Below are 69,873 nucleotides of genomic sequence, written 5' to 3'. Positions count from 1 at the left end.
CCTGTCCGATTACCAGGGCTTCCCCTGAGCTCTCTCCGATTACCAGGGCTTCCCCGAGTCCTTTCCAATTACCAGGGCTTCCCCTGAGCCCTGTCCGATTACCAGGGCTTCCCCTGAGCTCTCTCCAATTACCAGGGCTTCCCTGGACCATTTCCAATTACCAGGGATTCCCCGAGCTCTCTCCAATTACCAGGGCTTCCCCTGAGCTCTCTCCAATTACCAGAGCTTCCCCTGAGCTCTCTCCAATTACCAGGGCTTCCACTGAACCCTGTCCAATTACCAGGGCTTCCCCGAGCTCTCTCCGATTACCAGGGCTTCCTCTGAGCTCTCTCCAATTACCAGGGCTTCCCCGAACTCTCTCCGATTGCCAGGGCTTCCCCTGAGCCTTGTCCGATTACCAGGGCTTCCCCGAGCCCTCTCCGATTACCAGGGCTTTCCCTGAGCTCTCTCCAATTACCAGGGCTTCCCCCGAGCCCTGTCCGATTACCAGGGCTTCCCCTGCGCTCTCTCTGATTACCAGGGCTTCCCCGAGCTCTCTCCTATTACCAGGGATTCACCTGAGCTCTCTCCAATTACCAGGGCTTCCCCTGAGCCCTGTCCGATTACCAGGGCTTCCCCTGCGCTCTCTCCGATTACCAGGGCTTCCCCGAGCTCTCTCCTATTACCAGGGATTCACCTGAGCTCTCTCCAATTACCAGGGCTTCCCCTGAGCCCTGTCCGATTACCATGGATTCCCCTGAGCTCTCTCCGATTACCAGGGCTTCCCCAGAGTCCTTTCCAATTACCAGGGCTTCCCCTGAGCCCTGTCCGATGACCAGGGCAGCCCCGAGCTCTCTCCGATTACCAGGTCTTCCGCTGAGCCCTGTCCGATTACCAGGGCTTCCCCTGAGCCCTGTCCGATTACCAGGGCTTCCCCTGAGCTCTCTCCAATTACCAGGGCTTCCCTGAACCCTTTCCAATTACCAGGGCTTCCCCGAGCTCTCTCCGATTACCAGAGCTTCCCCTGAGCACTCACCAATTACCAGGGCTTGCCCTGAGCCCTGTCCGATGACCAGGGCATCCCCGAGCTCTCTCCGATTACCAGGTCTTCCGCTGCGCCCTGTCCGATTACCAGGGCTTCCCCTGAGCCCTGTCCGATTACCAGGGCTTCCCCTGAGCTCTCTCCAATTACCAGGGCTTCCCTGAACCCTTTCCAATTACCAGGGCTTCCCCGAGCTCTCTCCGATTACCAGGGCTTCCCCTGAGCTCTCTCCGATTACCAGAGCTTCCCCTGAGCTCTCTCCGATTACCAGGGCTACCCCTGAGCCCTGTCCTATTACCAGGGCTTCCCCTGAGCTCTCTCCGATTACCAGGGCTTCCCCGGAGCCCTCTCTGATTACCAGGGCTTCCCGAGCTCTCTCCGCTTACCAGGGCTTCCCCGAGCTCTCTCTGATTACCAGGGCTTCCCCGAGTTCTCTCCAATTAAGAGGGCTTCCCCTGAGCTATCTCGAATTACCAGAGCTTCCCCGAGCTCTATCCAATTGCCAGGGCTTCCCCAGAGCTCTCTCCAATTACCAGGGCTTCCCCTGAGCCCTGTCCGATTACCATGGCTTCCCCTGAGCTCTCTCCAATTACCAGGGCTTCCCCGAGTCCTTTCCAATTACCAGGGCTTCCCCTGAGCCCTGTCCGATTACCAGGACATCCCCGAGCTCTCTCCAATTACCAGGGCTTCCGCTGAGCCCTGTCCGATTACCAGGGTTTCCCCTGAGCTCTCTCCGATTACCAGGGCTTCCCCGAGTCCTTTCCAATTACCAGGGCTTCCCCTGAGCCCTGTCCGATTACCAGGGCTTCCCCTGAGCTCTCTCCAATTACCAGGGCTTCCCTGGACCATTTCCAATTACCAGGGATTCCCCGAGCTCTCTCCAATTACCAGGGCTTCCCCTGAGCTCTCTCCAATTACCAGAGCTTCCCCTGAGCTCTCTCCAATTACCAGGGCTTCCACTGAACCCTGTCCAATTACCAGGGCTTCCCCGAGCTCTCTCCGATTACCAGGGCTTCCTCTGAGCTCTCTCCAATTACCAGGGCTTCCCCGAACTCTCTCCGATTGCCAGGGCTTCCCCTGAGCCTTGTCCGATTACCAGGGCTTCCCCGAGCCCTCTCCGATTACCAGGGCTTTCCCTGAGCTCTCTCCAATTACCAGGGCTTCCCCCGAGCCCTGTCCGATTACCAGGGCTTCCCCTGCGCTCTCTCTGATTACCAGGGCTTCCCCGAGCTCTCTCCAATTACCAGGGATTCACCTGAGCTCTCTCCAATTACCAGGGCTTCCCCTCAGCCCTCTCCGATTACCATGGATTCCCCTGAGCTCTCTCCGAACACCAGGGCTTCCCCCGAGTCCTTTCCAATTACCAGGGCTTCCCCTGAGCCCTGTCCGATTACCAGGGCTTCCCCTGAGCTCTCTCCGATTACCAGGGCTTCCCCGAGTCCTTTCCAATTACCAGGGCTTCCCCTGAGCCCTGTCCGATTACCAGGACATCCCCGAGCTCTCTCCGATTACCAGGGCTTCCGCTGAGCCCTGTCCGATTACCAGGGCTTCCCCTGAGCCCTGTCCGATTACCATGGATTCCCCTGAGCTCTCTCCGATTACCAGGGCTTTTCCGAGTCCTTTCCAATTACCAGGGCTTCCCCTGAGCCCTGTCCGATTACCAGGGCTTCCCCTGAGCTCTCTCCGATTACCAGGGCTTCCCCGAGTCCTTTCCAATTACCAGGGTTTCCCCTGAGCCCTGTCCGATTACCAGGACATCTCCGAGCTCTCTCCGATTACCAGGGCTTCCGCTGAGCTCTCTCCAATTACCAGGGCTTCCCTGAACCCTTTCCAATTACCAGGGCTTCCCCGAGCTCTCTCCGATTACCAGGGCTTCCCCTGAGCTCTCTCCGATTACCAGAGCTTCCCCGAGCTCTCTCCGATTACCAGGGCTACCCCTGAGCCCTCTCCGATTACCAGGGCTTCCCCGAGCTCTCTCCGATTACCAGGGCTTCCCCGAGTGCTTTCCGATTACCAGGGCTTCCCCTGAGCTCTCTCCGATTACCAGGGCTTCCCCGAGTCCTTTCCAATTACCAGGGCTTCCCCTGAGCCCTTTCCGATTACCAGGACATCCCCGAGCTCTCTCCGATTACCAGGGTTTCCGCTGAGCCCTGTCCGATTACCAGGGCTTCCCCTGAGCCCTTCCGATTACCTGGGCTTCCCCTGAGCTCTCTCCAATTAAAAGGGCTTCCCCTGAGCTCTCACCAATTACCAGAGCTTCCCCTGAGCTCTCTCCGATTAGCAGGGCTTCCCCGAGCTCTCTCCAATTACCAGGTCTTCCGCTGAGCCCTGTCCGATTACCAGGGCTTCCCCTGAGCCCTGTCCGATTACCAGGGCTTCCCCTGAGCTCTCTCCAATTACCAGGGCTTCCCTGAACCCTTTCCAATTACCAGGGCTTCCCCTGAGCTCTCTCCAATTACCAGGGCTTCCCCTGAACCCTGTCCAATTACCAGGGCTTCCCCGAGCTCTCTCCGATTACCAGGGCTTCCTCTGAGCTCTCTCCAATTACCAGGGCTTCCCCGAACTCTCTCCGATTGCCAGGGCTTCCCCTGAGCCTTGTCCGATTACCAGGGCTTCCCCGAGCCCTCTCCGATTACCAGGGCTTCCCCTGAGCTCTCTCCAATTACCAGGGCTTCCCCCGAGCCCTGTCCGATTACCAGGGCTTCCCCTGCGCTCTCTCTGATTACCAGGGCTTCCCCGAGCTCTCTCCTATTACCAGGGATTCACCTGAGCTCTCTCCAATTACCAGGGCTTCCCCTGAGCCCTGTCCGATTACCATGGATTCCCCTGAGCTCTCTCCGATTACCAGGGCTTCCCCAGAGTCCTTTCCAATTACCAGGGCTTCCCCTGAGCCCTGTCCGATTACCAGGACATCCCCGAGCTCTCTCCGATTACCAGGGCTTCCGCTGAGCCCTGTCCGATTACCAGGGCTTCCCCTGAGCCCTGTCCGATTACCATGGATTCCCCTGAGCTCTCTCCGATTACCAGGGCTTCCCCCGAGTCCTTTCCAATTACCAGGGCTTCCCCTGAGCCCTGTCCGATTACCAGGGCTTCCCCTGAGCTCTCTCCGATTACCAGGGCTTCCCCGAGTATTTTCCAATTACCAGGGTTTCCCCTGAGCCCTGTCCGATTACCAGGACATCTCCGAGCTCTCTCCGATTACCAGGGCTTCCGCTGAGCCCTGTCCGATTACCAGGGCTTCCCCTGAGCCCTGTCCGATTACCAGGGCTTCCCCTGAGCTCTCTCCAATTACAAGGGCTTCCCCGAGCTCTCTCCAATTACCAGAACATCCCCTGAGCTCTCTCCAATTACCAGGGCTTCCCCTGAGCCCTGTCCGATGACCAGGGCATCCCCGAGCTCTCTCCGATTACCAGGTCTTCCGCTGAGCCCTGTCCGATTACCAGGGCTTCCCCTGAGCCCTGTCCGATTACCAGGGCTTCCCCTGAGCTCTCTCCAATTACCAGGGCTTCCCTCTTCCCTTTCCAATTACCAGGGCTTCCCCGAGCTCTCTCCGATTACCAGAGCTTCCCCTGAGCTCTCTCCAAATACCAGGGCTTGCCCTGAGCCCTGTCCGATGACCAGGGCATCCCCGAGCTCTCTCCGATTACCAGGTATTCCGCTGAGCCCTGTCCGATTACCAGGGCTTCCCCTGATCCCTGTCCGATTACCAGGACATCCCCGAGCTCTCTCCGATTACCAGGGCTTCCCCTGAGCTCTCACCAATTACCAGGTCATCCCCTGAGCTCTCTCCGATTACCAGGGCTTCCCCTGAGCTCTCTCCGATTACCAGAGCTTCCCCTGAGCTCTCTCCGATTGCCAGGGCTTCCCCTGAGCCCTCTCCGATTACCAGGGTTTCCCCGAGCTCTCTCCGATTACCAGGGCTTCCCCGAGTGCTTTCCGATTACCAGGGATTCCCCTGAGCCCTCTGCGATTACCAGGGCTTCCCCGAGCCCTCTCCGATTACCAGGGCTTCCCCTGAGCCCTGTCCGATTACCAGGGCTTCCCCTGAGCTCTCTCCAATTACCAGGGCTTCCCTGGACCATTTCCAATTACCAGGGCTTCCCCGAGCTCTCTCCGATTACCATGGCTTCCCCTGAGCTCTCACCAATTACCAGGGCATCCCCTCAGCTCTCTCCGATTACCAGGGCTTCCCCTGAGCTCTCTCCAATTACCAGAGCTTCCCCTGAGCTCTCTCCAATTACCAGGGCTTCCCCTGAACCCTGTCCAATTACCAGGGCTTCCCCGAGCTCTCTCCGATTACCAGGGCTTCCTCTGAGCTCTCTCCAATTACCAGGGCTTCCCCGAACTCTCTCCAATTGCCAGGGCTTCCCCTGAGCCTTGTCCGATTACCAGGGCTTCCCCGAGCCCTCTCCGATTACCAGGGCTTCCCCTGAGCTCTCTCCAATTACCAGGGCTTCCCCCGAGCCCTGTCCGATTACCAGGGCTTCCCCTGCGCTCTCTCTGATTACCAGGGCTTCCCCGAGCTCTCTCCAATTACCAGGGAATCACCTGAGCTCTCTCCAATTACCAGGGCTTCCCCTGAGCCCTGTCCGATTACCATGGATTCCCCTGAGCTCTCTCCGAACACCAGGGCTTCCCCCGAGTCCTTTCCAATTACCAGGGCTTCCCCTGAGCCCTGTCCGATTACCAGGGCTTCCCCTGAGCTCTCTCCGATTACCAGGGCTTCCCCGAGTCCTTTCCAATTACCAGGGCTTCCCCTGAGCCCTGTCCGATTACCAGGACATCCCCGAGCTCTCTCCGATTACCAGGGCTTCCGCTGAGCCCTGTCCGATTACCAGGGCTTCCCCTGAGCCCTGTCCGATTACAATGGATTCCCCTGAGCTCTCTCCGATTACCAGGGCTTCCCCCGTGTCCTTTCCAATTACCAGGGCTTCCCCTGAGCCCTGTCCGATTACCAGGGCTTCCCCTGAGCTCTCTCCGATTACGAGGGCTTCCCCGAGTCCTTTCCAATTACCAGGGTTTCCCCTGAGCCCTGTCCGATTACCAGGACATCTCCGAGCTCTCTCCGATTACCAGGGCTTCCGCTGAGCCCTGTCCGATTACCAGGGCTTCCCCTGAGCCCTGTCCGATTACCAGGGCTTCCCCTGAGCTCTCTCCAATTACAAGGGCTTCCCCGAGCTCTCTCCAATTACCAGAACATCCCCTGAGCTCTCTCCAATTACCAGGGCTTCCCCTGAGCCCTGTCCGATGACCAGGGCATCCCCGAGCTCTCTCCGATTACCAGGTCTTCCGCTGAGCCCTGTCCGATTACCAGGGCTTCCCCTGAGCCCTGTCCGATTACCAGGGCTTCCCCTGAGCTCTCTCCAATTACCAGGGCTTCCCTGAACCCTTTCCAATTACCAGGGCTTCCCCGAGCTCTCTCCGATTACCAGAGCTTCCCCTGAGCTCTCTCCAAATACCAGGGCTTGCCCTGAGCCCTGTCCGATGACCAGGGCATCCCCGAGCTCTCTCCGATTACCAGGTATTCCGTTGAGCCCTGTCCGATTACCAGGGCTTCCCCTGATCCCTGTCCGATTACCAGGACATCCCCGAGCTCTCTCCGATTACCAGGGCTTCCCCTGAGCTCTCACCAATTACCAGGTCATCCCCTGAGCTCTCTCCGATTACCAGGGCTTCCCCTGAGCTCTCTCCGATTACCAGAGCTTCCCCTGAGCTCTCTCCGATTGCCAGGGCTTCCCCTGAGCCCTCTCCGATTACCAGGGTTTCCCCGAGCTCTCTCCGATTACCAGGGCTTCCCCGAGTGCTTTCCGATTACCAGGGATTCCCCTGAGCCCTCTGCGATTACCAGGGCTTCCCCGAGCCCTCTCCGATTACCAGGGCTTCCCCTGAGCCCTGTCCGATTACCAGGGCTTCCCCTGAGCTCTCTCCAATTACCAGGGCTTCCCTGGACCATTTCCAATTACCAGGGCTTCCCCGAGCTCTCTCCGATTACCATGGCTTCCCCTGAGCTCTCACCAATTACCAGGGCATCCCCTCAGCTCTCTCCGATTACCAGGGCTTCCCCTGAGCTCTCTCCAATTACCAGAGCTTCCCCTGAGCTCTCTCCAATTACCAGGGCTTCCCCTGAACCCTGTCCAATTACCAGGGCTTCCCCGAGCTCTCTCCGATTACCAGGGCTTCCTCTGAGCTCTCTCCAATTACCAGGGCTTCCCCGAACTCTCTCCAATTGCCAGGGCTTCCCCTGAGCCTTGTCCGATTACCAGGGCTTCCCCGAGCCCTCTCCGATTACCAGGGCTTCCCCTGAGCTCTCTCCAATTACCAGGGCTTCCCCCGAGCCCTGTCCGATTACCAGGGCTTCCCCTGCGCTCTCTCTGATTACCAGGGCTTCCCCGAGCTCTCTCCAATTACCAGGGATTCACCTGAGCTCTCTCCAATTACCAGGGCTTCCCCTGAGCCCTGTCCGATTACCATGGATTCCCCTGAGCTCTCTCCGAACACCAGGGCTTCCCCCGAGTCCTATCCAATTACCAGGGCTTCCCCTGAGCCCTGTCCGATTACCAGGGCTTCCCGTGAGCTCTCTCCGATTACCAGGGCTTCCCCGAGTCCTTTCCAATTACCAGGGCTTCCCCTGAGCCCTGTCCGATTACCAGGACATCCCCGAGCTCTCTCCGATTACCAGGGCTTCCGCTGAGCCCTGTCCGATTACCAGGGCTTCCCCTGAGCCCTGTCCGATTACAATGGATTCCCCTGAGCTCTCTCCGATTACCAGGGCTTCCCCCGTGTCCTTTCCAATTACCATGGCTTCCCCTGAGCCCTGTCCGATTACCAGGGCTTCCCCTGAGCTCTCTCCGATTACGAGGGCTTCCCCGAGTCCTTTCCAATTACCAGGGTTTCCCCTGAGCCCTGTCCGATTACCAGGACATCTCCGAGCTCTCTCCGATTACCAGGGCTTCCGCTGAGCCCTGTCCGATTACCAGGGCTTCCCCTGAGCCCTGTCCGATTACCAGGGCTTCCCCTGAGCTCTCTCTGATTACCAAGGCTTCCTCGAGTGCTTTCCGATTACCAGGGCTTCCCCGAGCTCTCTCCGATTAGCAGGGCTTCCCCTGAGCTCTCACCAATTACCAGAGCTTCCCCTGAGCTCTCTCCGATTAGTAGGGCTTCCCCGAGCTCTCTCCAATTACCAGAGCTTCCCCTGAGCTCTCTCCAATTACCAGGGCTTCCCCCGAGTCCTTTCCAATTACCAGGGCTTCCCCTGAGCCCTGTCCGATTACCAGGGCTTCCCCTGAGCTCTCTCCGATTACCAGGGCTTCCCCGAGTCCTTTCCAATTACCAGGGTTTCCCCTGAGCCCTGTCCGATTACCAGGACATCTCCGAGCTCTCTCCGATTACCAGGGCTTCCGCTGAGCCCTCTCCGATTACCAGGGCTTCCCCTCAGCCCTGTCCGATTACCAGGGCTTCCCCTGAGCTCGCTCTGATTACCAAGGCTTCCTCGAGTGCTTTCCGATTACCAGGGCTTCCCCTGAGCTCTCACCTATTACCAGAGCTTCCCCTGAGCTCTCTCCGATTAGCAGGGCTTCCCCGAGCTCTCTCCAATTACCAGAGCTTCCCCTGAGCTCTCTCCAATTACCAGGGCTTCCCCTGAGCCCTGTCCGATGACCAGGGCATCCCCGAGCTCTCTCCGATTAAAAGGTCTTCCGCTGAGCCCTGTCCGATTACCAGGGCTTCCCCTGAGCCCTGTCCGATTACCAAGGCTTCCCCTGAGCTCTCTCCAATTACCAGGGCTTCCCTGAACCCTTTCCAATTACCAGGGCTTCCCCTGAGCCCTGTCCGATTACCAGTGCTTCCCCTGAGCTCTCTCCGATTACCAGGGCTTCCCCGAGTCCTTTCCAATTACCAGGGTTTCCCCTGAGCCCTGTCCGATTACCAGGACATCTCCGAGCTCTCTCTGATTACAAGGGCTTCCCCTGAGCCCTGTCCGATTACCAGGGCTTCCCCTGAGCTCTCTCTGATTACCATGGCTTCCTCGAGTGCTTTCCGATTACCAGGGCTTCCCCTGAGCTCTCACCTATTACCAGAGCTTCCCCTGAGCTCTCTCCGATTAGCAGGGCTTCCCCGAGCTCTCTCCAATTACCAGAGCTTCCCCTGAGCTCTCTCCAATTACCAGGGCTTCCCCTGAGCCCTGTCCGATGACCAGGGCTTCCCCTGAGCTCTCTCCAATTACCAGGGCTTCCCTGAACCCTTTCCAATTACCAGGGCTTCCCCGAGCTCTCTCCGATTACCAGGGCTTCCCCTGAGCTCTCTCCGATTACCAGAGCTTCCCCTGAGCTCTCTCCGATTACCAGGGCTACCCCTGAGCCCTCTCCGATTACCAGGGCTTCCCCGAGCTCTCTCCGATTACCAGGGCTTCCCCGAGTGCTTTCCGATTACCAGGGATTCCCCTGAGCCCTCTGCGATTACCAGGGCTTCCCCGAGCCCTCTCCGATTACCAGGGCTTCCCCTGAGCCCTGTCCTATTACCAGGGCTTCCCCTGAGCTCTCTCCGATTACCAGGGCTTCCCCGGAGCGCTCTCTGATTACCAGGGCTTCCCGAGCTCTCTCCGCTTACCAGGGCTTCCCCGAGCTCTCTCTGATTTCCAGGGCTTCCCCGAGTTCTCTCCAATTAGGAGGGCTTCCCCTGAGCTATCTCGAATTACCAGAGCTTCCCCGAGCTCTATCCAATTACCAGGGCTTCCCCTGAGCTCTCTCCAATTACCAGGGCTTCCCCTGAGCCCTGTCCGATTACCAGGGCTTCCCCCGAGCCATTCCCAATTACCAGGGCTTCCCCGAGCTCTCTCCAATTACCAGGGCTTCCCCGAGTGCTTTCCGATTACCAGGGCTTCCCCTGAGCCCTGCCCAATTAACAGGGCTTCCCCTGAGCTCTCTCCGATTACCAGGGCTTCCACGAGTGCTTTCCGATTACCAGGGATTCCCCGAGCTCTCTCCGATTACCAGGGCTTCCCCTGAACCCTGTCCAATTACCAGGGCTTCCCTGAGGTCTCTCCGATTACCAGGGCTTCCGCTGAGCCCTGTTCGATTACCAGGGCTTCCCCTGAGCCCTGTCCGATTACCAGGGCTTCCGCTGAGACCTGTCCGATTACCAGGGCTTCCCCCGAGCCCTCTCTGATTACCAGGGCTTCCACGAGCCCTCTCCGATTACCAGGGCTTCCCCGAGCTCTCTCCGATTACCAGGGCTTCCCCGAGTGCTTTCCGATTACCAGGGATTCCCCTGAGCCCTCTGGGATTACCAGGGTTTCCCCGAGCCCTCTCCGATTACCAGGGCTTCCCCTGAGCCCTGTCCGATTACCAGGGCTTCCCCTGAGCTCTGTCCAATTACCAGGGCTTCCCTGGACCATTTCCAATTACCAGGGCTTCCGCAAGCTCTCTCCGATTACCAGGGCTTCCCCTGAGCTCTCACCAATTACAAGGGCATCCCCTCAGCTCTCTCCGATTACCAGGGCTTCCCCTGAGCTCTCTCCGATTACCAGAGCTTCCCCGAGCTCTCTCCGATTACCAGGGCTACCCCTGAGCCCTCTCCGATTACCAGGGCTTCCCCGAGCTCTCTCCGATTACCAGGGCTTCCCCGAGTGCTTTCCGATTACCAGGGCTTCCCCTGAGCTCTCTCCGATTACCAGGGCTTCCCCGAGTCCTTTCCAATTACCAGGGCTTCCCCTGAGCCCTTTCCGATTACCAGGACATCCCCGAGCTCTCTCCGATTACCAGGGTTTCCGCTGAGCCCTGTCCGATTACCAGGGCTTCCCCTGAGCCCTTCCGATTACCTGGGCTTCCCCTGAGCTCTCTCCAATTAAAAGGGCTTCCCCTGAGCTCTCACCAATTACCAGAGCTTCCCCTGAGCTCTCTCCGATTAGCAGGGCTTCCCCGAGCTCTCTCCAATTACCAGGTCTTCCGCTGAGCCCTGTCCGATTACCAGGGCTTCCCCTGAGCCCTGTCCGATTACCAGGGCTTCCCCTGAGCTCTCTCCAATTACCAGGGCTTCCCTGAACCCTTTCCAATTACCAGGGCTTCCCCTGAGCTCTCTCCAATTACCAGGGCTTCCCCTGAACCCTGTCCAATTACCAGGGCTTCCCCGAGCTCTCTCCGATTACCAGGGCTTCCTCTGAGCTCTCTCCAATTACCAGGGCTTCCCCGAACTCTCTCCGATTGCCAGGGCTTCCCCTGAGCCTTGTCCGATTACCAGGGCTTCCCCGAGCCCTCTCCGATTACCAGGGCTTCCCCTGAGCTCTCTCCAATTACCAGGGCTTCCCCCGAGCCCTGTCCGATTACCAGGGCTTCCCCTGCGCTCTCTCTGATTACCAGGGCTTCCCCGAGCTCTCTCCTATTACCAGGGATTCACCTGAGCTCTCTCCAATTACCAGGGCTTCCCCTGAGCCCTGTCCGATTACCATGGATTCCCCTGAGCTCTCTCCGATTACCAGGGCTTCCCCAGAGTCCTTTCCAATTACCAGGGCTTCCCCTGAGCCCTGTCCGATTACCAGGACATCCCCGAGCTCTCTCCGATTACCAGGGCTTCCGCTGAGCCCTGTCCGATTACCAGGGCTTCCCCTGAGCCCTGTCCGATTACCATGGATTCCCCTGAGCTCTCTCCGATTACCAGGGCTTCCCCCGAGTCCTTTCCAATTACCAGGGCTTCCCCTGAGCCCTGTCCGATTACCAGGGCTTCCCCTGAGCTCTCTCCGATTACCAGGGCTTCCCCGAGTATTTTCCAATTACCAGGGTTTCCCCTGAGCCCTGTCCGATTACCAGGACATCTCCGAGCTCTCTCCGATTACCAGGGCTTCCGCTGAGCCCTGTCCGATTACCAGGGCTTCCCCTGAGCCCTGTCCGATTACCAGGGCTTCCCCTGAGCTCTCTCCAATTACAAGGGCTTCCCCGAGCTCTCTCCAATTACCAGAACATCCCCTGAGCTCTCTCCAATTACCAGGGCTTCCCCTGAGCCCTGTCCGATGACCAGGGCATCCCCGAGCTCTCTCCGATTACCAGGTCTTCCGCTGAGCCCTGTCCGATTACCAGGGCTTCCCCTGAGCCCTGTCCGATTACCAGGGCTTCCCCTGAGCTCTCTCCAATTACCAGGGCTTCCCTCTTCCCTTTCCAATTACCAGGGCTTCCCCGAGCTCTCTCCGATTACCAGAGCTTCCCCTGAGCTCTCTCCAAATACCAGGGCTTGCCCTGAGCCCTGTCCGATGACCAGGGCATCCCCGAGCTCTCTCCGATTACCAGGTATTCCGCTGAGCCCTGTCCGATTACCAGGGCTTCCCCTGATCCCTGTCCGATTACCAGGACATCCCCGAGCTCTCTCCGATTACCAGGGCTTCCCCTGAGCTCTCACCAATTACCAGGTCATCCCCTGAGCTCTCTCCGATTACCAGGGCTTCCCCTGAGCTCTCTCCGATTACCAGAGCTTCCCCTGAGCTCTCTCCGATTGCCAGGGCTTCCCCTGAGCCCTCTCCGATTACCAGGGTTTCCCCGAGCTCTCTCCGATTACCAGGGCTTCCCCGAGTGCTTTCCGATTACCAGGGATTCCCCTGAGCCCTCTGCGATTACCAGGGCTTCCCCGAGCCCTCTCCGATTACCAGGGCTTCCCCTGAGCCCTGTCCGATTACCAGGGCTTCCCCTGAGCTCTCTCCAATTACCAGGGCTTCCCTGGACCATTTCCAATTACCAGGGCTTCCCCGAGCTCTCTCCGATTACCATGGCTTCCCCTGAGCTCTCACCAATTACCAGGGCATCCCCTCAGCTCTCTCCGATTACCAGGGCTTCCCCTGAGCTCTCTCCAATTACCAGAGCTTCCCCTGAGCTCTCTCCAATTACCAGGGCTTCCCCTGAACCCTGTCCAATTACCAGGGCTTCCCCGAGCTCTCTCCGATTACCAGGGCTTCCTCTGAGCTCTCTCCAATTACCAGGGCTTCCCCGAACTCTCTCCAATTGCCAGGGCTTCCCCTGAGCCTTGTCCGATTACCAGGGCTTCCCCGAGCCCTCTCCGATTACCAGGGCTTCCCCTGAGCTCTCTCCAATTACCAGGGCTTCCCCCGAGCCCTGTCCGATTACCAGGGCTTCCCCTGCGCTCTCTCTGATTACCAGGGCTTCCCCGAGCTCTCTCCAATTACCAGGGAATCACCTGAGCTCTCTCCAATTACCAGGGCTTCCCCTGAGCCCTGTCCGATTACCATGGATTCCCCTGAGCTCTCTCCGAACACCAGGGCTTCCCCCGAGTCCTTTCCAATTACCAGGGCTTCCCCTGAGCCCTGTCCGATTACCAGGGCTTCCCCTGAGCTCTCTCCGATTACCAGGGCTTCCCCGAGTCCTTTCCAATTACCAGGGCTTCCCCTGAGCCCTGTCCGATTACCAGGACATCCCCGAGCTCTCTCCGATTACCAGGGCTTCCGCTGAGCCCTGTCCGATTACCAGGGCTTCCCCTGAGCCCTGTCCGATTACAATGGATTCCCCTGAGCTCTCTCCGATTACCAGGGCTTCCCCCGTGTCCTTTCCAATTACCAGGGCTTCCCCTGAGCCCTGTCCGATTACCAGGGCTTCCCCTGAGCTCTCTCCGATTACGAGGGCTTCCCCGAGTCCTTTCCAATTACCAGGGTTTCCCCTGAGCCCTGTCCGATTACCAGGACATCTCCGAGCTCTCTCCGATTACCAGGGCTTCCGCTGAGCCCTGTCCGATTACCAGGGCTTCCCCTGAGCCCTGTCCGATTACCAGGGCTTCCCCTGAGCTCTCTCCAATTACAAGGGCTTCCCCGAGCTCTCTCCAATTACCAGAACATCCCCTGAGCTCTCTCCAATTACCAGGGCTTCCCCTGAGCCCTGTCCGATGACCAGGGCATCCCCGAGCTCTCTCCGATTACCAGGTCTTCCGCTGAGCCCTGTCCGATTACCAGGGCTTCCCCTGAGCCCTGTCCGATTACCAGGGCTTCCCCTGAGCTCTCTCCAATTACCAGGGCTTCCCTGAACCCTTTCCAATTACCAGGGCTTCCCCGAGCTCTCTCCGATTACCAGAGCTTCCCCTGAGCGCTCCCCAAATACCAGGGCTTGCCCTGAGCCCTGTCCGATGACCAGGGCATCCCCGAGCTCTCTCCGATTACCAGGTATTCCGCTGAGCCCTGTCCGATTACCAGGGCTTCCCCTGATCCCTGTCCGATTACCAGGACATCCCCGAGCTCTCTCCGATTACCAGGGCTTCCCCTGAGCTCTCACCAATTACCAGGTCATCCCCTGAGCTCTCTCCGATTACCAGGGCTTCCCCTGAGCTCTCTCCGATTACCAGAGCTTCCCCTGAGCTCTCTCCGATTGCCAGGGCTTCCCCTGAGCCCTCTCCGATTACCAGGGTTTCCCCGAGCTCTCTCCGATTACCAGGGCTTCCCCGAGTGCTTTCCGATTACCAGGGATTCCCCTGAGCCCTCTGCGATTACCAGGGCTTCCCCGAGCCCTGTCCGATTACCAGGGCTTCCCCTGAGCCCTGTCCGATTACCAGGGCTTCCCCTGAGCTCTCTCCAATTACCAGGGCTTCCCTGGACCATTTCCAATTACCAGGGCTTCCCCGAGCTCTTTCCGATTACCATGGCTTCCCCTGAGCTCTCACCAATTACCAGGGCATCCCCTCAGCTCTCTCCGATTACCAGGGCTTCCCCTGAGCTCTCTCCAATTACCAGAGCTTCCCCTGAGCTCTCTCCAATTACCAGGGCTTCCCCTGAACCCTGTCCAATTACCAGGGCTTCCCCGAGCTCTCTCCGATTACCAGGGCTTCCTCTGAGCTCTCTCCAATTACCAGGGCTTCCCCGAACTCTCTCCAATTGCCAGGGCTTCCCCTGAGCCTTGTCCGATTACCAGGGATTCCCCGAGCCCTCTCCGATTACCAGGGCTTCCCCTGAGCTCTCTCCAATTACCAGGGCTTCCCCCGAGCCCTGTCCGATTACCAGGGCTTCCCCTGCGCTCTCTCTGATTACCAGGGCTTCCCCGAGCTCTCTCCAATTACCAGGGATTCACCTGAGCTCTCTCCAATTACCAGGGCTTCCCCTGAGCCCTGTCCGATTACCATGGATTCCCCTGAGCTCTCTCCGAACACCAGGGCTTCCCCCGAGTCCTTTCCAATTACCAGGGCTTCCCCTGAGCCCTGTCCGATTACCAGGGCTTCCCCTGAGCTCTCTCCGATTACCAGGGCTTCCCCGAGTCCTTTCCAATTACCAGGGCTTCCCCTGAGCCCTGTCCGATTACCAGGACATCCCCGAGCTCTCTCCGATTACCAGGGCTTCCGCTGAGCCCTGTCCGATTACCAGGGCTTCCCCTGAGCCCTGTCCGATTACAATGGATTCCCCTGAGCTCTCTCCGATTACCAGGGCTTCCCCCGTGTCCTTTCCAATTACCAGGGCTTCCCCTGAGCCCTGTCCGATTACCAGGGCTTCCCCTGAGCTCTCTCCGATTACGAGGGCTTCCCCGAGTCCTTTCCAATTACCAGGGTTTCCCCTGAGCCCTGTCCGATTACCAGGACATCTCCGAGCTCTCTCCGATTACCAGGGCTTCCGCTGAGCCCTGTCCGATTACCAGGGCTTCCCCTGAGCCCTGTCCGATTACCAGGGCTTCCCCTGAGCTCTCTCTGATTACCAAGGCTTCCTCGAGTGCTTTCCGATTACCAGGGCTTCCCGGGCTCTCTCCGATTAGCAGGGCTTCCCCTGAGCTCTCACCAATTACCAGAGCTTCCCCTGAGCTCTCTCCGATTAGTAGGGCTTCCCCGAGCTCTCTCCAATTACCAGGGCTTCCCCTGAGCTCTCTCCAATTACCAGGGCTTCCCCCGAGTCCTTTCCAATTACCAGGGCTTCCCCTGAGCCCTGTCCGATTACCAGGGCTTCCCCTGAGCTCTCTCCGATTACCAGGGCTTCCCCGAGTCCTTTCCAATTACCAGGGTTTCCCCTGAGCCCTGTCCGATTACCAGGACATCTCCGAGCTCTCTCCGATTACCAGGGCTTCCGCTGAGCCCTCTCCGATTACCAGGGCTTCCCCTCAGCCCTGTCCGATTACCAGGGCTTCCCCTGAGCTCGCTCTGATTACCAAGGCTTCCTCGAGTGCTTTCCGATTACCAGGGCTTCCCCTGAGCTCTCACCTATTACCAGAGCTTCCCCTGAGCTCTCTCCGATTAGCAGGGCTTCCCCGAGCTCTCTCCAATTACCAGAGCTTCCCCTGAGCTCTCTCCAATTACCAGGGCTTCCCCTGAGCCCTGTCCGATGACCAGGGCATCCCCGAGCTCTCTCCGATTAAAAGGTCTTCCGCTGAGCCCTGTCCGATTACCAGGGCTTCCCCTGAGCCCTGTCCGATTACCAAGGCTTCCCCTGAGCTCTCTCCAATTACCAGGGCTTCCCTGAACCCTTTCCAATTACCAGGGCTTCCCCTGAGCCCTGTCCGATTACCAGGGCTTCCCCTGAGCTCTCTCCGATTACCAGGGCTTCCCCGAGTCCTTTCCAATTACCAGGGTTTCCCCTGAGCCCTGTCCGATTACCAGGACATCTCCGAGCTCTCTCCGATTACAAGGGCTTCCCCTGAGCCCTGTCCGATTACCAGGGCTTCCCCTGAGCTCTCTCTGATTACCATGGCTTCCTCGAGTGCTTTCCGATTACCAGGGCTTCCCCTGAGCTCTCACCTATTACCAGAGCTTCCCCTGAGCTCTCTCCGATTAGCAGGGCTTCCCCGAGCTCTCTCCAATTACCAGAGCTTCCCCTGAGCTCTCTCCAATTACCAGGGCTTCCCCTGAGCCCTGTCCGATGACCAGGGCTTCCCCTGAGCTCTCTCCAATTACCAGGGCTTCCCTGAACCCTTTCCAATTACCAGGGCTTCCCCGAGCTCTCTCCGATTACCAGGGCTTCCCCTGAGCTCTCTCCGATTACCAGAGCTTCCCCTGAGCTCTCTCCGATTACCAGGGCTACCCCTGAGCCCTCTCCGATTACCAGGGCTTCCCCGAGCTCTCTCCGATTACCAGGGCTTCCCCGAGTGCTTTCCGATTACCAGGGATTCCCCTGAGCCCTCTGCGATTACCAGGGCTTCCCCGAGCCCTCTCCGATTACCAGGGCTTCCCCTGAGCCCTGTCCTATTACCAGGGCTTCCCCTGAGCTCTCTCCGATTACCAGGGCTTCCCCGGAGCGCTCTCTGATTACCAGGGCTTCCCGAGCTCTCTCCGCTTACCAGGGCTTCCCCGAGCTCTCTCTGATTTCCAGGGCTTCCCCGAGTTCTCTCCAATTAGGAGGGCTTCCCCTGAGCTATCTCGAATTACCAGAGCTTCCCCGAGCTCTATCCAATTACCAGGGCTTCCCCTGAGCTCTCTCCAATTACCAGGGCTTCCCCTGAGCCCTGTCCGATTACCAGGGCTTCCCCCGAGCCATTCCCAATTACCAGGGCTTCCCCGAGCTCTCTCCAATTACCAGGGCTTCCCCGAGTGCTTTCCGATTACCAGGGCTTCCCCTGAGCCCTGCCCAATTAACAGGGCTTCCCCTGAGCTCTCTCCGATTACCAGGGCTTCCACGAGTGCTTTCCGATTACCAGGGATTCCCCGAGCTCTCTCCGATTACCAGGGCTTCCCCTGAACCCTGTCCAATTACCAGGGCTTCCCTGAGGTCTCTCCGATTACCAGGGCTTCCGCTGAGCCCTGTTCGATTACCAGGGCTTCCCCTGAGCCCTGTCCGATTACCAGGGCTTCCGCTGAGACCTGTCCGATTACCAGGGCTTCCCCCGAGCCCTCTCTGATTACCAGGGCTTCCACGAGCCCTCTCCGATTACCAGGGCTTCCCCGAGCTCTCTCCGATTACCAGGGCTTCCCCGAGTGCTTTCCGATTACCAGGGATTCCCCTGAGCCCTCTGGGATTACCAGGGTTTCCCCGAGCCCTCTCCGATTACAAGGGCTTCCCCTGAGCCCTGTCCGATTACCAGGGCTTCCCCTGAGCTCTCTCCAATTACCAGGGCTTCCCTGGACCATTTCCAATTACCAGGGCTTCCGCAAGCTCTCTCCGATTACCAGGGCTTCCCCTGAGCTCTCACCAATTACAAGGGCATCCCCTCAGCTCTCTCCGATTACCAGGGCTTCCCCTGAGCTCTCTCCAATTACCAGAGCTTCCCCTGAGCTCTCTCCAATTACCAGGGCTTCCCCTGAACCCTGTCCAATTACCAGGGCTTCCCCGAGCTCTCTCCGATTACCAGGGCTTCCTCTGAGCTCTCTCCAATTACCAGGGCTTCCCCGAACTCTCTCCGATTGCCAGGGCTTCCCCTGAGCCTTGTCCAATTACCAGGGCTTCCCCGAGCCCTCTCCGATTACCAGGGCTTCCCCTGAGCTCTCTCCAATTACCAGGGCTTCCCCCGAGCCCTGTCCGATTACCAGGGCTTCCGCTGCGCTCTCTCTGATTACCAGGGCTTCCCCGAGCTCTCTCCAATTACCAGGGATTCACCTGAGCATCTCCAATTACCAGGGCTTCCCCTGAGCCCTGTCCGATTACCATGGATTCCCCTGAGCTCTCTCCGATTACCAGGGCTTCCCCCGAGTCCTTTCCAATTACCAGGGCTTCCCTTGAGCCCTGTCCGATTACCAGGGCTTCCCCTGAGCTCTCTCCGATTACCAGGGCTTCCCCGAGTCCTTTCCAATTACCAGGGCTTCCCCTGAGCCCTGTCCGATTACCAGGACATCCCCGAGCTCTCTCCAATTACCAGGGCTTCCGCTGAGCCCTGTCCGATTACCAGGGCTTCCCCTGAGCTCTCTCCGATTACCAGGGCTTCCCCGAGTCCTTTCCAATTTCCAGGGCTTCCCCTGAGCCCTGTCCGATTACCAGGACATCCCCGAGCTCTCTCCGATTACCAGGGCTTCCGCTGAGCCCTGTCCGATTACCAGGGCTTCCCCTGAGCCCTGTCCGATTACCATGGATTCCCCTGAGCTCTCTCCGATTACCAGGGCTTCCCCCGAGTCCTTTCCAATTACCAGGGCTTCCCCTGAGCCCTGTCCGATTACCAGGGCTTCCCCTGAGCTCTCTCCGATTACCAGGGCTTCCCCGAGTCCTTTCCAATTACCAGGGTTTCCCCTGAGCCCTGTCCGATTACCAGGACATCTCCGAGCTCTCTCCGATTACCAGGGCTTCCGCTGAGCCCTCTCCGATTACCAGGGCTTCCCCTCAGCCCTGTCCGATTACCAGGGCTTCCCCTGAGCTCTCTCTGATTACCAAGGCTTCCTCGAGTGCTTTCCGATTACCAGGGCTTCCCCTGAGCTCTCACCTATTACCAGAGCTTCCCCTGAGCTCTCTCCGATTAGCAGGGCTTCCCCGAGCTCTCTCCAATTACCAGAGCTTCCCCTGAGCTCTCTCCAATTACCAGGGCTTCCACTGAGCCCTGTCCGATGACCAGGGCATCCCCGAGCTCTCTCCGATTACCAGGTCTTCCGCTGAGCCCTGTCCGATTACCAGGGCTTCCCCTGAGCCCTGTCCGATTACCAAGGCTTCCCCTGAGCTCTCTCCAATTACCAGGGCTTCCCTGAACCCTTTCTAATTACCATGGATTCCCAGAGCTCTCCCCGATTACTAGAGCTTCCCCTGAGCTCTCACAAATTACCAGGGCTTGCCCTGAGCCCTGTCCGATGACCAGGGCATCCCCGAGCTCTCTCCGATTACCAGGTCTTCCGCTGACCCCTGTCCGATTACCAGGGCTTCCCCTGAGCCCTGTCCGATTACCAGGGCTTCCCCTGAGCTCTCTCCAATTACCAGGGCTTCCCTGAACCCTTTCCAATTACCAGGGCTTCCCCGAGCTCTCTCCGATTACCAGGGCTTCCCCTGAGCTCTCTCCGATTACCAGAGCTTCCCCTGAGCTCTCTCCGATTACCAGGGCTACCCCTGAGCCCTCTCCGATTACCAGGGCTTCCCCGAGCTCTCTCCGATATCCAGGGCTTCCCCGAGTGCTTTCCGATTACCAGGGATTCCCCTGAGCCCTCTGCGATTACCAGGGCTTCCCCGAGCCCTCTTCAATTACCAGGGCTTCCCCTGAACCCTGTCCAATTACCAGGGCTTCCCCGAGTTCTCTCCGATTACCAGGGCTTCCTCTGAGCTCTCTCCAATTACCAGGGCTTCCCCGAACTCTCTCCGATTGCCAGGGCTTCCCCTGAGCCTTGTCCGATTACCAGGGCTTCCCCGAGCCCTCTCCGATTACCAGGGCTTCCCCTGAGCCCTGTCCGATTACCAGGGCTTCCCCTGAGCTCTCTCCAATTACCAGGGCTTCCCTGGACCATTTCCAATTACCAGGGCTTCCCCGAGCTCTCTCCGATTACCATGGCTTCCCCTGAGCTCTCACCAATTACCAGGGCATCCCCTCAGCTCTCTCCGATTACCAGGGCTTCCCCTGAGCTCTCTCCAATTACCAGAGCTTCCCCTGAGCTCTCTCCAATTACCAGGGCTTCCCCTGAACCCTGTCCAATTACCAGGGCTTCCCCGAGCTCTCTCCGATTACCAGGGCTTCCTCTGAGCTCTCTCCAATTACCAGGGCTTCCCCGAACTCTCTCCAATTGCCAGGGCTTCCCCTGAGCCTTGTCCGATTACCAGGGCTTCCCCGAGCCCTCTCCGATTACCAGGGCTTCCCCTGAGCTCTCTCCAATTACCAGGGCTTCCCCCGAGCCCTGTCCGATTACCAGGGCTTCCCCTGCGCTCTCTCTGATTACCAGGGCTTCCCCGAGCTCTCTCCAATTACCAGGGATTCACCTGAGCTCTCTCCAATTACCAGCGCTTCCCCTGAGCCCTGTCCGATTACCATGGATTCCCCTGAGCTCTCTCCGAACACCAGGGCTTCCACCGAGTCCTTTCCAATTACCAGGGCTTCCCCTGAGCCCTGTCCGATTACCAGGGCTTCCCCTGAGCTCTCTCCGATTACCAGGGCTTCCCCGAGTCCTTTCCAATTACCAGGGCTTCCCCTGAGCCCTGTCCGATTACCAGGACATCCCCGAGCTCTCTCCGATTACCAGGTCTTCCGCTGAGCCCTGTCCGATTACCAGGGCTTCCCCTGAGCCCTGTCCGATTACAATGGATTCCCCTGAGCTCTCTCCGATTACCAGGGCTTCCCCCGTGTCCTTTCCAATTACCAGGGCTTCCCCTGAGCCCTGTCCGATTGCCAGGGCTTCCCCTGAGCTCTCTCCGATTACGAGGGCTTCCCCGAGTCCTTTCCAATTACCAGGGTTTCCCCTGAGCCCTGTCCGATTACCAGGACATCTCCGAGCTCTCTCCGATTACCAGGGCTTCCGCTGAGCCCTGTCCGATTACCAGGGCTTCCCCTGAGCCCTGTCCGATTACCAGGGCTTCCCCCGAGCCCTCTCTGATTACCAGGGCTTCCACGAGCCCTCTCCGATTACCAGGGCTTCCCCTGAGCTCACTCCGATTACCAGGGCTTCCCCGAGTCCTTTCCAATTACCAGGGTTTCCCCTGAGCCCTGTCCGATTACCAGGACATCTCCGAGCTCTCTCCGATTACCAGGGCTTCCGCTGAGCCCTCTCCGATTACCAGGGCTTCCCCTCAGCCCTGTCCGATTACCAGGGCTTCCCCTGAGCTCGCTCTGATTACCAAGGCTTCCTCGAGTGCTTTCCGATTACCAGGGCTTCCCCTGAGCTCTCACCTATTACCAGAGCTTCCCCTGAGGTCTCTCCGATTAGCAGGGCTTCCCCGAGCTCTCTCCAATTACCAGAGCTTCCCCTGAGCTCTCTCCAATTACCAGGGCTTCCCCTGAGCCCTGTCCGATGACCAGGGCATCCCCGAGCTCTCTCCGATTAAAAGGTCTTCCCCTGAGCCCTGTCCGATTACCAAGGCTTCCCCTGAGCTCTCTCCAATTACCAGGGCTTCCCTGAACCCTTTCCAATTACCAGGGCTTCCCCTGAGCCCTGTCCGATTACCAGGGCTTCCCCTGAGCTCTCTCCGATTACCAGGGCTTCCCCGAGTCCTTTCCAATTACCAGGGTTTCCCCTGAGCCCTGTCCGATTACCAGGACATCTCCGAGCTCTCTCCGATTACAAGGGCTTCCCCTGAGCCCTGTCCGATTACCAGGGCTTCCCCTGAGCTCTCTCTGATTACCATGGCTTCCTCGAGTGCTTTCCGATTACCAGGGCTTCCCCTGAGCTCTCACCTATTACCAGAGCTTCCCCTGAGCTCTCTCCGATTAGCAGGGCTTCCCCGAGCTCTCTCCAATTACCAGAGCTTCCCCTGAGCTCTCTCCAATTACCAGGGCTTCCCCTGAGCCCTGTCCGATGACCAGGGCTTCCCCTGAGCTCTCTCCAATTACCAGGGCTTCCCTGAACCCTTTCCAATTACCAGGGCTTCCCCGAGCTCTCTCCGATTACCAGGGCTTCCCCTGAGCTCTCTCCGATTACCAGAGCTTCCCCTGAGCTCTCTCCGATTACCAGGGCTACCCCTGAGCCCTCTCCGATTACCAGGGCTTCCCCGAGCTCTCTCCGATTACCAGGGCTTCCCCGAGTGCTTTCCGATTACCAGGGATTCCCCTGAGCCCTCTGCGATTACCAGGGCTTCCCCGAGCCCTCTCCGATTACCAGGGCTTCCCCTGAGCCCTGTCCTATTACCAGGGCTTCCCCTGAGCTCTCTCCGATTACCAGGGCTTCCCCGGAGCGCTCTCTGATTACCAGGGCTTCCCGAGCTCTCTCCGCTTACCAGGGCTTCCCCGAGCTCTCTCTGATTTCCAGGGCTTCCCCGAGTTCTCTCCAATTAGGAGGGCTTCCCCTGAGCTATCTCGAATTACCAGAGCTTCCCCGAGCTCTATCCAATTACCAGGGCTTCCCCTGAGCTCTCTCCAATTACCAGGGCTTCCCCTGAGCCCTGTCCGATTACCAGGGCTTCCCCCGAGCCATTCCCAATTACCAGGGCTTCCCCGAGCTCTCTCCAATTACCAGGGCTTCCCCGAGTGCTTTCCGATTACCAGGGCTTCCCCTGAGCCCTGCCCAATTAACAGGGCTTCCCCTGAGCTCTCTCCGATTACCAGGGCTTCCACGAGTGCTTTCCGATTACCAGGGATTCCCCGAGCTCTCTCCGATTACCAGGGCTTCCCCTGAACCCTGTCCAATTACCAGGGCTTCCCTGAGGTCTCTCCGATTACCAGGGCTTCCGCTGAGCCCTGTTCGATTACCAGGGCTTCCCCTGAGCCCTGTCCGATTACCAGGGCTTCCGCTGAGACCTGTCCGATTACCAGGGCTTCCCCCGAGCCCTCTCTGATTACCAGGGCTTCCACGAGCCCTCTCCGATTACCAGGGCTTCCCCGAGCTCTCTCCGATTACCAGGGCTTCCCCGAGTGCTTTCCGATTACCAGGGATTCCCCTGAGCCCTCTGGGATTACCAGGGTTTCCCCGAGCCCTCTCCGATTACCAGGGCTTCCCCTGAGCCCTGTTCGATTACCAGGGCTTCCCCTGAGCTCTCTCCAATTACCAGGGCTTCCCTGGACCATTTCCAATTACCAGGGCTTCCGCAAGCTCTCTCCGATTACCAGGGCTTCCCCTGAGCTCTCACCAATTACAAGGGCATCCCCTCAGCTCTCTCCGATTACCAGGGCTTCCCCTGAGCTCTCTCCAATTACCAGAGCTTCCCCTGAGCTCTCTCCAATTACCAGGGCTTCCCCTGAACCCTGTCCAATTACCAGGGCTTCCCCGAGCTCTCTCCGATTACCAGGGCTTCCTCTGAGCTCTCTCCAATTACCAGGGCTTCCCCGAACTCTCTCCGATTGCCAGGGCTTCCCCTGAGCCTTGTCCGATTACCAGGGCTTCCCCGAGCCCTCTCCGATTACCAGGGCTTCCCCTGAGCCCTGTCCGATTACCAGGGCTTCCCCTGAGCTCTCTCCAATTACCAGGGCTTCCCTGGACCATTTCCAATTACCAGGGCTTCCCCGAGCTCTCTCCGATTACCATGGCTTCCCCTGAGCTCTCACCAATTACCAGGGCATCCCCTCAGCTCTCTCCGATTACCAGGGCTTCCCCTGAGCTCTCTCCAATTACCAGAGCTTCCCCTGAGCTCTCTCCAATTACCAGGGCTTCCCCTGAGCCCTGTCCGATTACCAGGGCTTCCCCTGAGCTCTCTCCGATTACCAGGGCTTCCCCGAGTCCTTTCCAATTACCAGGGCTTCCCCTGAGCCCTGTCCGATTACCAGGACATCCCCGAGCTCTCTCCAATTACCAGGGCTTCCGCTGAGCCCTGTCCGATTACCAGGGCTTCCCCTGAGCTCTCTCCGATTACCAGGGCTTCCCCGAGTCCTTTCCAATTTCCAGGGCTTCCCCTGAGCCCTGTCCGATTACCAGGACATCCCCGAGCTCTCTCCGATTACCAGGGCTTCCGCTGAGCCCTGTCCGATTACCAGGGCTTCCCCTGAGCCCTGTCCGATTACCATGGATTCCCCTGAGCTCTCTCCGATTACCAGGGCTTCCCCCGAGTCCTTTCCAATTACCAGGGCTTCCCCTGAGCCCTGTCCGATTACCAGGGCTTCCCCTGAGCTCTCTCCGATTACCAGGGCTTCCCCGAGTCCTTTCCAATTACCAGGGTTTCCCCTGAGCCCTGTCCGATTACCAGGACATCTCCGAGCTCTCTCCGATTACCAGGGCTTCCGCTGAGCCCTCTCCGATTACCAGGGCTTCCCCTCAGCCCTGTCCGATTACCAGGGCTTCCCCTGAGCTCTCTCTGATTACCAAGGCTTCCTCGAGTGCTTTCCGATTACCAGGGCTTCCCCTGAGCTCTCACCTATTACCAGAGCTTCCCCTGAGCTCTCTCCGATTAGCAGGGCTTCCCCGAGCTCTCTCCAATTACCAGAGCTTCCCCTGAGCTCTCTCCAATTACCAGGGCTTCCACTGAGCCCTGTCCGATGACCAGGGCATCCCCGAGCTCTCTCCGATTACCAGGTCTTCCGCTGAGCCCTGTCCGATTACCAGGGCTTCCCCTGAGCCCTGTCCGATTACCAAGGCTTCCCCTGAGCTCTCTCCAATTACCAGGGCTTCCCTGAACCCTTTCTAATTACCATGGATTCCCAGAGCTCTCCCCGATTACTAGAGCTTCCCCTGAGCTCTCACAAATTACCAGGGCTTGCCCTGAGCCCTGTCCGATGACCAGGGCATCCCCGAGCTCTCTCCGATTACCAGGTCTTCCGCTGACCCCTGTCCGATTACCAGGGCTTCCCCTGAGCCCTGTCCGATTACCAGGGCTTCCCCTGAGCTCTCTCCAATTACCAGGGCTTCCCTGAACCCTTTCCAATTACCAGGGCTTCCCCGAGCTCTCTCCGATTACCAGGGCTTCCCCTGAGCTCTCTCCGATTACCAGAGCTTCCCCTGAGCTCTCTCCGATTACCAGGGCTACCCCTGAGCCCTCTCCGATTACCAGGGCTTCCCCGAGCTCTCTCCGATATCCAGGGCTTCCCCGAGTGCTTTCCGATTACCAGGGATTCCCCTGAGCCCTCTGCGATTACCAGGGCTTCCCCGAGCCCTCTCCGATTACCAGGGCTTCCCCTGAGCCCTGTCCTATTACCAGGGCTTCCCCTGAGCTCTCTCTGATTACCAGGGCTTCCCCGGAGCCCTCTCTGATTACCAGGGCTTCCCGAGCTCTCTCCGCTTACCAGGGCTTCCCCGAGCTCTCTCTGATTTCCAGGGCTTCCCCGAGTTCTCTCCAATTAAGAGGGCTTCCCCTGAGCTATCTCGAATTACCAGAGCTTCCCCGAGCTCTATCCAATTACCAGGGCTTCCCCTGAGCTCTCTCCAATTACCTGGGCTTCCCCTGAGCCCTGTCCGATTACCAGGGCTTCCCCCGAGCCATTCCCAATTACCAGGGCTTCCCCGAGCTCTCTCCAATTACCAGGGCTTCCCCGAGTGCTTTCCGATTACCAGGGCTTCCCCTGAGCCCTGTCCAAATAACAGGGCTTCCCCTGAGCTCTCTCCGATTACCAGGGCTTCCACGAGTGCTTTCCGATTACCAGGGCTTCCCCGAGCTCTCTCCGATTACCAGGGCTTCCCCTGAACCCTGTCCAATTACCAGGGCTTCCCTGAGGTCTCTCCGATTACCAGGGCTTCCGCTGAGCCCTGTTCGATTACCAGGGCTTCCCCTGAGCCCTGTCCGATTACCAGGGCTTCCGCTGAGCCCTGTCCGATTACCAGGGCTTCCCCCGAGCCCTCTCTGATTACCAGGGCTTCCACGAGCTCTCTCCGATTACCAAGGCTTCCCAGAGCTCTCTCCGATTACCAAGTCTTCCCCGAGCTCACTCCGATTACCACGGCTTCCCCTGAGCCCTCTCCGATTACCAGGGCTTCCCCGAGCTCGCTCCAATTACCAGGGCTTCCCCGAGTGCTTTCCTTTACCAGGGCTTCCCCCGAGCCCCTTCTGATTACCAGGGCTTCCCCAAGCTCTCTCCGATTACCAGGGCTTCCCCGACCTCTCTCCGATTGCCAGGGCTTCCCCAAGTGCTCTCCAATTACCAGGGCTTCCCCTGAGCCCTGCCTGATTACCAGGGCTTCCCCAAGTACTCTCCAATTACCAGGGCTTCCTCTGAGCTCTCTCCGATTACCAGGGCTTCCCCGAGCTCTCTCCGATTACCAGGGCTTCCCCTGAGCTCTCTCCTATTACCAGAGCTTCCCCTGAGCTCTCTCCAATTGACAGGGCTTCCCCTGAGCTCTCTCCCATTACCAGAGCTTCCGCTGAGCTCTCTCCAATTACCAGGGCTTCCCTGAACCCTTTCCAATTACCAGGGCTTCCCCTGAGCCCTGTCCGATTACCAGGGCTTCCCCTGAGCTCTCTCCGATTACCAGGGCTTCCCCGAGTCCTTTCCAATTACCAGGGTTTCCCCTGAGCCCTGTCCGATTACCAGGACATCTCCGAGCTCTCTCCGATTACAAGGGCTTCCCCTGAGCCCTGTCCGATTACCAGGGCTTCCCCTGAGATCTCTCTGATTACCATGGCTTCCTCGAGTGCTTTCCGATTACCAGGGCTTCCCCTGAGCTCTCACCTATTACCAGAGCTTCCCCTGAGCTCTCTCCGATTAGCAGGGCTTCCCCGAGCTCTCTCCAATTACCAGAGCTTCCCCTGAGCTCTCTCCAATTACCAGGGCTTCCCCTGAGCCCTGTCCGATGACCAGGGCTTCCCCTGAGCTCTCTCCAATTACCAGGGCTTCCCTGAACCCTTTCCAATTACCAGGGCTTCCCCGAGCTCTCTCCGATTACCAGGGCTTCCCCTGAGCTCTCTCCGATTACCAGAGCTTCCCCTGAGCTCTCTCCGATTACCAGGGCTACCCCTGAGCCCTCTCCGATTACCAGGGCTTCCCCGAGCTCTCTCCGATTACCAGGGCTTCCCCGAGTGCTTTCCGATTACCAGGGATTCCCCTGAGCCCTCTGCGATTACCAGGGCTTCCCCGAGCCCTCTCCGATTACCAGGGCTTCCCCTGAGCCCTGTCCTATTACCAGGGCTTCCCCTGAGCTCTCTCCGATTACCAGGGCTTCCCCGGAGCGCTCTCTGATTACCAGGGCTTCCCGAGCTCTCTCCGCTTACCAGGGCTTCCCCGAGCTCTCTCTGATTTCCAGGGCTTCCCCGAGTTCTCTCCAATTAGGAGGGCTTCCCCTGAGCTATCTCGAATTACCAGAGCTTCCCCGAGCTCTATCCAATTACCAGGGCTTCCCCTGAGCTCTCTCCAATTACCAGGGCTTCCCCTGAGCCCTGTCCGATTACCAGGGCTTCCCCCGAGCCATTCCCAATTACCAGGGCTTCCCCGAGCTCTCTCCAATTACCAGGGCTTCCCCGAGTGCTTTCCGATTACCAGGGCTTCCCCTGAGCCCTGCCCAATTAACAGGGCTTCCCCTGAGCTCTCTCCGATTACCAGGGCTTCCACGAGTGCTTTCCGATTACCAGGGATTCCCCGAGCTCTCTCCGATTACCAGGGCTTCCCCTGAACCCTGTCCAATTACCAGGGCTTCCCTGAGGTCTCTCCGATTACCAGGGCTTCCGCTGAGCCCTGTTCGATTACCAGGGCTTCCCCTGAGCCCTGTCCGATTACCAGGGCTTCCGCTGAGACCTGTCCGATTACCAGGGCTTCCCCCGAGCCCTCTCTGATTACCAGGGCTTCCACGAGCCCTCTCCGATTACCAGGGCTTCCCCGAGCTCTCTCCGATTACCAGGGCTTCCCCGAGTGCTTTCCGATTACCAGGGATTCCCCTGAGCCCTCTGGGATTACCAGGGTTTCCCCGAGCCCTCTCCGATTACCAGGGCTTCCCCTGAGCCCTGTCCGATTACCAGGGCTTCCCCTGAGCTCTCTCCAATTACCAGGGCTTCCCTGGACCATTTCCAATTACCAGGGCTTCCGCAAGCTCTCTCCGATTACCAGGGCTTCCCCTGAGCTCTCACCAATTACAAGGGCATCCCCTCAGCTCTCTCCGATTACCAGGGCTTCCCCTGAGCTCTCTCCAATTACCAGAGCTTCCCCTGAGCTCTCTCCAATTACCAGGGCTTCCCCTGAACCCTGTCCAATTACCAGGGCTTCCCCGAGCTCTCTCCGATTACCAGGGCTTCCTCTGAGCTCTCTCCAATTACCAGGGCTTCCCCGAACTCTCTCCGATTGCCAGGGCTTCCCCTGAGCCTTGTCCGATTACCAGGGCTTCCCCGAGCCCTCTCCGATTACCAGGGCTTCCCCTGAGCTCTCTCCAATTACCAGGGCTTCCCCCGAGCCCTGTCCGATTACCAGGGCTTCCCCTGCGCTCTCTCTGATTACCAGGGCTTCCCCGAGCTCTCTCCAATTACCAGGGATTCACCTGAGCATCTCCAATTACCAGGGCTTCCCCTGAGCCCTGTCCGATTACCATGGATTCCCCTGAGCTCTCTCCGATTACCAGGGCTTCCCCCGAGTCCTTTCCAATTACCAGGGCTTCCCCTGAGCCCTGTCCGATTACCAGGGCTTCCCCTGAGCTCTCTCCGATTACCAGGGCTTCCCCGAGTCCTTTCCAATTACCAGGGCTTCCCCTGAGCCCTGTCCGATTACCAGGACATCCCCGAGCTCTCTCCAATTACCAGGGCTTCCGCTGAGCCCTGTCCGATTACCAGGGCTTCCCCTGAGCTCTCTCCGATTACCAGGGCTTCCCCGAGTCCTTTCCAATTTCCAGGGCTTCCCCTGAGCCCTGTCCGATTACCAGGACATCCCCGAGCTCTCTCCAATTACCAAGACTTCCTCGAGTGCTTTCCGATTACCAGGGCTTCCCCTGAGCTCTCACCTATTACCAGAGCTTCCCCTGAGCTCTCTCCGATTAGCAGGGCTTCCCCGAGCTCTCTCCAATTACCAGAGCTTCCCCTGAGCTCTCTCCAATTACCAGGGCTTCCCCTGAGCCCTGTCCGATGACCAGGGCTTCCCCTGAGCTCTCTCCAATTACCAGGGCTTCCCTGAACCCTTTCCAATTACCAGGGCTTCCCCGAGCTCTCTCCGATTACCAGGGCTTCCCCTGAGCTCTCTCCGATTACCAGAGCTTCCCCTGAGCTCTCTCCGATTACTAGGGCTACCCCTGAGCCCTCTCCGATTACCAGGGCTTCCCCGAGCTCTCTCCGATTACCAGGGCTTCCCCGAGTGCTTTCCGATTACCAGGGATTCCCCTGAGCCCTCTGCGATTACCAGGGCTTCCCCGAGCCCTCTCCGATTACCAGGGCTTCCCCTGAGCCCTGTCCTATTACCAGGGCTTCCCCTGAGCTCTCTCCGATTACCAGGGCTTCCCCGGAGCGCTCTCTGATTACCAGGGCTTCCCGAGCTCTCTCCGCTTACCAGGGCTTCCCCGAGCTCTCTCTGATTTCCAGGGCTTCCCCGAGTTCTCTCCAATTAGGAGGGCTTCCCCTGAGCTATCTCGAATTACCAGAGCTTCCCCGAGCTCTATCCAATTACCAGGGCTTCCCCTGAGCTCTCTCCAATTACCAGGGCTTCCCCTGAGCCCTGTCCGATTACCAGGGCTTCCCCCGAGCCATTCCCAATTACCAGGGCTTCCCCGAGCTCTCTCCAATTACCAGGGCTTCCCCGAGTGCTTTCCGATTACCAGGGCTTCCCCTGAGCCCTGCCCAATTAACAGGGCTTCCCCTGAGCTCTCTCCGATTACCAGGGCTTCCACGAGTGCTTTCCGATTACCAGGGATTCCCCGAGCTCTCTCCGATTACCAGGGCTTCCCCTGAACCCTGTCCAATTACCAGGGCTTCCCTGAGGTCTCTCCGATTACCAGGGCTTCCGCTGAGCCCTGTTCGATTACCAGGGCTTCCCCTGAGCCCTGTCCGATTACCAGGGCTTCCGCTGAGACCTGTCCGATTACCAGGGCTTCCCCCGAGCCCTCTCTGATTACCAGGGCTTCCACGAGCCCTCTCCGATTACCAGGGCTTCCCCGAGCTCTCTCCGATTACCAGGGCTTCCCCGAGTGCTTTCCGATTACCAGGGATTCCCCTGAGCCCTCTGGGATTACCAGGGTTTCCCCGAGCCCTCTCCGATTACCAGGGCTTCCCCTGAGCCCTGTCCGATTACCAGGGCTTCCCCTGAGCTCTCTCCAATTACCAGGGCTTCCCTGGACCATTTCCAATTACCAGGGCTTCCGCCAGCTCTCTCCGATTACCAGGGCTTCCCCTGAGCTCTCACCAATTACAAGGGCATCCCCTCAGCTCTCTCCGATTACCAGGGCTTCCCCTGAGCTCTCTCCAATTACCAGAGCTTCCCCTGAGCTCTCTCCAATTACCAGGGCTTCCCCTGAACCCTGTCCAATTACCAGGGCTTCCCCGAGCTCTCTCCGATTACCAGGGCTTCCTCTGAGCTCTCTCCAATTACCAGGGCTTCCCCGAACTCTCTCCGATTGCCAGGGCTTCCCCTGAGCCTTGTCCGATTACCAGGGCTTCCCCGAGCCCTCTCCGATTACCAGGGCTTCCCCTGAGCTCTCTCCAATTACCAGGGCTTCCCCCGAGCCCTGTCCGATTACCAGGGCTTCCGCTGCGCTCTCTCTGATTACCAGGGCTTCCCCGAGCTCTCTCCAATTACCAGGGATTCACCTGAGCATCTCCAATTACCAGGGCTTCCCCTGAGCCCTGTCCGATTACCATGGATTCCCCTGAGCTCTCTCCGATTACCAGGGCTTCCCCCGAGTCCTTTCCAATTACCAGGGCTTCCCTTGAGCCCTGTCCGATTACCAGGGCTTCCCCTGAGCTCTCTCCGATTACCAGGGCTTCCCCGAGTCCTTTCCAATTACCAGGGTTTCCCCTGAGCCCTGTCCGATTACCAGGACATCCCCGAGCTCTCTCCAATTACCAGGGCTTCCGCTGAGCCCTGTCCGATTACCAGGGCTTCCCCTGAGCTCTCTCCGATTACCAGGGCTTCCCCGAGTCCTTTCCAATTTCCAGGGCTTCCCCTGAGCCCTGTCCGATTACCAGGACATCCCCGAGCTCTCTCCGATTACCAGGGCTTCCGCTGAGCCCTGTCCGATTACCAGGGCTTCCCCTGAGCCCTGTCCGATTACCATGGATTCCCCTGAGCTCTCTCCGATTACCAGGGCTTCCCCCGAGTCCTTTCCAATTACCAGGGCTTCCCCTGAGCCCTGTCCGATTACCAGGGCTTCCCCTGAGCTCTCTCCGATTACCAGGGCTTCCCCGAGTCCTTTCCAATTACCAGGGTTTCCCCTGAGCCCTGTCCGATTACCAGGACATCTCCGAGCTCTCTCCGATTACCAGGGCTTCCGCTGAGCCCTCTCCGATTACCAGGGCTTCCCCTCAGCCCTGTCCGATTACCAGGGCTTCCCCTGAGCTCTCTCTGATTACCAAGGCTTCCTCGAGTGCTTTCCGATTACCAGGGCTTCCCCTGAGCTCTCACCTATTACCAGAGCTTCCCCTGAGCTCTCTCCGATTAGCAGGGCTTCCCCGAGCTCTCTCCAATTACCAGAGCTTCCCCTGAGCTCTCTCCAATTACCAGGGCTTCCACTGAGCCCTGTCCGATGACCAGGGCATCCCCGAGCTCTCTCCGATTACCAGGTCTTCCGCTGAGCCCTGTCCGATTACCAGGGCTTCCCCTGAGCCCTGTCCGATAACCAAGGCTTCCCCTGAGCTCTCTCTAAATTACCAGGGCTTCCCTGAACCCTTTCTAATTACCATGGATTCCCAGAGCTCTCCCCGATTACTAGAGCTTCCCCTGAGCTCTCACAAATTACCAGGGCTTGCCCTGAGCCCTGTCCGATGACCAGGGCATCCCCGAGCTCTCTCCGATTACCAGGTCTTCCGCTGACCCCTGTCCGATTACCAGGGCTTCCCCTGAGCCCTGTCCGATTACCAGGGCTTCCCCTGAGCTCTCTCCAATTACCAGGGCTTCCCTGAACCCTTTCCAATTACCAGGGCTTCCCCGAGCTCTCTCCGATTACCAGGGCTTCCCCTGAGCTCTCTCCGATTACCAGAGCTTCCCCTGAGCTCTCTCCGATTACCAGGGCTACCCCTGAGCCCTCTCCGATTACCAGGGCTTCCCCGAGCTCTCTCCGATATCCAGGGCTTCCCCGAGTGCTTTCCGATTACCAGGGATTCCCCTGAGCCCTCTGCGATTACCAGGGCTTCCCCGAGCCCTCTCCGATTTCCAGGGCTTCCCCTGAGCCCTGTCCTATTACCAGGGCTTCCCCTGAGCTCTCTCCGATTACCAGGGCTTCCCCGGAGCCCTCTCTGATTACCAGGGCTTCCCGAGCTCTCTCCGCTTACCAGGGCTTCCCCGAGCTCTCTCTGATTTCCAGGGCTTCCCCGAGTTCTCTCCAATTAAGAGGGCTTCCCCTGAGCTATCTCGAATTACCAGAGCTTCCCCGAGCTCTATCCAATTACCAGGGCTTCCCCTGAGCTCTCTCCAATTACCAGGGCTTCCCCTGAGCCCTGTCCGATTACCAGGGCTTCCCCCGAGCCATTCCCAATTACCAGGGCTTCGCCGAGCTCTCTCCAATTACCAGGGCTTCCCCGAGTGCTTTCCGATTACCAGGGCTTCCCCTGAGCCCTGTCCAAATAACAGGGCTTCCCCTGAGCTCTCTCCGATTACCAGGGCTTCCACGAGTGCTTTCCGATTACCAGGGCTTCCCCGAGCTCTCTCCGATTACCAGGGCTTCCCCTGAACCCTGTCCAATTACCAGGGCTTCCCTGAGGTCTCTCCGATTACCAGGGCTTCCGCTGAGCCCTGTTCGATTACCAGGGCTTCCCCTGAGCCCTGTCCGATTACCAGGACTTCCGCTGAGCCCTGTCCGATTACCAGGGCTTCCCCCGAGCCCTCTCTGATTACCAGGGCTTCCACGAGCTCTCTCCGATTACCAAGGCTTCCCAGAGCTCTCTCCGATTACCAAGTCTTCCCCGAGCTCACTCCGATTACCACGGCTTCCCCTGAGCCCTCTCCGATTACCAGGGCTTCCCCGAGCTCGCTCCAATTACCAGGGCTTCCCCGAGTGCTTTCCGATTACCAGGGCTTCCCCCGAGCCCCTTCTGATTACCAGGGCTTCCCCAAGCTCTCTCCGATTACCAGGGCTTCCCCGACCTCTCTCCGATTGCCAGGGCTTCCCCAAGTGCTCTCCAATTACCAGGGCTTCCCCTGAGCCCTGCCTGATTACCAGGGCTTCCCCAAGTACTCTCCAATTACCAGGGCTTCCTCTGAGCTCTCTCCGATTACCAGGGCTTCCCCGAGCTCTCTCCGATTACCAGGGCTTCCCCTGAGCTCTCTCCTATTACCAGAGCTTCCCCTGAGCTCTCTCCAATTGACAGGGCTTCCCCTGAGCTCTCTCCCATTACCAGAGCTTCCGCTGAGCTCTCTCCAATTACCAGGGCTTCCCCTGAGCCCTGTCCGATGACCAGGGCATCCCCGAGCTCTCTCCGATTACCAGGGCTTCCTCTGAGCCCTGTCCGATTACCAGGGCTTCCCCTGAGCCCTGTCCGATTACCAGGGCTTCCCCTGAGCTCTCTCCAATTACCAGGGCTTCCCTGGACCATTTCCAATTACCAGGGCTTCCCCGAGCTCTCTCCGATTACCAGGGCTTCCACCGAGCCCCCTCTGATTACCAGGGCTTCCCCAAGCTCTCTCCGATTACCAGGGCTTCCCCGACCTCTCTCCGATTGCCAGGGCTTCCCCAAGTGCTCTCCAATTACCAGGGCTTCCCCTGAGCCCTGCCTGATTACCAAGGCTTCCCCAAGTACTCTCCAATTACCAGGGCTTCCTCTGAGCTCTCTCCGATTTCCAGGGCTTCCCCGAGCTCTCTCTGATTACCAGGGCTTCCCCTGAGCTCTCTCCTATTACCAGAGCTTCCCCTGAGCTCTCTCCAATTGACAGGGCTTCCCCTGAGCTCTCTCCCATTACCAGAGCTTCCGCTGAGCTCTCTCCAATTACCAGGGCTTCCCCTGAGCCCTGTCCGATGACCAGGGCATCCCCGAGCTCTCTCCGATTACCAGGGCTTCCTCTGAGCCCTGTCCGATTACCAGGGCTTCCCCTGAGCCCTGTCCGATTACCAGGGCTTCCCCTGAGCTCTCTCCAATTACCAGGGCTTCCCTGGACCATTTCCACATACCAGGGCTTCCCCGAGCTCTCTCCGATTACTAGGGCTTCCCCTGAGCTCTCACCAATTACCAGGGCATCCCCTCAGCTCTCTCCGATTACCAGGGCTTCCCCTGAGCTCTCTCCAATTACCAGAGCTTCCCCTGAGCTCTCTCCAATTCCCAGGGCTTCCCCTGAACCCTGTCCAATTACCAGGGCTTTCCCGAGCTCTCTCCGATTACCAGGGCTTCCTCTGAGCTCTCTCCAATTACCAGGGCTTTCCCGAACTCTCTCCGATTGCCAGGGATTCCCCTGAGCCTTGTCCGATTACCCGGGCTTCCCCGAGCCCTCTCCGATTACCAGGGCTTCCCCTGAGCTCTCTCCAATTACCAGGGCTTCCCCCGAGCCCTGTCCGTTTACCAGGGATTCCCCTGCGCTCTCTCTGATTACCAGGGCTTCCCCGAGCTCTCTCCAATTACCAGGGATTCACCTGAGCTCTCTCCATTTACCAGGGCTTCCCCTGAGCCCTGTCCGATTACCATGGATTCCCCTGAGCTCTCTCCGATTACCAGGGCTTCCCCCGAGTCCTTTCCAATTACCAGGGCTTCCCCTGAGCCCTGTCCGATTACCAGGGCTTCCCCTGAGCTCTCTCCGATTACCAGGGCTTCCCCGAGTCCTTTCCAATTACCAGGGCTTCCCCTGAGCCCTGTCCGATTACCAGAACATCCCCGAGCTCTCTCCGATTACCAGGGCTTCCACTGAGCTCTCTCCGATTACCAGGGCTTCCCCTGAGCCCTGTCCGATTACCAGGGCTTCCCCTGAGCTCTCTCCAATTACAAGGGCTTCCCCTGAACCCTGTCCAATTGCCAGGACTTCCCCAAGCTCTCTCCGATTACCAGGGCTTCCCCGAGTGCTTTCCGATTACCAGAGCTACCCTTGAGCCCTGTCCGATTACCAGGGCTTCCCCTGAGCTCTCTCCGATTACCAAGGCTTCCTCGAGTGCTTTCCGAATACCAGGGATTCCCCTGAGCCCTCTGCGATTACCAGGGCTTCCCCGAGCCCTCTCCGATTACCAGGGCTTCCCCGAGCCCTGTCCGATTACCAGGGCTTCCCCTGAGCTCTCTCCAATTACCAGGGCTTCCCTGGACCATTTCCAATTACCAGGGCTTCCCCGAGCTCTCTCCGATTAGCAGGGCTTCCCCGAGCTCTCTCCAATTACCAGAGCTTCCCCTGAGCTCTCACCAATTACCAGGGCATCCCCTCAGCTCTCTCCGATTACCAGGGCTTCCCCTGAGCTCTCTCCAATTACCAGAGCCTCCCCTGAGCTCTCTCCAATTACCTGGGCTTCCCCGAGTCCTTTCCAATTACCAGGGTTTCCCCTGAGCCCTGTCCGATTACCAGGACATCTCCGAGCTCTCTCCGATTACCAGGGCTTCAGCTGAGCCCTCTCCGATTACCAGGGCTTCTCCTCAGCCCTGTCCGATTACCAGGGCTTCCCCTGAGCTCTCTCTGATTACCAAGGCTTCCTCGAGTGCTTTCCGATTACCAGGGCTTCCCCTGAGCTCTCACCTATTACCAGAGCTTCCCCTGAGCTCTCTCCGATTAGCAGGGCTTCCCCGAGCTCTCTCCAATTACCAGAGCTTCCCCTGAGCTCTCTCCAATTACCAGGGCTTCCCCTGAGCCCTGTCCGATGACCAGGGCATCCCCGAGCTCTCTCCGATTACCAGGTCTTCCGCTGAGCCCTGTCCGATTACCAGGGCTTCCCCTGAGCCCTGTCCGATTACCAAGGCTTCCCCTGAGCTCTCTCCAATTACCAGGGCTTCCCTGAACCCTATCCAATTACCATGGATTCCCAGAGCTCTCTCCGATTACCAGAGCTTCCCCTGAGCTCTCACAAATTACCAGGGCTTGCCCTGGGCCCTGTCCGATGACCAGGGCATCCCCGAGCTCTCTCCGATTACCAGGTCTTCCGCTGAGCCCTGTCCGATTACCAGGGCTTCCCCTGAGCCCTGTCCGATTACCAGGGCTTCCCCTGAGCTCTCTCCAATTACCAGGGCTTCCCTGAACCCTTTCCAATTACCAGGGCTTCCCCGAGCTCTCTCCGATTACCAGGGCTTCCCCTGAGCTCTCTCCGATTACCAGAGCTTCCCCTGAGCTCTCTCCGATTACCAGGGCTACCCCTGAGCCCTCTCCGATTACCAGGGCTTCCCCGAGCTCTCTCCGATTACCAGGGCTTCCCCGAGTGCTTTCCGATTACCAGGGATTCCCCTGAGCCCTCTGCGATTACCAGGGCTTCCCCGAGCCCTCTCCGATTACCAGGGCTTCCCCTGAGCCCTGTCCTATTACCAGGGCTTCCCCTGAGCTCTCTCCGATTACCAGGGCTTCCCCGGAGCCCTCTCTGATTACCAGGGCTTCCCGAGCTCTCTCCGCTTACCAGGGCTTCCCCGAGCTCTCTCTGATTTCCAGGGCTTCCCCGAGTTCTCTCCAATTAAGAGGGCTTCCCCTGAGCTATCTCGAATTACCAGAGCTTCCCCGAGCTCTATCCAATTACCAGGGCTTCCCCTGAGCTCTCTCCAATTACCAGGGCTTCCCCTGAGCCCTGTCCGATTACCAGGGCTTCCCCCGAGCCATTCCCAATTACCAGGGCTTCCCCGAGCTCTCTCCAATTACCAGGGCTTCCCCGAGTGCTTTCCGATTACCAGGGCTTCCCCTGAGCCCTGTCCAAATAACAGGGCTTCCCCTGAGCTCTCTCCGATTACCTGGGCTTCCACGAGTGCTTTCCGATTACCAGGGCTTCCCCGAGCTCTCTCCGATTACCAGGGCTTCCCCTGAACCCTGTCCAATTACCAGGGCTTCCCTGAGGTCTCTCCGATTACCAGGGCTTCCGCTGAGCCCTGTTCGATTACCAGGGCTTCCCCTGAGCCCTGTCCGATTACCAGGGCTTCCGCTGAGCCCTGTCCGATTACCAGGGCTTCCCCCGAGCCCTCTCTGATTACCAGGGCTTCCACGAGCTCTCTCCGATTACCAAGGCTTCCCAGAGCTCTCTCCGATTACCAAGTCTTCCCCGAGCTCACTCCGATTACCACGGCTTCCCCTGAGCCCTCTCCGATTACCAGGGCTTCCCCGAGCTCGCTCCAATTACCAGGGCTTCCCCGAGTGCTTTCCGATTACCAGGGCTTCCCCCGAGCCCCCTCTGATTACCAGGGCTTCCCCAAGCTCTCTCCGATTACCAGGGCTTCCCCGACATCTCTCCGATTGCCAGGGCTTCCCCAAGTGCTCTCCAATTACCAGGGCTTCCCCTGAGCCCTGCCTAATTACCAGGGCTTCCCCAAGTACTCTCCAATTACCAGGGCTTCCTCTGAGCTCTCTCCGATTACCAGGGCTTCCCCGAGCTCTCTCCGATTACCAGGGCTTCCCCTAAGCTCTCTCCTATTACCAGAGCTTCCCCTGAGCTCTCTCCAATTGACAGGGCTTCCCCTGAGCCCTGTCCGATGACCAGGGCATCCCCGAGCTCTCTCCGATTACCAGGGCTTCCTCTGAGCCCTGTCCGATTACCAGGGCTTCCCCTGAGCCCTGTCCGATTACCAGGGCTTCCCCTGAGCTCTCTCCAATTACCAGGGCTTCCCTGGACCATTTCCAATTACCAGGGCTTCCCCGAGCTCTCTCCGATTACCAGGGCTTCCCCCGAGCCCCCTCTGATTACCAGGGCTTCCCCAAGCTCTCTCCGATTACCAGGGCTTCACCGACCTCTCTCCGATTGCCAGGGCTTCCCCAAGTGCTCTCCAATAACCAGGGCTTCCCCTGAGCCCTGCCTGATTACCAGGGCTTCCCCAAGTACTCTCCAATTACCAGGGCTTCCTCTGAGCTCTCTCCGATTACCAGGGCTTCCCCGAGCTCTCTCCCATTACCAGAGTTTCCGCTGAGCTCTCTCCTATTACCAGGGCTTCCCCTGAGCCCTGTCCGATGACCAGGGCATCCCCGAGCTCTCTCCGATTACCAGGGCTTCCTCTGAGCCCTGTCCGATTACCAGGGCTTCCCCTGAGCCCTGTCCGATTACCAGGGCTTCCCCTGAGCTCTCTCCAATTACCAGGGCTTCCCTGGACCATTTCCAATTACCAGGGCTTCCCCGAGCTCTCTCCGATTACTAGGGCTTCCCCTGAGCTCTCACCAATTACCAGGGCATCCCCTCAGCTCTCTCCGATTACCAGGGCTTCCCCTGAGCTCTCTCCAATTACCAGAGCTTCCCCTGAGCTCTCTCCAATTCCCAGGGCTTCCCCTGAACCCTGTCCAAATACCAGGGCTTCCCCGAGCTCTCTCCGATTACCAGGGCTTCCTCTGAGCTCTCTCCAATTACCAGGGCTTTCCCGAACTCTCTCCGATTGCCAGGGCTTCCCCTGAGACTTGTCCGATTACCCGGGCTTCCCCGAGCCCTCTCCGATTACCAGGGCTTCCCCTGAGCTCTCTCCAATTACCAGGGCTTCCCCCGAGCCCTGTCCGATTACCAGGGATTCCCCTGCGCTCTCTCTGATTACCAGGGCTTCCCCGAACTCTCTCCAATTACCAGGGATTCACCTGAGCTCTCTCCATTTACCAGGGCTTCCCCTGAGCCCTGTCCGATTACCATGGATTCCCCTGAGCTCTCTCCGATTACCAGGGCTTCCCCCGAGTCCTTTCCAATTACCAGGGCTTCCCCTGAGCCCTGTCCGATTACCAGGGCTTCCCCTGAGCTCTCTCCGATTACCAGGGCTTCCCCGAGTCCTTTCCAATTACCAGGGCTTCCCCTGAGCCCTGTCCGATTACCAGAACATCCCCGAGCTCTCTCCGATTACCAGGGCTTCCACTGAGCCCTGTCCGATTACCAGGGCTTCCCCTGAGCCCTGTCCGATTACCAGGGCTTCCCCTGAGCTCTCTCCAATTACAAGGGCTTCCCCTGAACCCTGTCCAATTGCCAGAACTTCCCCAAGCTATCTCCGATTACCAGGGCTTCCCCGAGTGCTTTCCGATTACCAGAGCTTCCCTTGAGCCCTGTCCGATTACCAGGGCTTCCCCTGAGCTCTCTCCGATTACCAAGGCTTCCTCGAGTGCTTTCCGATTACCAGGGATTCCCCTGAGCCCTCTGCGATTACCAGGGCTTCCCTGGACCATTTCCAATTACCAGGGCTTCCCCGAGCTCTCTCCGATTACCAGGGCTTCCCCTGAGCTCTCACCAATTACCAGGGCATCCCCTCAGCTCTCTCCGATTACCAGGGCTTCCCCTGAGCTCTCTCCAATTACCAGAGCTTCCCCTGAGCTCTCTCCAATTACCTGGGCTTCCCCTGAATCCTGTCCAATTACCAGGGCTTCCCCGAGCTCTCTCCGATTACCAGGGCTTCCTCTGAGCTCTCTCCAATTACCAGGGCTTCCCCGAACTCTCTCCGATTGCCAGGGCTTCCCCTGAGCCTGGTCCGATTACCAGGGCTTCCCCGAGCCCTCTCCGATTACCAGGTCTTCCCCTGAGCTCTCTCCGATTACCAGGGCTTCCCCCGATCCCTGTCCGATTACCAAGGATTCCCCTGCGCTCTCTCTGATTACCAGGGCTTCCCCGAGCTCTCTCCAATTACCAGGGATTCACCTGAGCTCTCTCCAATTACCAGGGCTTCCCCTGAGCCCTGTCCGATTACCATGGATTCCCCTGAGCTCTCTCCGATTACCAGGGGTTCCCCCGAGTCCTTTCCAATTACCAGGGCTTCCCCTGAGCCCTGTCCGATTACCAGGGCTTCCCCTGAGCTCTCTCCGATTACCAGGCCTTCCCCGAGTCCTTTCCAATTTCCAGGGCTTCCCCTGAGCCCTGTCCGATTACCAGAACATCCCCGAGCTCTCTCCGATTACCAGGGCTTCCACTGAGCCCTTTCCGATTACCAGGGCTTCCCCTGAGCCCTGTCCGATTACCAGGGCTTCCCCTGAGCTCTCTCCAATTACAAGGGCTTCCCCTGAACCCTGTCCAATTGCCAGGACTTCCCCAAGCTCTCTCCGATTACCAGGGCTTCCCCGAGTGCTTTCCGATTACCAGAGCTTCCCTTGAGCCCTGTCCGATTACCAGGGCTTCCCCTGAGCTCTCTCCGATTACCAAGGCTTCCTCGAGTGCTTTCCGATTACCAGGGATTCCCCTGAGCCCTCTGCGATTACCAGGGCTTCCCCGAGCCGTCTCCGATTACCAGGGCTTCCCCGAGCCCTGTCCGATTACCAGGGCTTCCCCTGAGCTCTCTCCAATTACCAGGGCTTCCCTGGACCATTTCCAATTACCAGGGCTTCCCCGAGCTCTCTCCGATTACCAGGGCTTCCCCTGAGCTCTCACCAATTACCAGGGCATCCCCTCAGCTCTCTCCGATTACCAGGGCTTCCCCTGAGCTCTCTCCAATTACCAGAGCTTCCCCTGAGCTCTCTCCAATTACCTGGGCTTCCCCTGAATCCTGTCCAATTACCAGGGCTTCCCCGAGCTCTCTCCGATTACCAGGGCTTCCTCTGAGCTCTCTCCAATTACCAGGGCTTCCCCGAACTCTCTCCGATTGCCAGGGCTTCCCCTGAGCCTTGTCCGATTACCAGGGCTTCCCCGAGCTCTCTCCAATTACCAGGGATTCACCTGAGCTCTCTCCAATTACCAGGGCTTCCCCTGAGCCCTGTCCGATTACCATGGATTCCCCTGAGCTCTCTCCGATTACCAGGGCTTCCCCCGAGTCCTTTCCAATTACCAGGGCTTCCCCTGAGCTCTGTCCGATTACCAGGGCTTCCCCTGAGCTCTCTCCGATTACCAGGGCTTCCCCGAGTCCTTTCCAATTTCCAGGGCTTCCCCTGAGCCCTGTCCGATTACCAGGACATCCCTGAGCTCTCTCCGATTACCAGGGCTTCCGCTGAGCCCTGTCCGATTACCAGGGCTTCCCCTGAGCCCTGTCCGATTACCAGGGCTTCCCCTGAGCTCTCTCTGATTACCAAGGCTTCCTCGAGTGCTTTCCGATTACCAGGGCTTCCCCGATCTCTCTCCGATTACCAGGGCTTCCCCTGAGCTCTCACCAATTACCAGAGCTTCCCCTGAGCTCTCTCCGATTAGCAGGGCTTCCCCGAGCTCTCTCCAATTACCAGAGCTTCCCCTGAGCTCTCTCCAATTACCATGGCTTCCCCTGAGCCCTGTCCGATGACCAGGGCATCCCCGAGCTCTCTCCGATTACCAGGTCTTCCGCTGAGCCCTGTCCGATTACCAGGGCTTCCCCTGAGCCCTGTCCGATTACCAGGGCTTCCCCTGAGCTCTCTCCAATTACCAGGGCTTCCCTGAACCCTTTCCAGTTACCAGGGCTTCCCAGAGCTCTCTCCGATTACCAGAGCTTCCCCTGAGCTCTCACCAATTACCAGGGCTTGCCCTGAGCCCTGTCCGATGACCAGGGCATCCCCGAGCTCTCTCCGATTACCAGGTCTTCCGCTGAGCCCTGTCCGATTACCAGGGCTTCCCCTGAACCCTTTCCAATTACCACGGCTTCCCCGAGCTCTCTCCGATTAGCAGGGCTTCCCCTGAGCTCTCTCCGATTACCAGAGCTTCCCCTGAGGTCTCTCCGATTACCAGGGCTACCCCTGAGCCCTCTCCGAATACCAGGGCTTCCCCGAGCTCTCTCCGATTACCAGGGCTTCCCCGAGTGCTTTCCGATTACCAGGGATTCCCCTGAGCCCTCTGCGATTACCAGGGCTTCCCCGAGCCCTCTCCGATTACCAGGGCTTCCCCTGAGCCCTGTCCTATTACCAGGGCTTCCCCTGAGCTCTCTCCGATTACCAGGGCTTCCCCGGAGCCCTCTCTGATTACCAGGGCTTCCCGAGCTCTCTCTGCTTACCAGGGCTTCCCCGAGCTCTCTCTGATTACCAGGGATTCCCCGGCTTCTCTCCAATTAAGAGGGCTTCCCCTGAGCTATCTCGAATTACCAGAGCTTCCCCGAGCTCTATCCAATTACCAGGGCTTCCCCTGAGCTCTCTCCAATTACCAGGGCTTCCCCTGAGCCCTGTCCGATTACCAGGGCTTCCCCCGAGCCATTCCCAATTACCAGGGCTTCCCCGAGCTCTCTCCAATTACCAGGGCTTCCCCGAGTGCTTTCCGATTACCAGGGCTTCCCCTGAGCCCTGTCCAATTAACAGGGCTTCCCCTGAGCTCTCTCCGATTACCAGAGCTTCCACGAGTGCTTTCCGATTACCAGGGCTTCCCCGAGATCTCTCCGATTACCAGGGCTTCCCCTGAACCCTGTCCAATTACCAGGGCTTCCCTGAGATCTCTCCGATTACCAGGGTTTCCGCTGAGCCCTGTTCGATTACCAGGGCTTCCCCGAGCCCTGTCCGATTACCAGGGCCTCCCCTGAGCTCTCTCCAATTACCAGGGCTTCCCTGGACCATTTCCAATTACCAGGGCTTCCCCGAGCTCTCTCCGATTACCAGGGCTTCCCCTGAGCTCTCACCAATTACCTGGGCATCCCCTCAGCTCTCTCCGATTACCAGGGCTTCCCCTGAGCTCTCTCCAATTACCAGAGCTTCCCCTGAGCTCTCTCCAATTACCTGGGCTTCCCCTGAACCCTGTCCAATTACCAGGGCTTCCCCGAGCTCTCTCCGATTACCAGGGCTTCCTCTGAGCTCTCTCCAATTACCAGGGCTTCCCCGAACTCTCTCCGATTGCCAGGGCTTCCCCTGAGCCTTGTCCGATTACCAGGGCTTCCCCGAGCCCTCTCCGATTACCAGGGCTTCCCCTGAGCTCTCTCCGATTACCAGGGCTTCCCCCGATCCCTGTCCGATTACCAAGGATTCCCCTGCGCTCTCTCTGATTACCAGGGCTTCCCTGAGCTCTCTCCAATTACCAGGGATTCACCTGAGCTCTCTCCAATTACCAGGGCTTCCCCTGAGCCCTGTCCGATTACCATGGATTCCCCTGAGCTCTCTCCGATTACCAGGGCTTCCCCCGAGTCCTTTCCAATTACCAGGGCTTCCCCTGAGCCCTGTCCGATTACCAGGGCTTCCCCTGAGCTCTCTCCGATTACCAGGGCTTCCCCGAGTCCTTTCCAATTTCCAGGGCTTCCCCTGAGCCATGTCCAATTAACAGGACATCCCCGAGCTCTCTCCGATTACCAGGGCTTCCGCTGAGCCCTGTCCGATTACCAGGGCTTCCCCTGAGCCCTGTCCGATTACCATGGATTCCCCTGAGCTCTCTCCGATTACCAGGGCTTCCCCCGAACCCTTTCCAATTACCAGGGCTTCCCCTGAGCCCTGTCCGATTACCAGGGCTTCCCCTGAGCTCTCTCCGATTACCAGGGCTTCCCCGAGTCCTTTCCAATTACCAGGGTTTCCCCTGAGCCCTGTCCGATTACCAGGACATCTCCGAGCTCTCTCCGATTACCAGGGCTTCCGCTGAGCCCTGTCCGATTACCAGGGCTTCCCCTGAGCCCAGTCTGATTACCAGGGCTTCCCCTGAGCTCTCTCTGATTACCAAGGCTTCCTCGAGTGCTTTCCGATTACCAGGGCTTCCCCGATCTCTCTCCGATTACCAGGGCTTCTTCTGAGCTCTCACCAATTACCAGAGCTTCCCCTGAGCTCTCTCCGATTAGCAGGGCTTCCCCGAGCTCTCTCCAATTACCAGAGCTTCCCCTGAGCTCTCTCCAATTACCATGGCTTCCCCTGAGCTCTGTCCGATGACCAGGGCATCCCCGAGCTCTCTCCGATTACCAGGTCTTCCGCTGAGCCCTGTCCGATTACCAGGGCTTCCCCTGAGCCCTGTCCGATTACCAGGGCTTCCCCTGAGCTCTCTCCAATTACCAGGGCTTCCCTGAACCCTTTCCAATTACCAGGGCTTCCCAGAGCTCTCTCCGATTACCAGAGCCTCCCCTGAGCTCTCACCAATTACCAGGGCTTGCCCTGAGCCCTGTCCGATGACCAGGGCATCCCCGAGCTCTCTCCGATTACCAGGTCTTCCGCTGAGCCCTGTCCGATTACCAGGGCTTCCCCTGAACCCTTTCCAATTACCACGGCTTCCCCGAGCTCTCTCCGATTACCAGGGCTTCCCCTGAGCTCTCTCCGATTACCAGGGCTACTCCTGAGCCCTCTCCGAATACCAGGGCTTCCCCGAGCTCTCTCCGATTAGCAGGGCTTCCCCGAGTGCTTTCCGATTACCAGGGATTCCCCTGAGCCCTCTGCGATTACCAGGGCTTCCCCGAGCCCTCTCCGATTACCAGGGCTTCCCCTGAGCCCTGTCCTATTACCAGGGCTTCCCCTGAGCTCTCTCCGATTACCAGGGCTTCCCCGGAGCCCTCTCTGATTACCAGGGCTTCCCGAGCTCTCTCCGCTTACAAGGGCTTCCCCGAGCTCTCTCTGATTACCAGGGCTTCCCCGAGTTCTCTCCAATTAAGAGGGCTTCCCCTGAGCTATCTCGAATTACCAGAGCTTCCCCGAGCTCTATCCAATTACCAGGGCTTCCCCTGAGCTCTCTCCAATTACCAGGGCTACCCCTGAGCCCTGTCCGATTACCAGGGCTTCCCCCGAGCCATTCCCAATTTACAGGGCTTCCCCTGAGCTCTCTCCGATTACCAGGGCTTCCACGAGTGCTTTACGATTACCAGGGCTTCCCCGAGCTCTCTCCGATTACCAGGGCTTCCCCTGAACCCTGTCCAATTACCAGGGCTTCCCTGAGGTCTCTCCGATTACCAGGGCTTCCGCTGAGCCCTGTTCGATTACCAGGGCTTCCCCTGAGCCCTGTCCGATTACCAGGGCTTCCGCTGAGCCCTGTCCGATTACCAGGGCTTCCCCCGAGCCCTCTCTGATTACCAGGGCTTCCACGAGCTCTCTCCAATTACCAAGGCTTCCCAGAGCTCTCTCCGATTACCAAGGCTTCCCCGAGCTCACTCCGATTACCACGGCTTCCCCTGAGCCCTCTCCGATTACCAGGGCTTCCACGAGCTCGCTCCAATTACCAGGGCTTCCCCAAGTGCTTTCCGATTACCAGGGCTTCCCCCGAGCCCCCTCTGATTACCAGGGCTTCCCCAAGCTCTCTCCGATTACCAGGGCTTCCCCGACCTCTCTCCGATTGCCAGGGCTTCCCCAAGTGCTCTCCAATTACCAGGGCTTCCCCTGAGCCCTGCCTGATTACCAGGGCTTCCCCAAGTACTCTCCAATTACCAGGGCTTCCTCTGAGCTCTCTCCGATTACCAGGGCTTCCCCGAGCTCTCTCCGATTACCAGGGCCTCCCCTGAGCTCTCTCCTATTACCAGAGCTTCCCCTGAGCTCTCTCCAATTGACAGGGCTTCCCCTGAGCTCTCTCCCATTACCAGAGCTTCCGCTGAGCTCTCTCCAATTACCAGGGCTTCCCCTGAGCCCTGTCCGATGACCAGGGCATCCCCGAGCTCTCTCCGATTACCAGGGCTTCCTCTGAGCCCTGTCCGATTACCAGGGCTTCCCCTGAGCCCTGTCCGATTACCAGGGCTTCCCCTGAGATCTCTCCAATTAGCAGGGTTTCCCTGGACCATTTCCAATTACCAGGGCTTCCCCGAGCTCTCTCCGATTACCAGGGCTTCCCCTGAGCTCTCACCAATTACCAGGGCATCCCCTGAGCTCTCTCCGATTACCAGGGCTTCCCCTGAGCTCTCTCCGATTACCAGAGCTTCCCAGAGCTCTCTCCGATTACCAAGGCTTCCCCGAGCTCACTCCGATTACCACGGCTTCCCGTGAGCCCTCTCCGATTGCGAGGGCTTCCCCGAGGTCGCTCCAATTACCAGGGCTTCCCCGAGTGCTTTCCGATTACCAGGGCTTCCCCCGAGCCCCCTCTGATTACCAGGGCTTCCCCAAGCTCTCTCCGATTACCAGGGCTTCCCCGAGCTCTCTCCGATTGCCAGGGCTTCCCCAAGTGCTCTCCAATTACCAGGGCTTCCCCTGAGCCCTGCCTGATTACCAGGGCTTCCCCAAGTGCTCTTCAATTACCAGGGCTTCCTCTGAGCTGTCTCCGATTACCAGAGCTTCCCCGAGCTCTCACTGATTACCAGGGCTTCCCCTGAGCTCTCTCCAATTACCAGAGCTTCCCCTGAGCTCTCTCCAATTGCCAGGGCTTCCCCTGAGCTCTCTCCCATTACCAGATCTCCCCTGAGCTCTCTCCAATTACCAGGGCTTCCCCTGAGCCCTGTCCGATGACCAGGGCATCCCCGAGCTCTCTCCAATTACCAGGGCTTCCGCTGAGCCCTGTCCGATTACCAAGGCTTCCCCTGAGCTCTCTCCAATTACCAGGCATTCCCCTGGGCCCTGTCCAATTACCAGGGCTTCCCCGAGCTCTCTCCGATTACGAGGGCTTCCGTTGAGCCCGGTCCGATTACCAGGGCTTCCCCTGAGCCCTGTCCAATTAGCATGGATTCCCCTGACCTCTCTCCGATTACCAGGGCTTCCCCCGAGCCCTGTCCAATTGCCAGGGCTTCCCCGAGCTCTATCCGATTACCAGGGCTTCCCCGAGTCCTTTCCGATTTCCCGGGCTTCCCCTGAGCTCTATCCGATTACCAGGGCTTCCCCGAGTGCTTTCCGATTACCATGGCTTCCCCGAGCTCTCTCCGAATACCAGGGCTTCCCCTGAGCTCTCTCCAATTACCAGAGCTTACCCCGAGCTCTCTCCAATTACCAGGGCTTCCCCTGAGCCCTGTCCGATTACCAGGGCATCCCCGAGCTCTCTCTGATTACCAGGGCTTCCCCGAGTGCTTTCCGATTACCAGGGCTTCCCCTGAGCTCTCTCCGATTAGCAGGGCTTCCCCGAGCTCTCTCCAATTACCAGAGCTTCCCCTGAGCTCTCTCCAATTACCAGGGCTTCCCCTGAGCCCTGTCCGATGACCAGGGCATCCCCGAGCTCTCTCCGATTACCAGGGCTTCTGCTGAGCCCTGTCCGATTACCAGGGCTTCCCCTGAGCCCTGTCCGATTACCAGGGCTTCCCCTGAGCTCTCTCCAATTACCAGGGCTTCCCTGAACCCTTGCCAATTACCAGGGCTTCCCCGAGCTCTCTCCGATTTCCAGGGCTTCCCCTGAGCTCTCACCAATTACCAGGGCATCCCCTGAGCTCTCTCCGATTACCAGGGCTTCCCCTGAGCTCTCTCCGATTACCAGAGCTTCCCCTGAGCTCTCTCCGATTACCAGGGCTTCCCCTGGGCCCTCTCCGATTATCAGGGCTTCCCCGAGCTCTCTCAGATTACCACGGCTTCCCGAGTGCTTTACGATTACCAGGGATTCCTCTGAGCCCTCTGCGATTACCAGGGCTTCCCCGAGCACTCTCCGATTACCAGGGCTTCCCCGAGTGCTTTCCGATTACCAGGGCTTCCCCTGAGCCCTGTCCAATTAACAGGGCTTCCACTGAGCTCTCTCCGATTACCAGGGCTTCCACGAGTGCTTTCCGATTACCAGGGCTTCCCCGAGCTCTCTCCGATTACCAGGGCTTCCCCTGAACCCTGTCCAATTACCAGGGCTTCCCTGAGGTCTCTCCGATTACCAGGGCTTCCGCTGAGCCCTGTTCGATTACCAGGGCTTCCCCTGAGCCCTGTCCGATTACCAGAGCTTCCGCTGAGCCGTGTCCGATTTCCAGGGCTTCCCCCGAGCCCTCTCTGATTACCAGGGCTTCCACGAGCTCTCTCCGATTACCAAGGCTTCCCAGAGCTGTCTCCGATTACCAAGGCTTCCCCGAGCTCACTCCGATTACCACGGCTTCCCGTGAGCCCTCTCCGATTACGAGGGCTTCCCCGAGGTCGCTCCAATTACCAGGGCTTCCCCGAGTGCTTTCCGATTACCAGGGCTTCCCACGAGCCCCCTCTGATTACCAGGGCTTCCCCAAGCTCTCTCCGATTACCAGGGCTTCCCCGAGCTCTCTCCGATTGCCAGGGCTTCCCCAAGTGCTCTCCAATTACCAGGGCTTCCCCTGAGCCCTGCCTGATTACCAGGGCTTCCCCAAGTGCTCTTCAATTACCAGGGCTTCCTCTGAGCTGTCTCCGATTACCAGGGCTTCCCCGAGCTCTCACTGATTACCAGGGCTTCCCCTGAGCTCTCTCCAATTACCAGAGCTTCCCCTGAGCTCTCTCCAATTGCCAGGGCTTCCCCTGAGCTCTCTCCCATTACCAGATCTCCCCTGAGCCCTGTCCGATGACCAGGGCTTCCCCGAGCTCTCTCCGATTACCAGGGCTTCCCCGAGTGCTTTCCGATTACCAGGGACTCCTCTGAGCCCTCTGCGATTACCAGGGCTTCCCCGAGCCCTCTTCGATTACCAGGGCTTCCCCTGAGCCCTGTCCTATTACCAGGTCTTCCCCTGAGCTCTCTCCGATTACCAGGGCTTCCCTTGAGCCCTCTCTGATTACCAGGGCTTCCCGAGCTCTCTCCGATTACCAGGGCTTCCCCGAACTCTCTCTGATTACCAGGGCTTCCCCGAGTTCTCTCCAATTACGTGGGCTTCCCCTGAGCTATCTCGAATTACCACAGCTTCCCCGAGCTCTCTCCAATTACCAGAGCTTTCCCTGAGCTCTCTCCGATTACCAGGGCTTCCCCTGAGCCCTGTCCGATTACCAGGGCTTCCCCCGTTCCATTGCCAATTACCAGGGCTTCCCCGAGCTCTCTCCAATTACCAGGGCTTCCCCGAGTGCTGTCCGATTACCAGGGCATCCCCGAGCTCTCTCTGATTACCAGGGCTTCCCCGAGTGCTTTCCGATTACCAGGGCTTCCCCTGAGCTCTCTCCGATTAGCAGGGCTTCCCCGAGCTCTCTCCAATTACCAGAGCTTCCCCTGAGCTCTCTCCAATTACCAGGGCTTCCCCTGAGCCCTGTCCGATGACCAGGGCATCCCCGAGCTCTCTCCGATTACCAGGGCTTCTGCTGAGCCCTGTCCGATTACCAGGGCTTCCCCTGAGCCCTGTCCGATTACCAGGGCTTCCCCTGAGCTCTCTCCAATTACCAGGGCTTCCCTGAACCCTTGCCAATTACCAGGGCTTCCCCGAGCTCTCTCCGATTACCAGGGCTTCCCCTGAGCTCTCACCAAATACCAGGGCATCCCCTGAGCTCTCTCCGATTACCAGGGCTTCCCCTGAGCTCTCTCCGATTACCAGAGCTTCCCCTGAGCTCTCTCCGATTACCAGGGCTTCCCCTGGGCCCTCTCCGATTATCAGGGCTTCCCCGAGCTCTCTCAGATTACCAGGGCTTCCCCGAGTGCTTTACGATTACCAGGGATTCCTCTGAGCCCTCTGCGATTACCAGGGCTTCCCCGAGCACTCTCCGATTACCAGGGCTTCCCCGAGTGCTTACCGATTACCAGGGCTTCCCCTGAGCCCTGTCCAATTAACAGGGCTTCCACTGAGCTCTCTCCGATTACCAGGGCTTCCACGAGTGCTTTCCGATTACCAGGGCTTCCCCGAGCTCTCTCCGATTACCAGGGCTTCCCCTGAACCCTGTCCAATTACCAGGGCTTCCCTGAGGTCTCTCCGATTACCAGGGCTTCCGCTGAGCCCTGTTCGATTACCAGGGCTTCCCCTGAGCCCTGTCCGATTACCAGAGCTTCCGCTGAGCCGTGTCCGATTACCAGGGCTTCCCCCGAGCCCTCTCTGATTACCAGGGCTTCCACAAGCTCTCTCCGATTACCAAGGCTTCCCAGAGCTCTCTCCGATTACCAAGGCTTCCCCGAGCTCACTCCGATTACCACGGCTTCCCGTGAGCCCTCTCCGATTACGAGGGCTTCCCCGAGGTCGCTCCAATTAACAGGGCTTCCCCGAGTGCTTTCCGATTACCAGGGCTTCCCACGAGCCCCCTCTGATTACCAGGGCTTCCCCAAGCTCCCTCCGATTACCAGGGCTTCCCCGAGCTCTCTCCGATTGCCAGGGCTTCTCCAAGTGCTCTCCAATTACCAGGGCTTCCCCTGAGCCCTGCCTGATTACCAGGGCTTCCCCAAGTGCTCTTCAATTACCAGGGCTTCCTCTGAGCTGTCTCCGATTACCAGGGCTTCCCCGAGCTCTCACTGATTACCAGGGCTTCCCCTGAGCTCTCTCCAATTACCAGAGCTTCCCCTGAGCTCTCTCCAATTGCCAGGGCTTCCCCTGAGCTCTCTCCCATTACCAGATCTCCCCTGAGCTCTCTCCAATTACCAGGGCTTCCCCTGAGCCCTGTCCGATGACCAGGGCTTCCCCGAGCTCTCTCCGATTACCAGGGCTTCCCCGAGTGCTTTCCGATTACCAGGGACTCCTCTGAGCCCTCTGCGATTACCAGGGCTTCCCCGAGCCCTCTTCGATTACCAGGGATTCCCCTGAGCCCTGTCCTATTACCAGGTCTTCCCCTGAGCTCTCTCCGATTACCAGGGCTTCCCTTGAGCCCTCTCTGATTACCAGGGCTTCCCGAGCTCTCTCCGATTACCAGGGCTTCCCCGAACTCTCTCTGATTACCAGGGCTTCCCCGAGTTCTCTCCAATTAAGAGGGCTTCCCCTGAGCTATCTCGAATTACCAGAGCTTCCCCGAGCTCTATCCAATTACCAGGGCTTCCCCTGAGCTCTCTCCAATTACCAGGGCTTCCCCTGAGCCCTGTCCGATTACCAGGGCTTCCCCCGTTCCATTGCCAATTACCAGGGCTTCCCCTGAGCCCTGTCCGATGACCAGGGCTTCCCCGAGCTCTCTCCGATTACCAGGGCTTCCCCGAGTGCTTTCCGATTACCAGGGACTCCTCTGAGCCCTCTGCGATTACCAGGGCTTCCCCGAGCCCTCTTCGATTACCAGGGCTTCCCCTGAGCCCTGTCCTATTACCAGGTCTTCCCCTGAGCTCTCTCCGATTACCAGGGCTTCCCTTGAGCCCTCTCTGATTACCAGGGCTTCCCGAGCTCTCTCCGATTACCAGGGCTTCCCCGAACTCTCTCTGATTACCAGGGCTTCCCCGAGTTCTCTCCAATTAAGAGGGCTTCCCCTGAGCTATCTCGAATTACCAGAGCTTCCCCGAGCTCTATCCAATTACCAGGGCTTCCCCTGAGCTCTCTCCAATTACCAGGGCTTCCCCTGAGCCCTGTCCGATTACCAGGGCTTCCCCCGTTCCATTGCCAATTACCAGGGCTTCCCCGAGCTCTCTCCAATTACCAGGGCTTCCCCGAGTGCTGTCCGATTACCAGGGCATCCCCGAGCTCTCTCTGATTACCAGGGCTTCCCCGAGTGCTTTCCGATTACCAGGGCTTCCCCTGAGCTCTCTCCGATTAGCAGGGCTTCCCCGAGCTCTCTCCAATTACCAGGGCTTCCCCTGAGCCCTGTCCGATGACCAGGGCATCCCCGAGCTCTCTCCGATTACCAGGGCTTCTGCTGAGCCCTGTCCGATTACCAGGGCTTCCCCTGAGCCCTGTCCGATTACCAGGGCTTCCCCTGAGCTCTCTCCAATTACCAGGGCTTCCCTGAACCCTTGCCAATTACCAGGGCTTCCCCGAGCTCTCTCCGATTACCAGGGCTTCCCCTGAGCTCTCACCAAATACCAGGGCATCCCCTGAGCTCTCTCCGATTACCAGGGCTTCCCCTGAGCTCTCTCCGATTACCAGAGCTTCCCCTGAGCTCTCTCCGATTACCAGGGCTTCCCCTGGGCCCTCTCCGATTATCAGGGCTTCCCCGAGCTCTCTCAGATTACCAGGGCTTCCCCGAGTGCTTTACGATTACCAGGGATTCCTCTGAGCCCTCTGCGATTACCAGGGCTTCCCCGAGCACTCTCCGATTACCAGGGCTTCCCCGAGTGCTTTCCGATTACCAGGGCTTCCCCTGAGCCCTGTCCAATTAACAGGGCTTCCACTGAGCTCTCTCCGATTACCAGGGCTTCCACGAGTGCTTTCCGATTACCAGGGCTTCCCCGAGCTCTCTCCGATTACCAGGGCTTCCCCTGAACCCTGTCCAATTACCAGGGCTTCCCTGAGGTCTCTCCGATTACCAGGGCTTCCGCTGAGCCCTGTTCGATTACCAGGGCTTCCCCTGAGCCCTGTCCGATTACCAGAGCTTCCGCTGAGCCGTGTCCGATTACCAGGGCTTCCCCCGAGCCCTCTCTGATTACCAGGGCTTCCACAAGCTCTCTCCGATTACCAAGGCTTCCCAGAGCTCTCTCCGATTACCAAGGCTTCCCCGAGCTCACTCCGATTACCACGGCTTCCCGTGAGCCCTCTCCGATTACGAGGGCTTCCCCGAGGTCGCTCCAATTAACAGGGCTTCCCCGAGTGCTTTCCGATTACCAGGGCTTCCCACGAGCCCCCTCTGATTACCAGGGCTTCCCCAAGCTCCCTCCGATTACCAGGGCTTCCCCGAGCTCTCTCCGATTGCCAGGGCTTCTCCAAGTGCTCTCCAATTACCAGGGCTTCCCCTGAGCCCTGCCTGATTACCAGGGCTTCCCCAAGTGCTCTTCAATTACCAGGGCTTCCTCTGAGCTGTCTCCGATTACCAGGGCTTCCCCGAGCTCTCACTGATTACCAGGGCTTCCCCTGAGCTCTCTCCAATTACCAGAGCTTCCCCTGAGCTCTCTCCAATTGCCAGGGCTTCCCCTGAGCTCTCTCCCATTACCAGATCTCCCCTGAGCTCTCTCCAATTACCAGGGCTTCCCCTGAGCCCTGTCCGATGACCAGGGCTTCCCCGAGCTCTCTCCGATTACCAGGGCTTCCCCGAGTGCTTTCCGATTACCAGGGACTCCTCTGAGCCCTCTGCGATTACCAGGGCTTCCCCGAGCCCTCTTCGATTACCAGGGATTCCCCTGAGCCCTGTCCTATTACCAGGTCTTCCCCTGAGCTCTCTCCGATTACCAGGGCTTCCCTTGAGCCCTCTCTGATTACCAGGGCTTCCCGAGCTCTCTCCGATTACCAGGGCTTCCCCGAACTCTCTCTGATTACCAGGGCTTCCCCGAGTTCTCTCCAATTAAGAGGGCTTCCCCTGAGCTATCTCGAATTACCAGAGCTTCCCCGAGCTCTATCCAATTACCAGGGCTTCCCCTGAGCTCTCTCCAATTACCAGGGCTTCCCCTGAGCCCTGTCCGATTACCAGGGCTTCCCCCGTTCCATTGCCAATTACCAGGGCTTCCCCGAGCTCTCTCCAATTACCAGGGCTTCCCCGAGTGCTGTCCGATTACCAGGGCTTCCCCGAGCTCTCTCCGATTACCAGGGCTTCCCCTGAACCCTGTCCAATTACCAGGGCTTCCCTGAGGTCTCTCCGATTACCAGGGCTTCCGCTGAGCCCTGTTCGATTACCAGGGCTTCCCCTGAGCCCTGTCCGATTACCAGGGCTTCCGCTGAGCCCTGTCCGATTACCAGGGCTTCCCCCGAGCCCTCTCTGATTACCAGGGCTTCCACGAGCTCTCTCCGATTACCAAGGCTTCCCAGAGCTCTCTCCGATTACCAAGGCTTCCCCGAACTCACTCCGATTACCACGGCTTCCCCTGAGCCCTCTCCGATTACCAGGGCTTCCCCGAGCTCGCTCCAATTACCAGGGCTTCCCCGAGTGCTTTCCGATTACCAGGGCTTCCCCCGAGCCCCCTCTGATTACCAGGGCTTCCCCATGCTCTCTCCGATTACCAGGGCTTCCTCGAGCTCTCTCCGATTGCCAGGGCTTCCCCAAGTGCTCTCCAATTACCAGGGCTTCGCCTGAGCCCTGCCTGATTACCAGGGCTTCCCCAAGTGCTCTCCAATTACCAGTGCTTCCTCTGAGCTCTCTCCGATTACCAGGGCTTCCCCGAGCTCTCTCCGATTACCAGGGCTTCCCCTGAGCTCTCTCCCATTACCAGAGCTTCCCCTGAGCTCTCTCCAATTACCAGGGCTTTCCCTGAGCCCTGTCCGATGACCAGGGCATCCCCGAGCTCTCTCCGATTACCAGGGCTTCCGCTGAGCCCTGTCCGATTACCAGGGCTTCCCCTGAGCTCTCTCCAATTACCAGGCCTTCCCCTGGGCCCTGTCCAATTACCAGGGCTTCCCCGAGCTCTCTCCGATTACGAGGGCTTCCGTTGAGCCCTGTCCGATTACTAGGGCTTCCCCTGAGCCCTGTCCGATTACCAGGGCTTCCCCCAAGCCCTGTCCGATTACCAGGGCTTCCCCCGAGCTCTCTCCGATTACCAAGGCTTCCCAGAGCTCTCTCCAATTACCAAGGCTTCCCCAAGCTCTCTCCGATTACCAGGGCTTCCCCTGAGCCCTCTCCGATTACCAGGGCATCCCCGAGCTCTCTCCAATTGCCAGGGATTCCCCTGAGCTCTCTCCAATTACCAGTGCTTCCCCTGAGCCCTGTCCAATTACCGTGGATTCCCCTGAGCTCTCTCCGATTACCAGGGCATCCCCGTGTCCTTTCCAATTACCAGGGCTTCCCCTGAGCCCTGTCCGATTACCAGGGCTTCCCCTGAGCTCTCTCCAATTACCAGGGCTTCCCCGAGTGCTTTCCGATTACCAGGGCTTCCCCGAGCTCTCTCCGATTACCAAAGCTTCCCCTGACCTCTCTCCAATTACGAGGGCTTCCCCTGAGCCCTGTCCGATTACCAGGGCATCCCCAAGCTCTCTCCGATTACCAGGGCTTCCACTGAGCCCTCTCCGATTACCAGGGCTTCCCCTGAGCCCTGTCCGATTACGAGGGCTTCCCCTGAGCTCTCTCCAATTACAAGGGCTTCCCCTGAACCCTGTCCAATTGCCAGGACTTCCCCAAGCTCTCTACGATTACCAGGGCTTCCCCGAGTGCTTTCCGATTACCAGGGCTTCCCCTGAGCTCTCTCCGATTAGCAGGGCTTCCCCGAGCTCTCTCCAATTACCAGAGCTTCCCCTGAGCTCTCTCCAATTACCAGGGCTTCCCCTGAGCCCTGTCCGATGACCAGGGCATCCCCGAGCTCTCTCCGATTACCAGGGCTTCTGCTGAGCCCTGTCCGATTACCAGGGCTTCCCCTAAGCCCTGTCCGATTGCCAGGGCTTCCCCTGAGCTCTCTCCAATTACCAGGGCTTCCCTGAACCCTTGCCAATTACCAGGGCTTCCCCGAGCTCTCTCCGATTACCACGGCTTCCCCTGAGCTCTCACCAATTACCAGGGCATCCCCTGAGCTCTCTCCGATTACCAGGGCTTCCCCTGAGCTCTCTCCGATTACCAGAGCTTCCCCTGAGCTCTCTCCGATTACCAGGGCTTCCCCTGAGCCCTCTCCGATTACCAGGGCTTCCCCGAGCTCTCTCAGATTACCAGGGCTTCCCCGAGTGCTTTACGATTACCAGGGATTCCTCTGAGCCCTCTGCGATTACCAGGGCTTCCCCGAGCACTCTCCGATTACCAGGGCTTCCCCGAGTGCTTTCCGATTACCAGGGCTTCCCCTGAGCCCTGTCCAATTAACAGGGCTTCCACTGAGCTCTCTCCGATTACCAGGGCTTCCACGAGTGCTTTCCGATTACCAGGGCTTCCCCGAGCTCTCTCCGATTACCAGGGCTTCCCCTGAACCCTGTCCAATTACCAGGGCTTCCCTGAGGTCTCTCCGATTACCAGGGCTTCCGCTGAGCCCTGTTCGATTACCAGGGCTTCCCCTGAGCCCTGTCCGATTACCAGAGCTTCCGCTGAGCCGTGTCCGATTACCAGGGCTTCCCCCGAGCCCTCTCTGATTACCAGGGCTTCCACAAGCTCTCTCCGATTACCAAGGCTTCCCAGAGCTCTCTCCGATTACCAAGGCTTCCCCGAGCTCACTCCGATTACCACGGCTTCCCGTGAGCCCTCTCCGATTACGAGGGCTTCCCCGAGGTCGCTCCAATTAACAGGGCTTCCCCGAGTGCTTTCCGATTACCAGGGCTTCCCACGAGCCCCCTCTGATTACCAGGGCTTCCCCAAGCTCCCTCCGATTACCAGGGCTTCCCCGAGCTCTCTCCGATTGCCAGGGCTTCTCCAAGTGCTCTCCAATTACCAGGGCTTCCCCTGAGCCCTGCCTGATTACCAGGGCTTCCCCAAGTGCTCTTCAATTACCAGGGCTTCCTCTGAGCTGTCTCCGATTACCAGGGCTTCCCCGAGCTCTCACTGATTACCAGGGCTTCCCCTGAGCTCTCTCCAATTACCAGAGCTTCCCCTGAGCTCTCTCCAATTGCCAGGGCTTCCCCTGAGCTCTCTCCCATTACCAGATCTCCCCTGAGCTCTCTCCAATTACCAGGGCTTCCCCTGAGCCCTGTCCGATGACCAGGGCTTCCCCGAGCTCTCTCCGATTACCAGGGCTTCCCCGAGTGCTTTCCGATTACCAGGGACTCCTCTGAGCCCTCTGCGATTACCAGGGCTTCCCCGAGCCCTCTTCGATTACCAGGGATTCCCCTGAGCCCTGTCCTATTACCAGGTCTTCCCCTGAGCTCTCTCCGATTACCAGGGCTTCCCTTGAGCCCTCTCTGATTACCAGGGCTTCCCGAGCTCTCTCCGATTACCAGGGCTTCCCCGAACTCTCTCTGATTACCAGGGCTTCCCCGAGTTCTCTCCAATTAAGAGGGCTTCCCCTGAGCTATCTCGAATTACCAGAGCTTCCCCGAGCTCTATCCAATTACCAGGGCTTCCCCTGAGCTCTCTCCAATTACCAGGGCTTCCCCTGAGCCCTGTCCGATTACCAGGGCTTCCCCCGTTCCATTGCCAATTACCAGGGCTTCCCCGAGCTCTCTCCAATTACCAGGGCTTCCCCGAGTGCTGTCCGATTACCAGGGCTTCCCCGAGCTCTCTCCGATTACCAGGGCTTCCCCTGAACCCTGTCCAATTACCAGGGCTTCCCTGAGGTCTCTCCGATTACCAGGGCTTCCGCTGAGCCCTGTTCGATTACCAGGGCTTCCCCTGAGCCCTGTCCGATTACCAGGGCTTCCGCTGAGCCCTGTCCGATTACCAGGGCTTCCCCCGAGCCCTCTCTGATTACCAGGGCTTCCACGAGCTCTCTCCGATTACCAAGGCTTCCCAGAGCTCTCTCCGATTACCAAGGCTTCCCCGAACTCACTCCGATTACCACGGCTTCCCCTGAGCCCTCTCCGATTACCAGGGCTTCCGCTGAGCCCTGTTCGATTACCAGGGCTTCCCCTGAGCCCTGTCCGATTACCAGAGCTTCCGCTGAGCCGTGTCCGATTACCAGGGCTTCCCCCGAGCCCTCTCTGATTACCAGGGCTTCCACAAGCTCTCTCCGATTACCAAGGCTTCCCAGAGCTCTCTCCGATTACCAAGGCTTCCCCGAGCTCACTCCGATTACCACGGCTTCCCGTGAGCCCTCTCCGATTACGAGGGCTTCCCCGAGGTCGCTCCAATTAACAGGGCTTCCCCGAGTGCTTTCCGATTACCAGGGCTTCCCACGAGCCCCCTCTGATTACCAGGGCTTCCCCAAGCTCCCTCCGATTACCAGGGCTTCCCCGAGCTCTCTCCGATTGCCAGGGCTTCTCCAAGTGCTCTCCAATTACCAGGGCTTCCCCTGAGCCCTGCCTGATTACCAGGGCTTCCCCAAGTGCTCTTCAATTACCAGGGCTTCCTCTGAGCTGTCTCCGATTACCAGGGCTTCCCCGAGCTCTCACTGATTACCAGGGCTTCCCCTGAGCTCTCTCCAATTACCAGAGCTTCCCCTGAGCTCTCTCCAATTGCCAGGGCTTCCCCTGAGCTCTCTCCCATTACCAGATCTCCCCTGAGCTCTCTCCAATTACCAGGGCTTCCCCTGAGCCCTGTCCGATGACCAGGGCTTCCCCGAGCTCTCTCCGATTACCAGGGCTTCCCCGAGTGCTTTCCGATTACCAGGGACTCCTCTGAGCCCTCTGCGATTACCAGGGCTTCCCCGAGCCCTCTTCGATTACCAGGGATTCCCCTGAGCCCTGTCCTATTACCAGGTCTTCCCCTGAGCTCTCTCCGATTACCAGGGCTTCCCTTGAGCCCTCTCTGATTACCAGGGCTTCCCGAGCTCTCTCCGATTACCAGGGCTTCCCCGAACTCTCTCTGATTACCAGGGCTTCCCCGAGTTCTCTCCAATTAAGAGGGCTTCCCCTGAGCTATCTCGAATTACCAGAGCTTCCCCGAGCTCTATCCAATTACCAGGGCTTCCCCTGAGCTCTCTCCAATTACCAGGGCTTCCCCTGAGCCCTGTCCGATTACCAGGGCTTCCCCCGTTCCATTGCCAATTACCAGGGCTTCCCCGAGCTCTCTCCAATTACCAGGGCTTCCCCGAGTGCTGTCCGATTACCAGGGCTTCCCCGAGCTCTCTCCGATTACCAGGGCTTCCCCTGAACCCTGTCCAATTACCAGGGCTTCCCTGAGGTCTCTCCGATTACCAGGGCTTCCGCTGAGCCCTGTTCGATTACCAGGGCTTCCCCTGAGCCCTGTCCGATTACCAGGGCTTCCGCTGAGCCCTGTCCGATTACCAGGGCTTCCCCCGAGCCCTCTCTGATTACCAGGGCTTCCACGAGCTCTCTCCGATTACCAAGGCTTCCCAGAGCTCTCTCCGATTACCAAGGCTTCCCCGAACTCACTCCGATTACCACGGCTTCCCCTGAGCCCTCTCCGATTACCAGGGCTTCCCCGAGCTCGCTCCAATTACCAGGGCTTCCCCGAGTGCTTTCCGATTACCAGGGCTTCCCCCGAGCCCCCTCTGATTACCAGGGCTTCCCCATGCTCTCTCCGATTACCAGGGCTTCCTCGAGCTCTCTCCGATTGCCAGGGCTTCCCCAAGTGCTCTCCAATTACCAGGGCTTCGCCTGAGCCCTGCCTGATTACCAGGGCTTCCCCAAGTGCTCTCCAATTACCAGTGCTTCCTCTGAGCTCTCTCCGATTACCAGGGCTTCCCCGAGCTCTCTCCGATTACCAGGGCTTCCCCTGAGCTCTCTCCCATTACCAGAGCTTCCCCTGAGCTCTCTCCAATTACCAGGGCTTTCCCTGAGCCCTGTCCGATGACCAGGGCATCCCCGAGCTCTCTCCGATTACCAGGGCTTCCGCTGAGCCCTGTCCGATTACCAGGGCTTCCCCTGAGCTCTCTCCAATTACCAGGCCTTCCCCTGGGCCCTGTCCAATTACCAGGGCTTCCCCGAGCTCTCTCCGATTACGAGGGCTTCCGTTGAGCCCTGTCCGATTACTAGGGCTTCCCCTGAGCACTGTCCGATTACCAGGGCTTCCCCCAAGCCCTGTCCGATTACCAGGGCTTCCCCCCAGCTCTCTCCGATTACCAAGGCTTCCCAGAGCTCTCTCCAATTACCAAGGCTTCCCCAAGCTCTCTCCGATTACCAGGGCTTCCCCTGAGCCCTCTCCGATTACCAGGGCATCCCCGAGCTCTCTCCAATTGCCAGGGATTCCCCTGAGCTCTCTCCAATTACCAGTGCTTCCCCTGAGCCCTGTCCAATTACCGTGGATTCCCCTGAGCTCTCTCCGATTACCAGGGCATCCCCGAGTCCTTTCCAATTACCAGGGCTTCCCCTGAGCCCTGTCCGATTACCAGGGCTTCCCCTGAGCTCTCTCCAATTACCAGGGCTTCCCCGAGTGCTTTCCGATTACCAGGGCTTCCCCGAGCTCTCTCCGATTACCAAAGCTTCCCCTGACCTCTCTCCAATTACGAGGGCTTCCCCTGAGCCCTGTCCGATTACCAGGGCATCCCCAAGCTCTCTCCGATTACCAGGGCTTCCACTGAGCCCTCTCCGATTACCAGGGCTTCCCCTGAGCCCTGTCCGATTACGAGGGCTTCCCCTGAGCTCTCTCCAATTACAAGGGCTTCCCCTGAACCCTGTCCAATTGCCAGGACTTCCCCAAGCTCTCTACGATTACCAGGGCTTCCCCGAGTGCTTTCCGATTACCAGGGCTTCCCCTGAGCTCTCTCCGATTAGCAGGGCTTCCCCGAGCTCTATCCAATTACCAGAGCTTCCCCTGAGCTCTCTCCAATTACCAGGGCTTCCCCTGAGCCCTGTCCGATGACCAGGGCATCCCCGAGCTCTCTCCGATTACCAGGGCTTCTGCTGAGCCCTGTCCGATTACCAGGGCTTCCCCTAAGCCCTGTCCGATTGCCAGGGCTTCCCCTGAGCTCTCTCCAATTACCAGGGCTTCCCTGAACCCTTGCCAATTACCAGGGCTTCCCCGAGCTCTCTCCGATTACCACGGCTTCCCCTGAGCTCTCACCAATTACCAGGGCATCCCCTGAGCTCTCTCCGATTACCAGGGCTTCCCCTGAGCTCTCTCCGATTACCAGAGCTTCCCCTGAGCTCTCTCCGATTACCAGGGCTTCCCCTGAGCCCTCTCCGATTACCAGGGCTTCCCCGAGCTCTCTCAGATTACCAGGGCTTCCCCGAGTGCTTTACGATTACCAGGGATTCCTCTGAGCCCTCTGCGATTACCACGGCTTCCCTGAGCCCTCTCCGATTACCAGGGCTTCCCCGAGTGCTTTCCGATTACCAGGGATTCCCCTGAGCCCTGTCCAATTAACAGGGCTTCCCCTGAGCTCTCTCCGATTAGCAGGGCTTCCACGAGTGCTTTCCGATTACCAGGGCTTCCCCGAGCTCTCTCCGATTACCATGGCTTCCCCTGAACCCTGTCCAATTACCAGGGCTTCCCCGAGCTCTCTCCGATTACCAGGGCTTCTGCTGAGCCCTGTCCGATTACCAGGGCTTCCCCTGAGCCCTGTCCGATTACCAGGGCTTCCCCTGAGCTCTCTCCAATTACCAGGGCTTCCCTGAACCCTTGCCAATTACCAGGGCTTCCCCGAGCTCTCTCCGATTACCAGGGCTTCCCCTGAGCTCTCAGCAATTACCAGGGCATCCCCTGAGCTCTCTCCGATTACCAGGGCTTCCCCTGAGCTCTCTCCGATTACCAGAGCTTCCCCTGAGCTCTCTCCGATTACCAGGGCTTCCCCTGAGCCCTCTCCGATTACCAGGGCTTCCCCGAGCTCTCTCAGATTACCAGGGCTTCCCCGAGTGCTTTACGATTACCAGGGATTCCTCTGAGCCCTCTGCGATTACCAGGGCTTCCCCGAGCCCTCTCCGATTACCAGGGCTTCCCCGAGTGCTTTCCGATTACCAGGGCTTCCCCTGAGCCCTGTCCAATTAACAGGGCTTCCCCTGATCTCTCTCCGATTACCAGGGCTTCCACGAGTGCTTTCCGATTACCAGGGCTTCCCCGAGCTCTCTCCGATTACCAGGGCTTCCCCTGAACCCTGTCCAATTACCAGGGCTTCCCTGAGGTCTCTCCGATTGCCAGGGCTTCCACTGAGCCCTGTTCGATTACCAGGCCTTCCCCTGAGCCCTGTCCGATTACCAGGGCTTCCGCTGAGCCCTGTCCGATTACCAGGGCTTCCCCCGAGCCCTCTCTGATTACCAGGGCTTCCACGAGCTCTCTCCGATTACCAAGGCTTCCCAGAGCTCTCTCCGATTACCAAGGCTTCCCCGAGCTCACTCCGATTACCACGGCTTCCCGTGAACCCTCTCCGATTGCGAGGGCTTCCCCGAGGTCGCTCCAATTACCAGGGCTTCCCCGAGTGCTTTCCGATTACCAGGGCTTCCCCCGAGCCCCCTCTGATTACCAGGGCTTCCCCAAGCTCTCTCCGATTACCAGGGCTTCCCCGAGCTCTCTCCGATTGCCAGGGCTTCCCCAAGTGCTCTCCAATTACCAGGGCTTCCCCTGAGCGCTGCCTGATTACCAGGGCTTCCCCAAGTGCTCTTCAATTACCAGGGCTTCCTCTGAGCTGTCTCCGATTACCAGAGCTTCCCCAAGCTCTCACTGATTACCAGGGCTTCCCCTGAGCTCTCTCCAATTACCAGAGCTTCCCCTGAGCTCTCTCCAATTGCCAGGGCTTCCCCTGAGCTCTCTCCCATTACCAGATCTCCCCTGAGCTCTCTCCAATTACCAGGGCTTCCCCTGAGCCCTGTCCGATGACCAGGGCATCCCCGAGCTCTCTCCAATTACCAGGGCTTCCGCGGAGCCCTGTCCGATTACCAGGGCTTCCCCAAAGCTCTCTCCAATTACCAGGCATTCCCCTGGGCCCTGTCCAATTACCAGGGCTTCCCCGAGCTCTCTCCGATTACGAGGTCTTCCGTTGAGCCCGGTCCGATTACCAGGGCTTCCCCTGAGCCCTGTCCGATTACCAGGGCTTCCCCCGAGCCCTGTCCGATTACCAGGGCTTCCCCCGAGCTCTCTCCGATTACCAAGGCTTCCCAGGGCTCTCTCCAATTACCAAGGCTTCCCCAAGCACTCTCCGATTACCAGGGCTTCCCCTGAGCCCTCTCCGAATACCAGGGCTTCCCCTGAGCTCTCTCCAATTACCAGGGCTTCCCCTGAGCCCTGTCCAATTACCATGGATTCCCCTGACCTCTCTCCGATTACCAGGGCTTCCCCCGAGCCCTGTCCAATTGCCAGGGCTTCCCCGAGCTCTATCCTATTACCAGGGCTTCCCCGAGTCCTTTCCGATTTCCAGGGCTTCCCCTGAGCTCTATCCGATTACCAGGGATTCCCCGAGTGCTTTCCGATTACCATGGCTTCCCCGAGCTCTCTCCGAATACCAGGGCTTCCCCTGAGCTCTCTCCAATTACCAGAGCTTCCCCCGAGCTCTCTCCAATTACCAGGGCTTCCCCTGAGCCCTGTCCGATTACCAGGGCATCCCCGAGCTCTCTCTGATTACCAGGGCTTCCCCGAGTGCTTTCCGATTACCAGGTCTTCCCCTGAGCTCTCTCCGATTAGCAGGGCTTCCCCGAGCTCTCTCCAATTACCAGAGCTTCCCCTGAGCTCTCTCCAATTACCAGGGCTTCCCCTGAGCCCTGTCCGATGACCAGGGCATCCCCGAGCTCTCTCCGATTACCAGGGCTTCTGCTGAGCCCTGTCCGATTACCAGGGCTTCCCCTGAGCCCTGTCCGATTACCAGGGCTTCCCCTGAGCTCTCTCCAATTACCAGGGCTTCCCTGAACCCTTGCCAATTACCAGGGCTTCCCCGAGCTCTCTCCGATTACCAGGGCTTCCCCTGAGCTCTCACCAATTACCAGGGCATCCCCTGAGCTCTCTCCGATTACCAGGGCTTCCCCTGAGCTCTCTCCGATTACCAGAGCTTCCCCTGAGCTCTCTCCGATTACCAGGGCTTCCACGAGTGCTTTCCGATTACCAGGGCTTCCCCGAGCTCTCTCCGATTACCAGGGCTTCCCCTGAACCCTGTCCAATTACCAGGGCTTCCCTGAGGTCTCTCCGATTACCAGGGCTTCCGCTGAGCCCTGTTCGATTACCAGGGCTTCCCCTGAGCCCTGTCCGATTACCAGAGCTTCCGCTGAGCCCTGTCCGATTACCAGGGCTTCCCCCGAGCCCTCTCTGATTACCAGGGCTTCCACGAGCTCTCTCCGATTACCAAGGCTTCCCAGAGCTCTCTCCGATTACCAAGGCTTCCCCGAGCTCACTCCGATTACCACGGCTTCCCGTGAGCCCTCTCCGATTACGAGGGCTTCCCCGAGGTCGCTCCAATTACCAGGGCTTCCCCGAGTGCTTTCCGATTACCAGGGCTTCCCCCGAGCCCCCTCTGATTACCAGGGCTTCCCCAAGCTCTCTCCGATTACCAGGGCTTCCCCGAGCTCTCTCCGATTGCCAGGGCTTCCCCAAGTGCTCTCCAATTACCAGGGCTTCCCCTGAGCCCTGCCTGATTACCAGGGCTTCCCCAAGTGCTCTTCAATTACCAGGGCTTCCTCTGAGCTGTCTCCGATTACCAGGGCTTCCCCGAGCTCTCACTGATTACCAGGGCTTCCCCTGAGCTCTCTCCAATTACCAGAGCTTCCCCTGAGCTCTCTCCAATTGCCAGGGCTTCCCCTGAGCTCTCTCCCATTACCAGATCTCCCCTGAGCTCTCTGCAATTACCAGGGCTTCCCCTGAGCCCTGTCCGATGACCAGGGCTTCCCCGAGCTCTCTCCGATTACCAGGGCTTCCCCGAGTGCTTTCCGAATACCAGGGATTCCTCTGAGCCCTCTGCGATTACCAGGGCTTCCCCGAGCCCTCTTCGATTACCAGGGCTTCCCCTGAGCCCTGTCCTATTACCAGGTCTTCCCCTGAGCTCTCTCCGATTACCAGGGCTTCCCTTGAGCCCTCTCTGATTACCAGGGCTTCCCGAGCTCTCTCCGATTACCAGGGCTTCCCCGAACTCTCTCTGATTACCAGGGCTTCCCCGAGTTCTCTCCAATTAAGAGGGCTTCCCCTGAGCTATCTCGAATTACCAGAGCTTCCCCGAGCTCTATCCAATTACCAGGGCTTCCCCTGAGCTCTCTCCAATTACCAGGGCTTCCCCTGAGCCCTGTCCGATTACCAGGGCTTCCCCCGTTCCATTGCCAATTACCAGGGCTTCCCCGAGCTCTCTCCAATTACCAGGGCTTCCCCGAGTGCTGTCCGATTACCAGGGCTTCCCCGAGCTCTCTCCGATTACCAGGGCTTCACCTGAACCCTGTCCAATTACCAGGGCTTCCCTGAGGTCTCTCCGATTACCAGGGCTTCCGCTGAGCCCTGTTCGATTACCAGGGCTTCCCCCGAGCCCTCTCTGATTACCAGGGCTTCCACGAGCTCTCTCCGATTACCAAGGCTTCCCAGAGCTCTCTCCGATTACCAAGGCTTCCCCGAGCTCACTCCGATTACCACGGCTTCCCCTGAGCCCTCTCCGATTACCAGGGCTTCCGCGAGCTCGCTCCAATTACCAGGGCTTCCCCGAGTGCTTTCCGATTACCAGGGCTTCCCCCGAGCCCCCTCTGATTACCAGGGCATCCCCATGCTCTCTCCGATTACCAGGGCTTCCCCGAGCTCTCTCCGATTGCCAGGGCTTCCCCAAGTGCTCTCCAATTACCAGGGCTTCGCCTGAGCCCTGCCTGATTACCAGGGCTTCCCCAAGTGCTCTCCAATTACCAGTGCTTCCTCTGAGCTCTCTCCGATTACCAGGGCTTCCCCGAGCTCTCTCCGATTACCAGGGCTTCCCCTGAGCTCTCTCCCATTACCAGAGCTTCCCCTGAGCTCTCTCCCATTACCAGGGCTTTCCCTGAGCCCTGTCCGATGACCAGGGCATCCCCGAGCTCTCTCCGATTACCAGGGCTTCCGCTGAGCCCTGTCCGATTACCAGGGCTTCCCCTGAGCTCTCTCCAATTACCAGGCCTTCCCCTGGGCCCTGTCCAATTACCAGGGCTTCCCCGAGCTCTCTCCGATTACGAGGGCTTCCGTTGAGCCCTGTCCGTTTACCAGGGCTTCCCCTGAGCCCTGTCCGATTACCAGGGCTTCCCCCAAGCCCTGTCCGATTACCAGGGCTTCCCCCGAGCTCTCTCCGATTACCAAGGCTTCCCAGAGCTCTCTCCAATTACCAAGGCTTCCCCAAGCTCTCTCCGATTACCAGGGCTTCCCCTGAGCCCTCTCCGATTACCAGGGCATCCCCGAGCTCTCTCCAATTACCAGGGCTTCCCCGAACTCTCTCCGATTGCCAGGGCTTCCCCTGAGCCTTGTCCGATTACCAGGGCCTCCCCGAGCCCTCTCCAATTACCAGGGCTTCCCCTGAGCTGTCTCCAATTACCAGGTCTTCCCCCGAGCCCTGTCCGATTACCAGGGCTTCCCCTGAGCTCTCTCTGATTACCAGGGCTTCCCCGAGCTCTCTCCAATTGCCAGGGATTCCCCTGAGCTCTCTCCAATTACCAGTGCTTCCCCTGAGCCCTGTCCAATTACCGTGGATTCCCCTGAGCTCTCTCCGATTACCAGGGCATCCCCGAGTCCTTTCCAATTACCAGGGCTTCCCCTGAGCCCTGTCCGATTACCAGGGCTTCCCCTGAGCTCTCTCCAATTACCAGGGCTTCCCCGAGTGCTTTCCGATTACCAGGGCTTCCCCGAGCTCTCTCCGATTACCAGGGCTTCCCCTGAGCTCTCTCCAATTAACAAAGCTTCCCCTGACCTCTCTCCAATTACGAGGGCTTCCCCTGAGCCCTGTCCGATTACCAGGGCATCCCCAAGCTCTCTCCGATTACCAGGGCTTCCACTGAGCCCTCTCCGATTACCAGGGCTTCCCCTGAGCCCTGTCCGATTACGAGGGCTTCCCCTGAGCTCTCTCCAATTACAAGGGCTTCCCCTGAACCCTGTCCAATTGCCAGGACTTCCCCAAGCTCTCTACGATTACCAGGGCTTCCCCGAGTGCTTTCCGATTACCAGGGCTTCCCCTGAGCTCTCTCCGATTAGCAGGGCTTCCCCGAGCTCTCTCCAATTACCAGAGCTTCCCATGAGCTCTCTCCAATTACCAGGGCTTCCCCTGAGCCCTGTCCGATGACCAGGGCATCCCCGAGCTCTCTCCGATTACCAGGGCTTCTGCTGAGCCCTGTCCGATTACCAGGGCTTCCCCTGAGCTCTCTCCAATTACCAGGGCTTCCCTGAACCCTTGCCAATTACCAGGGCTTCCCCGAGCTCTCTCCGATTACCACGGCTTCCCCTGAGCTCTCACCAATTACCAGGGCATCCCCTGAGCTCTCTCCGATTACCAGGGCTTCCCCTGAGCTCTCTCCGATTACCAGAGCTTCCCCTGAGCTCTCTCCGATTACCAGGGCTTCCCCTGAGCCCTCTCCGATTACCAGGGCTTCCCCGAGCTCTCTCAGATTACCAGGGCTTCCCCGAGTGCTTTACGATTACCAGGGATTTCTCTGAGCCCTCTGCGATTACCAGGGCTTCCCCGAGCCCTCTCCGATTACCAGGGCTTCCCCGAGTGCTTTCCGATTACCAGGGCTTCCCCTGAGCTCTCTCCGATTAGCAGGGCTTCCCCGAGCTCTCTCCAATTACCAGAGCTTCCCATGAGCTCTCTCCAATTACCAGGGCTTCCCCTGAGCCCTGTCCGATGACCAGGGCATCCCCGAGCTCTCTCCGATTACCAGGGCTTCCCCTGAGCCCTGTCCGATTACCAGGGCTTCCCCTGAGCTCTCTCCAATTACCAGGGCTTCCCTGAACCCTTGCCAATTACCAGGGCTTCCCCGAGCTCTCTCCGATTACCACGGCTTCCCCTGAGCTCTCACCAATTACCAGGGCATCCCCTGAGCTCTCTCCGATTACCAGGGCTTCCCCTGAGCTCTCTCCGATTACCAGAGCTTCCCCTGAGCTCTCTCCGATTACCAGGGCTTCCCCTGAGCCCTCTCCGATTACCAGGGCTTCCCCGAGCTCTCTCAGATTACCAGGGCTTCCCCGAGTGCTTTACGATTACCAGGGATTTCTCTGAGCCCTCTGCGATTACCAGGGCTTCCCCGAGCCCTCTCCGATTACCAGGGCTTCCCCGAGTGCTTTCCGATTACCAGGGCTTCCCCTGAGCCCTGTCCAATTAAGAGGGCTTCCCCTGAGCTCTCTCCGATTAGCAGGGCTTCCACGAGTGCTTTCCGATTACCAGGGCTTCCCCGAGCTCTCTCCGATTACCAGGGCTTCCCCTGAACCCTGTCCAATTACCAGGGCTTCCCCGAGCTCTCTCCGATTACCAGGGCTTCTGCTGAGCCCTGTCCGATTACCAGGGCTTCCCCTGAGCCCTGTCCGATTACCAGGGCTTCCCCTGAGCTCTCTCCCATTACCAGAGCTTCCCCTGAGCTCTCTCCCATTACCAGGGCTTTCCCTGAGCCCTGTCCGATGACCAGGGCATCCCCGAGCTCTCTCCGATTACCAGGGCTTCCGTTGAGCCCTGTCCGATTACCAGGGCTTCCCCTGAGCCCTGTCCGATTACCAGGGCTTCCCCCAAGCCCTGTCCGATTACCAGGGCTTCCCCCGAGCTCTCTCCGATTACCAAGGCTTCCCAGAGCTCTCTCCAATTACCAAGGCTTCCCCAAGCTCTCTCCGATTACCAGGGCTTCCCCTGAGCCCTCTCCGATTACCAGGGCATCCCCGAGCTCTCTCCAATTACCAGGGCTTCCCCGAACTCTCTCCGATTGCCAGGGCTTCCCCTGAGCCTTGTCCGATTACCAGGGCCTCCCCGAGCCCTCTCCAATTACCAGGGCTTCCCCTGAGCTGTCTCCAATTACCAGGGCTTCCCCCGAGCCCTGTCCGATTACCAGGGCTTCCCCTGAGCTCTCTCTGATTACCAGGGCTTCCCCGAGCTCTCTCCAATTGCCAGGGATTCCCCTGAGCTCTCTCCAATTACCAGTGCTTCCCCTGAGCCCTGTCCAATTACCGTGGATTCCCCTGAGCTCTCTCCGATTACCAGGGCATCCCCGAGTCCTTTCCAATTACCAGGGATTCCCCTGAGCCCTGTCCGATTACCAGGGCTTCCCCTGAGCTCTCTCCAATTACCAGGGCTTCCCCTGAGCTCTCTCCAATTACCAAAGCTTCCCCTGACCTCTCTCCAATTACGAGGGCTTCCCCTGAGCCCTGTCCGATTACCAGGGCATCCCCAAGCTCTCTCCGATTACCAGGGCTTCCACTGAGCCCTCTCCGATTACCAGGGCTTCCCCTGAGCCCTGTCCGATTACGAGGGCTTCCCCTGAGCTCTCTCCAATTACAAGGGCTTCCCCTGAACCCTGTCCAATTGCCAGGACTTCCCCAAGCTCTCTACGATTACCAGGGCTTCCCCGAGTGCTTTCCGATTACCAGGGCTTCCCCTGAGCTCTCTCCGATTAGCAGGGCTTCCCCGAGCTCTCTCCAATTACCAGAGCTTCCCCTGAGCTCTCTCCAATTACCAGGGCTTCCCCTGAGCCCTGTCCGATGACCAGGGCATCCCCGAGCTCTCTCCGATTACCAGGGCTTCTGCTGAGCCCTGTCCGATTACCAGGGCTTCCCCTGAGCCCTGTCCGATTACCAGGGCTTCCCCTGAGCTCTCTCCAATTACCAGGGCTTCCCTGAACCCTTGCCAATTACCAGGGCTTCCCCGAGCTCTCTCCGATTACCACGGCTTCCCCTGAGCTCTCACCAATTACCAGGGCATCCCCTGAGCTCTCTCCGATTACCAGGGCTTCCCCTGAGCTCTCTCCGATTACCAGAGCTTCCCCTGAGCTCTCTCCGATTACCAGGGCTTCCCCTGAGCCCTCTCCGATTACCAGGGCTTCCCCGAGCTCTCTCAGATTACCAGGGCTTCCCCGAGTGCTTTACGATTACCAGGGATTCCTCTGAGCCCTCTGCGATTACCAGGGCTTCCCCGAGCCCTCTCCGATTACCAGGGCTTCCCCGAGTGCTTTCCGATTACCAGGGCTTCCCCTGAGCCCTGTCCAATTAACAGGGCTTCCCCTGAGCTCTCTCCGATTAGCAGGGCTTCCACGAGTGCTTTCCGATTACCAGGGCTTCCCCGAGCTGTCTCCGATTACCAGGGCTTCCCCTGAACCCTGTCCAATTACCAGGGCTTCCCCGAGCTCTCTCCGATTACCAGGGCTTCTGCTGAGCCCTGTCCGATTACCAGGGCTTCCCCTGAGCCCTGTCCGATTACCAGGGCTT

Source organism: Carcharodon carcharias, chromosome 19 (assembly GCF_017639515.1).
Source record: "Carcharodon carcharias isolate sCarCar2 chromosome 19, sCarCar2.pri, whole genome shotgun sequence".
Lineage (NCBI taxonomy): Eukaryota > Metazoa > Chordata > Chondrichthyes > Lamniformes > Lamnidae > Carcharodon > Carcharodon carcharias.
Note: the sequence above shows the minus strand (reverse complement) of the source record.